Source organism: Daktulosphaira vitifoliae, unplaced genomic scaffold, assembly GCF_025091365.1.
Source record: "Daktulosphaira vitifoliae isolate Bord-2020 unplaced genomic scaffold, ASM2509136v1 Scaffold_1, whole genome shotgun sequence".
NCBI classification, from domain to species: Eukaryota; Metazoa; Arthropoda; class Insecta; order Hemiptera; family Phylloxeridae; genus Daktulosphaira; species Daktulosphaira vitifoliae.
The window spans coordinates 13,830,334-13,902,422 of record NW_026099572.1 but is presented as its reverse complement, the minus strand read 5'-3'; the positions used below and the strand labels follow the sequence as shown (position 1 = coordinate 13,902,422).

General features: G+C 25.0%; 4 protein-coding genes across 8 annotated transcripts in view; 3 read left to right on the top strand and 1 right to left on the bottom strand.

The window, feature by feature from the left end:
- LOC126907194 (uncharacterized) overlaps nt 1-5,275 on the top strand; it is an 18,923-nt gene extending 13,648 nt beyond the window's left edge. The window contains exons 2-11 of the mRNA XM_050688310.1: nt 1-1,277; nt 1,354-1,527; nt 1,591-1,774; nt 1,927-2,186; nt 2,250-2,377; nt 2,481-2,748; nt 2,813-3,029; nt 3,219-3,519; nt 3,839-4,048; nt 4,370-5,275. The exon at nt 1-1,277 is cut by the window's left edge and continues 121 nt beyond it. Of these exons, the coding sequence (XP_050544267.1) occupies nt 1-1,277; nt 1,354-1,527; nt 1,591-1,774; nt 1,927-2,186; nt 2,250-2,377; nt 2,481-2,748; nt 2,813-3,029; nt 3,219-3,519; nt 3,839-4,048; nt 4,370-4,501 (3,151 nt within the window). The 3' untranslated portion in view covers nt 4,502-5,275. The remainder of the gene's footprint in view (nt 1,278-1,353; nt 1,528-1,590; nt 1,775-1,926; nt 2,187-2,249; nt 2,378-2,480; nt 2,749-2,812; nt 3,030-3,218; nt 3,520-3,838; nt 4,049-4,369) is intronic.
- A 1,289-nt stretch (nt 5,276-6,564) lies between these two features.
- LOC126907376 (probable E3 ubiquitin-protein ligase bre1) lies at nt 6,565-23,192 on the bottom strand. Its single transcript, XM_050688607.1, has 11 exons — nt 23,058-23,192; nt 20,093-20,147; nt 19,987-20,029; nt 19,800-19,835; nt 12,840-12,875; nt 12,433-12,591; nt 11,164-11,187; nt 10,547-10,573; nt 9,935-9,961; nt 7,042-7,065; nt 6,565-6,661 (listed from the first exon to the last, which is right to left on the bottom strand). The coding sequence occupies exons 2-11, from the start codon at nt 20,093-20,095 to the stop codon at nt 6,651-6,653; spliced, it is 390 nt and encodes a 129-aa protein (XP_050544564.1). The 5' UTR covers nt 20,096-20,147; nt 23,058-23,192; the 3' UTR covers nt 6,565-6,650.
- Nucleotides 15,695-27,459, top strand: LOC126907355 (uncharacterized). 4 transcript variants are annotated; one of them, XM_050688582.1, is made up of 4 exons: nt 15,695-15,968; nt 16,147-16,498; nt 24,367-24,487; nt 26,693-27,459. In XM_050688582.1, the coding sequence occupies exons 2-4, from the start codon at nt 16,172-16,174 to the stop codon at nt 27,019-27,021; spliced, it is 777 nt and encodes a 258-aa protein (XP_050544539.1). In that variant the 5' UTR covers nt 15,695-15,968; nt 16,147-16,171; the 3' UTR covers nt 27,022-27,459. The 4 variants fall into 4 exon arrangements, 3 of the variants coding, with proteins under 3 accessions (XP_050544539.1, XP_050544535.1, XP_050544547.1); XR_007704496.1 differs by lacking the exon at nt 16,147-16,498 and having other exon boundaries at nt 15,728-15,968; nt 26,693-27,448; XM_050688578.1 differs by lacking the exon at nt 15,695-15,968 and having other exon boundaries at nt 16,078-16,498.
- A 5,476-nt stretch (nt 27,460-32,935) lies between these two features.
- On the top strand, nt 32,936-67,598 carry LOC126907305 (uncharacterized). 2 transcript variants are annotated; one of them, XM_050688486.1, is made up of 24 exons: nt 32,936-33,052; nt 33,130-33,184; nt 33,521-33,550; nt 34,130-34,144; nt 39,112-39,171; nt 41,282-41,434; nt 41,493-41,513; nt 41,927-41,947; nt 44,990-45,007; nt 45,495-45,524; nt 50,619-50,642; nt 51,661-51,681; nt 51,839-51,859; nt 52,053-52,067; nt 53,725-53,745; nt 54,735-54,755; nt 58,019-58,081; nt 58,148-58,273; nt 59,090-59,116; nt 62,155-62,184; nt 62,611-62,637; nt 63,229-63,255; nt 65,713-65,730; nt 65,844-67,598. In XM_050688486.1, the coding sequence occupies exons 1-24, from the start codon at nt 33,050-33,052 to the stop codon at nt 66,059-66,061; spliced, it is 1,065 nt and encodes a 354-aa protein (XP_050544443.1). In that variant the 5' UTR covers nt 32,936-33,049; the 3' UTR covers nt 66,062-67,598. The 2 variants fall into 2 exon arrangements, with proteins under 2 accessions (XP_050544443.1, XP_050544449.1); XM_050688492.1 differs by lacking the exon at nt 34,130-34,144.
- The last annotated feature ends 4,491 nt before the right edge of the window (nt 67,599-72,089 follow it).

Sequence of the window (72,089 nt, the reverse complement as noted above, 5' to 3'; positions counted from 1 at the left end):
AATGTCACTGACCAATACAGAACGGTTGAAATATACGGCATCATCTTGTATTGGAAACTGTGCAACAGCTATTGATAATGATGTATTACAAAATGTCAATGATGACTCTATGGACAGGACTATTGTTTTAGGACCATCACTTGATGAACACACATCTCAGTCACAATACTTTTATGAATACGTTGGCCCTACTCGGAGTTCGGGGGAAGCAAAGAGGGCTTCGTCGCGTGGCAGATCACTCGTACCAACGACGGAGCCCACCAATACTGCACAGCACCCACAGCAGATGGGTGTAGTGGGTACAGAGAAGTCCCGTAAAGCCGAAAGCAGTGAAATGGAGGATACTTTGGACGAATTTGTTAAACACTGGACTGGGCAAAATGAACCTATGCGGAAACCACTCAAATCTAGGATCAATAACCGCGGGCCACCTCGCATATCTGACGCGCCTATTGTTATGGATTTACCAGCTTTCTTACCAATGCCACAGCAAAGTATAAGCAATAACTTTAACAATAAACAAAAAGACCCACCACCATATCCATTTGATATACCTCAGCAACAACAGCAGCCATCCAGACCGTTGCCACCTCAGCCACCTAGTTTAGTGAAACCATTTTTAACTGGTGTGCCTCTTCCAAATCAACTTGTGCCAACTGAAAATATTTCTTTGTTAGATAATCAGATGGGATTACAGCCTCCACCACCACCTCTTCCATCAAGACGACCACAAACACCATCTTCATTCCAGACGCCACCTAAACCTCAACAGGATTATAATTTAGTCACACAGCAAAATATCCAAATGACAACTTCTTCATCAGAACCAGAAAAGATAACTATATTTGATAAAGTTACATTACCTACTGTTGATAAGGATAAACCCAAACCAACTACAACAGACAATCCACAATTAGACATTAACGCTACCAAAGTGATAGGTCTTCAAGTATCGAAGATTGTCAATCACTTACAAAATCAACAACCATCGTCTATCGGAATTTCTGATTCTGTAGAAAAATTTACTACAGCTATTATTCCGATTACTGAGACAACTTCCACAAAACCCTTAGTATCTTCTACTAATCCAACGATTTCATCAACCGAACCTGTTAATGGATTAGATTCTATTACTGGCGTGGGCTCAGCTGTAGTTGTATTAGAACCTTCGACTTCAGAAGTGCCTCATCGAGAAGATTTACATAAGCCTACAGATAATAAACTGCCTGCTAAGCCCACAGCACCTGTCAAAAAGACTTCACAGTCTCAGCAATCTGGTAAGTATTTTTCTTGCAATTTTTTTTCACTATGTATTCACACAGGAATATTGTTATAATATTAATTCTTTTATAGAAGGATTCCCATACTATTCACGTCCTGGTATCGTGTTGGATGATCCTGAGTTCAAACCTCATCTTGGAGGTCAACGCCGACCTATTCAAGTACAAGTGCCTACCAAAGGAGATGTATTTGATATTATGGTATCAGCTATCCAAGGACCTGGTGACAAGACTGGACCTATTTTAAGTAAGAATACTTTTATTTAAACAATTTTTAAAACTTTATTTACTTATTTATATTTGTAAACAGCTGATGAAATATCTCCGTCGGGAGTGGGCAAAGGAGAAGTATCTGTAATTACTTCAGCTGAACCAAATCAACAGTTTGTTTCTATCGATGGTAAACGGACGTACATAAACTTGTTTGGACAACCGGAACCCACTGCTGCTGTTGGCATTCCACCACCAATAAAACCAACTAGTACTGCCGCCGGGTAAAACAAAATATAAATAATAATAATAATAATAAACTATAAAATAATTTAATAAGTATAGGATAAAATATAAAATAGGATAAGTTAAACAGTAAAATTATATTATTTACATCGTATAAAATATAAATTAATTGTGCAATAAAATTTTTCAGATCATTTTCGGTCAGTCAAGTGTTACAACAACCTAATAGCCAGGTAGGGAATTCTGCACCATCATCTGGTAATGCTAAGACTCCAGTGCCTGCTTGGAAACGACCTACTCATCCACCAGTCAGGATCGATACATGTATTGTTGGCGATGACTCTACATGTGACGCCGCTCAACATGAACGATGTCGTACCGAATTTGGTGTATCTTCTTGCCTCTGTAGGCCTGGCTATAGTAGACGTAAACACCGTGACCCATGTCACCGTAAGTGAATTGATTTTATTGAAATTATTTAAAATCATATGATATATTAATTTTTAATTTTAGGTATCGTATCGATAGTGTTTTCGTTGCGCGTCGACCGAATGTACGATACAAGAATTTCGTGGATAGATAAGTACAAGGATCAAGAAAGTCAAGAGTATCAACAATTAGAACACGAAGCAGCTAGAGCGGTAAGTATTGCCCATGGCATTAATATATTTTTAAATGATACTCTTTACAGTTATCAGTGAACAAAATTATATCTACGGTTTATAATGAAAAATTATTTTTTAGATCGATTCAGCATTTTCGATGACTCCTTTTTCGGACACGTTTGTAGGCGTTAAAATTAACAATATCTATATGTCAAAAACTACACCAGGTACGCCAGTGATGGTTAACGCTACAGTGCAGCTAACTGAAAACGCGGAACATTTGCGATCATCTGTTAAACAAGATGTACAAAAACAGCTTACCGGCGCTTTACAAAGACGCAACAACAATGTGGGTACTAGTGGTCTCTGGGTGGACTCGCCGGCTGGCGCAATAGCTCAATTACATGGTAGGAACTTAAAAAATTTTTAGTTATAGTGTAAGTTAGAATTTTATAATCAATTTGTTTATAGATCTCGACGAGTGCACTAGCACAGAATTAAATGACTGTCATCCCCTCGGAAAGTGTACAAATGTGTTTGGCACATTTCAGTGCACATGTCCTGAAGGTTATAGGGATCCATGGGTCGGAAATGCTCAGCGTAGTGGACGAACGTGTGAGACTTGTGACCCAGCTCAATGTAATTTACGTGGTGAATGTTTCTTCCAAGCCGGACAACCTGTTTGCAAGTGAGTACATTATATATGGTTTGACAAAAATAATTTAAATACGAATTATATGTACGCTATACTTAAAATACATAAATTGTTGTACGTTTTAAAATGTTTAGAAATCTATAAAACATTTTTAACAAACTTAATTATTATTTTATTAAATTTGAAGCATAAAAAAACATTATGGTCAATTTTTGTGAACAGGTGTTCCGGTTCTTTTTACGGTGCTCAATGTGAAATTGACGGTGAAGTTTTGAGCGTGGCCGTCGGTTCTTCGGTGGCTGCTATATCCATAATTGTACTTACTTTAGTGTGTTTGTGCGCATGGAGTCGGCGATGGAACAAAGAGCAAAAAGTTGGTTCACCCGTTTTCGGTTATATGCCTACTGGAGGAAGTACAGTAAAAACACCAGTTATTGGTGGTCCTCCGTATCAAGTATCCATTGAAGATCGCATGAGGTGGGCTCAGATTGCAGATGCAATGGCACACGCTAACCATTATGCTGTGAGTATAAATTATGATAGTAGTTAAAAAATATTAAATAACGTAATTTTTTGACAATATTTCTAAAAAATATGTATTTAAATTTTTTTTTGAAAAATATATTATCATTTCACAATGGTAGTCGAAACCTTAAAAATGTTAGTTTTAATATAAATACAAAAAATATATTCATAACACAATTATTGTATTATTTCGTTGTGAAAACTTAATTTTATAGAAATTGGCTGATTATTTTAGACTGATATAGCAATTTTGATTTTTAATCTATTTATTTATGTAACTTAATTTTAAATGGAAAACTTATTTTTGAATTTTTCAGCCCGAACCTGGTAATGGCACAATGCGATCGAACATGTTTGGATATGCTGGTGCTCCAATGCCCCTTCCTAGGCTCCGTCCACCAGGAAATAGTACCTTATCTCATCCATTCCGTACGCCAGAATCGAGCACCAGTGAAGAAGAAGATCGTACCGACCTCTTAGGTCGCAACTACCAGACATCTAGACCCAAAAGCCGATCGTCATTGGCTGTAAGTTTACTTGAATGAGTTGTATTTATATAATACAACCTATATCAAAATTCAAATAATGTGTTCAAAAACTAATAGATATTAACTAAAATTCTTGTGTAGTCCCTACAATTCCTACCATTATTGGTACTTATATATATCATTGAGTATAAAGTATTTAATAAATACTATTTATCAACTCTTAATTGTTATTTGTGAAAAATGTGAGTCCTGTTGAACAATATAGATTAATAATTTGTTTCATAAATACTAGTTTCATTCGATTAATTTTTTTATCTTAGAGATGTATAATTCAATTAAAAATTGTATATCATTTTTTAGAACCAGAGCGGTATTTATTATGACGTGGATTATGAACAACAACAACAACAGCAAACGGATTTGTTCTCTGGAGGTTGCATACCACTAAATACATACACAATTGGCAGTAGGTCCAACTATTATAGGGCGTGATGAAACTATAGCAGACTGATCAAGGGGAAGATTAATTCACTTTACTAACGTTATGCGTATATTAATATTGTTATTCAAATAAGAGGTGTACTCACCAGACACCTTCAATAATGTGATTTTTACAAATACCATTAAAAGGTGCTCCTAGTATGGTGTACGAGATAAATCGTTTGCCTATAGAAGTATAAAATTTTAGTTGTAATTATGTACATAGAAAAAATACTATGTAGTTCATATATTCTTGTGGAATATAACGAGTTTTTAAGCGTGACTTTACCGACTGATAAAAAAACTTGGTGTCGTTACGCTACTAAGAAGACTTAAATATGACTAGAGCCCATTGTTTATTATTTTTGTTATATAATATAAACAATTTTTAGTAATATTATATCCAATAAATGTTTATATCATTTTATACATATAAATAAATTTAATGTGCGCCAGAGAGATTAACAAAATGTGTTTTTACAATATTAGAGAATGTTGTTATAATTGGTTTTTTAACAGTTTAAACATGCGTATACCCAGACCTTGATTGCGTTTTAAGGTGCCATATATCAAATAAAAAATACTTTTATATCATAATCACTAAATATTTAATTTTTTGGAAACGTTAAATAAGCCAAAGATTATATTTTTGGATTTCTCTGGCTTCATTTTATTATATTTTATTAATCAGCATATTCTGTTTAAGATCTAAGTTTAATGTTAAGTTTATAGGTATTGTACATTGTGTTATTTAAACTATATGAAATAAATTTATTATTTATAAGACGACTAAATTGTTACATTTGTATTTAAGTTACTTACCACAATGGGTCAATTGACGTGAAGCGAAGAAGTGATATCTTCTAAAACCAAGATATATATCTATAATAATGATAGTACTAAATATCTATGTTTTTTCAGAATTTCAGTAAAGCGAAAAAACTGAATACACCCTCTATCCATTGACTTATAGTTATTTACAAATTTCGCTTTTGACAATAGTAAAATAAAATATTATACATTTTAATTTATATAAATGGAATGGAATTAATAATTAATTATAAAAAATTAAGCATTGCTATATGTTTCTCTTTGTTTGATGTTAAATCAATATTAAATCAATATGTTAGTAAGACTAATATCAAAAGAGCAGAAATAGAAATGAATACTCAGTAAAAATAGTCAGAAACAATAGAACGGCAATTAAACTAAGTAACGAACAAAAAATAGTTATGGGCAAATACTTTATTAAATTAAAAAGAATAGTTAACAGAAAATATAATTCTAACGCACCTTGGTATAGTAAATATAATATTAATACAGAATTAGATAGACTAACTAAAAAATCTTGAAGTTCATAAGATGCAGTACTTAATGGGAGGAAAAAAGGTTCCAATATGTGAATCATGTGGAACTACAATCACAGTAAAACATTTTTATTGAATGAATTAATTATAAAAACCATCGCCTCAAATATAAGATTTTTGACAATCTTCACATATTAAAGGCATTCATAATACTACTACAATTCAGCAAAGAGACCAAGCTGGATGAAGAAGTATAATGTATAATTTAAAATTTTGGTACTATAAAATTTAAAATGTAGATAGTAATACTAACTATAAAATGTAACTAATGGTCGAAGATGCCTAAGTTATAAATAGATGATCAAACCGGGTTATTCAGCTAGTAAATGTATAAAATAAAATATTTATCAAAATAATTTAATAATGTTTATTGATGATTATACATAATTTTACAATTATTATATCTTAAGTCTTTTAAATGTAATATTTTAATAAAATTCCTGTTTAAAATTTTCTTGACGTTATTATAGAATTATTTATATATAATTATTGAATTAATAATTATGCATTATTACTTGACATGCACTTGAAATGAAGTGGGTGATCGTATCAATTAGATGTTAAGGATAACCTTTATCCTAAACATCCATTGAGCCGAACCCAAATAGTTGAGATAAAGGAGAGGAAAAAAAGAAGATAAATTAGTAATTATTTATAATTTTTTAAAAATATTTCAATGGAAATATTAAAAAGTGGTTGAAAATAATCTTATTTCACAAATGTTTATTTACAAAACCAGGATAGAATACATATAAAATGATATAATTTCGACATTGCTATATGGACTGTGTTTCTTATTCTGCACCTAATCAGACAACAGAAAATATTTTTATACTAGTTTTTTAATTCAAAACGTCAAGGTAGCTAATTAAAATTATAGTAGACAATAACAATTAAAATTAATATTCAAAAACAAAAGTTTTTATATAAAATATACAATTATTGAATTATATATAACAGAATTTTTCCATGTATATATTTAATTATGTTGCTGGATGTTTTGGATTTATAATATGGTTATTAAATTTAATTTTATGTATGTCTATATTGTTGCTTAGTAGATGAGATATGTAACTTACAAAATCCAAAAAAATGTTTTTCAAAAAACTTTATATTTTAAGAAAAATTGAGTGTCTAGCGTTAAAAGTATCATTCTATATGTACATATATAATACTAAAACTTACGGTTTGAAGGACTTTCATTTGTTGCTGAAATAATAATAATCTTATTATAAATAATATAAATTAGCATAAAATATAATTAATTAATTATTGTAATAATGTTAACAGAATGTTTGAATAATAAAATTAAGAATATAATATTTTAACAATAATAGGATAATATGAGATATAAAATATTAACATTTTATATAAAAATAATTTTNATATTTTAACAATAATAGGATAATATGAGATATAAAATATTAACATTTTATATAAAAATAATTTTTGACAATTGTATGTATAAAGAAAAGAAAAAGAAAAAGAAGAAGAATAAATAGTTCTACATTATTTTTTTTAAATATTACTTAAGAATATTAAAAAGTGGTTGAAAATAATCTTGTCACAAAATGTCTTTTACAAAATCAATTACAATACATATAAAATAATATAATTTTGACTTTACTATCTGGATTGAGTTTCCTATTCTTCAACTATCAGACAACTCAAATTATTTTTATGCTGATTTTTTAATATAAAACGAAACGGTAGCTAATTAAAATTATAGTAAACAACAATAATTTAAATTAATATACAAAAACAAAATTTTTTATGTAAAATATATAATTTGTTAGATACACATAATATGTTATCGCAAAATTGTGTTGTGATTATTTATACTATTGTTGTGCTACATAGAGTTGTTGTCGGTCTTCTCTTTATGTCTGCATTGTCGTCGCCATCTTAGTTTTAGGCTCTATGGCGATTGCGACCAGTAGTTTTGTATTCGTTTTGTTGTAAAAGTAAAATATCACCTTTGCGATTGTCGCACTCTTGTGTGCTCAGTAAGTCGCCATTGTGTATGATACTTGTCTATGATTATGTCTATATATTTTCTAAGATACATCACAGTACCGTTCACAGCATATTGTACACGTTGGTCAGCTACTTGCATTCGACTTTAATTGATCCTTTCAGTATTCAACATAATCATCAGCCGTTTCAATTAGCCGATATGACATATTTTATACATTGTTTATTGCTTGTTCATCTTCTTTCTAAAACTTACTCTTATAATTATAATCTTACTTTATAATTTATTGTTTGTTTATATCAATACCTATTATAACTAGTGATGGAAAATATCGAATAGTNATCTTCTTTCTAAAACTTACTCTTATAATTATAATCTTACTTTATAATTTATTGTTTGTTTATATCAATACCTATTATAACTATTATAACTAGTGATGGAAAATATTCGAATAGTAAAAATATTCGATAGTTACACAATATATTCGAATAGTTTTAAAAACTATTCGGTTGTATAAAAACAATTCGAATAGTTATTCGATAGTTTTGAAAATCTATCGAATACTATTCGATAGTTTAAAATATTCGAAAATGCCCATCACAAATTATAACCCAAATAACTCTCAAACTTTAAACAGTCAAATTGTGTATAACTTATACTAAACATCATGAAATCATTTTATGAAAATTAAAAAAAAATACATTTTTTTTTTATGATAACTTTATTGTTTAATTATCACTTAACTACTAATTAGTAATTATCTCAAATACTAGATGAGATATAAAAATTATGAAGCCAGATTAGGAATTAGCGACTAACTTCCATTTAGAATTAATTTAAAATTTGTGAACAATCAAATTTTTTTGTTATTTGTTGTTCTGTATAATTTAACAAGCATCTAATATCTCAGTGAAATTTAAAAAAATAATTTGTAAGATGTACAAATAATCATGAAACTTAAATTTATTATTTTCATTTAATTTAATATTTGATGTTATAAAAAGAAGCCTCTAGTGCATTCTTTAAAGTTTTCATGAGTTATGATAATAAATGTAAAAAATTTAAATATATTACAATTTTAATGAAAAACTTGTATAGCGTGTGAACGTTGAATAAAATTTTACTTAATTTTAAAATCACAGTTAATTCACAGTTTGTGAATTTACAATTTTTAAATCTATAATTAAGTAATATTATTAATACATGACAATTAGATACATCACAGTACCGCACAGCATATTGTACTCGTTGGTCAGCTACTTGCATCTACTTCAATTGATCCTTTCAATATTCAACATTATTATCCGCCGTTTCTACTTGCCGATAAGTATAATGCTTGTTCATCTATCTTTCTAAGGTTTATTCACTTTTATAATTAACTATTTGTTTATATCAGGGCCTTTGTGGCATTAGTACTAAGGGTCCCCCCTATCTACATTGGTGTATGGATTTTATGATTCATGTATAATACATTTAATTGTTATATGTTTTGAACATTCTTTCTACATTCATTCATACAGTCTACTCACCTTATTTTTTTTCCTCGACTAAGCCTGACTTAAGACAAAAAAAAAGAACATTAACGAACCCGCGTGAGTACCACCGTACGCTGCGTTCATTCGTAATTATTGAATTATATATTACAAAACTTTGCCATATTTATCTTTAACTATGTTGCTGGATATCTTGAGCTTATATTGTAGACAACACAAAATACTTTTATACTGGTTTTTTAATACAAAACGTAAAGGTAGCTAATTAAAATTATATTTGACAACAACACATGAAATATTTGAAATGGGCATAATTAGATGAAAGGCATTTATGCATATCTAATAGTCCTTAATAATATCTGGATATAGTAATACTAATAAGACAGCTTTGAGATAAATGTGCTCAGCTTCCATGATGATATTTATCATGAAGATATTTTATCCTTTCTATTGCATAATAATTCGATTGCATCTAGATTATCTCAATATTTGTGTACAAATTTCAGAGTAATCTATTATACGACTGCAGTTATATTTTATGAATAAATAAGTTAAAATAAAACATTTTTAGTAATATTAAGCCAATATAAATTACTAAAATTATTTTTACTTGTTCCATAAAATGCTTCGATGAGTACTAAAATAAATAAAATTTACATTACACGTAAATACGTAATTTTTTAAAAAATCCCATGTCCAAACAATGGTCAATATTGGATATTTATGACAATATATAAATGTTATGACCTTTACAAGTCTAAACTAGAATTTTGTATGGTAATTTGTGCATATTAATTTTTTTGATTTTGAAAATGTTATGGAAATTGTGTCATCTTTAATCATAGCTTAAATAAAATTTAATTAATATACTTCATGTTGAAAAAAAAATGTGCTCTCAGGACTTATTTTCTATATTTAAGTGGTAGTAAACTTTAAAGAAAAAATATGACTTTTGTGTAATAATTTCAAAATTAATATAAGTTATTTAAAAAGTATTTTAAATGAAAAATAAATATTTTCAAAACGTATATTTTTTACAAAATATTCTCTATTCTATAGACAATTGAGGGGGGCCTCTATCTATTAAATATCGTTATTTGGGGTATTCTATACCAAATTTTCATATTTTTTTCATTTTAGTGGTCTATTTTGTACCTTTGATAAAATATTTATCTATTATACATACGCTTTATAGAACATAAAGATGTATTATTTTACTCACTTTGATTATCAGTGATATTGATTGTACCTAAAAAATACAATATTTTTTCATTAACGCAAGACAATACATATTAAAATATAAATATGTTATTTTTTAATATTTTATGTACAGAATAGTAGCCTTTGATGTTTTCTTTGGACTTTTTATGATAATGAGTAAAACGTACAAGAGTAATAAATTAGTACATTTTAATTCTATTATAAATATAGAACATATGACCGAATTTAAAACAAGTACCAAGTTAAATATTGGATGCAATTTTTAAGGTAAAACTAAAAAAATATTAGTAAAAATTGCCATAACTTCAACCAGTCATTTTCTCAGAGGACCTTCGTTTATGATTTAAGCTAGATCAATTTCAAGTAATAAGACTTTAAATTACTAATATTAGTATTATATTCATTATATGATTCACTTTCCTGTTTTAACTATTTAGCAGGAAAGTGTGACATCAAAAATTCAATTATATATATTCAAGTAAAATATATTGCTTTGTTTAATTTTAACGAAAATATTTTGATTAGGTACTAAAGTTTGGGAATACCATTTTTTGAATTTAAAACATAAGTAAACATTTCGTGACAATTATATATACAGTGTATAATACTGATACTTACGGATTGGAGGAATTTCATCTGGAACTGAATTATTAATATTCTTATAATATAAAAATATAATTTATCTTGAAATATAATTAATTAATTATTGTTATATCGTAAAATTAGCCGACCCTATTTAGTTGGAATTAAGGCGAGGAAAAAGAAGATTGTTATAGCGTTAAATGAAAAACAAAATCATACAATGAATTTTTAATAGTTTTTTAATTTTATTAGTTTTGATTAGCTTAGATAACAAAATCATGCCGCATGTAAGTAAATTTAATGATATAAACTTCAACATTGAACATTGAACAATCTCTTTAAATTAAATCGATCTACAATATACATTAAATACTAATCCGTATCACTTATTATCATTAAAAATTGTAGTTATTTAGTACAATATTCTTTTGTGTATTATGAATGCATGTATACAAATTTTTGACATTTTATATTTTAGCAATATAAAAATCAAAAAAAAAATTATTGCGTTTAATTTTTGAATAATTTAAATCAAATTTAAATTTATATTATTATTATTTTCTTTAACACTTTATAAGCCCATTAAGGGCCATAGCGGCCTCCCCCAAAAGAGGAAGTTTCTAAACCATTGATACTCCGGGACGGGTGGTTAGTTCGAAGTCGGATAGAGAGATGGCGACTCCAATTCTGCCGTGCTAAGCAAAAACAGGATTACTCCAAAATTAAAAAAAATTTATTTTTTGTTTCTATAGGTAAATTTAGTGGTTTTACGCCAATTTTTTATGTAAAAATAGCATAATTCCTATTAAAACCCATCTAAAATTGAAATATAAAATAAGAAAATATACGGTAAGTTCAATATATTTGATGTTTTGTAAGCGAAAACACGGTAAATCCAAATACTAAACAAAAACTTGGTATATCACATAAAAAATAATGGAGTTACCGTCTTTTGACTTATGTTCATACATTGGGGAAAAAGGGTATCTTGATTTACTGTTAAAAATGTTTTTTTGCGTTCCTGAAAAATCATGTTGACTGGAGTTATCCTTTTTTCACTTAGCACGGCAGAATTACCGAACTGATCTCTCGTTCGGCAAACAAAGCCGCCCGTGACCGAGTTTCGAACCCGAGACAGTGCGCGTCAAGCACTGTCGCGTTACCGACTAGGCTACATTGTCCCAAAGTTACATTATAATCTATTTAAATGTTTTACGAAAAAAATTAACCGTAAATAACATTAATTTGAGGGTCTTATGTTGAAAAGAAATTAAAATTTTATCTTTCCAAAAATTATTAATTTACCTTTTTCTACTTCTAAGTTAGTGTACTCTTGGTTGCAAAAAGGACAATTGTAAAATTTCTTATTTTTTTTTATTTTGCTTATACAATCTTTGCAAAATATACGTTCACATAATCCTATAGATTCATTTGGTTCTTTTGTTGTACAGACAACGCATTTACCTGAAAAAATATTGTAATTTATTATTTGATCAAAAATTATATTTTATAAAAACATTTTTTTATTCCAACATGTGGAATAGAAAAAATCGTTTTTTCATTTTAATTTTCAGATAATTTAGCAACATAATTTGCCTCATTTAGCCAAAAATATCACTTGGATGCTATATAATAAATTTCATTAAACTCCAAATTAATTTTTATTCAAACAAAAAGATCATTAAATGAACTAAATTTTAGTTTTTACTTACCTTCATCATTTGCGCAATCATATAAAACACTTTTTCCTTGTAATATACAAAAGTAAAAAAATATGTTTATAATATGTTTATATAAGTCACCTTATTAGTAACCTATTGTCTTCTCAATCATTGCACCTTATCAATAATAGATAAGGAGATTTATAGGCATACAATGTTTATTAAGGAATCTTCTCATTTTATAAATAAAATGTCATTTAATAGTAAGAATTCTTAATCGTAATCTCCTTTTAGATAACACCTCCACACTCTATGCTACTTATAAGATATATGTATACTATTGATTGTGTATAAAAAATAATATTATCTATTAATCTCATCATATTTATTTTACCAGTTTACTGTACGTTGAAAGTTTATCGTTAATGAAGTTTTATTATTTTAATTGAATAGTGTAGGAATTATATAAAATTATTATCGATTATATTTGAAAGACAATCGTCAATTGAAAAGGAATTTTTTAATACATTATACATCACTAGGCTCCGCCCCAGACCCGGATCCCTTCGGCGCGTAAGCCTCTTCGGGCCGTCATAATAAGTAGGCCACTTATTCCGGTAGGAGTACCCGGCTACGCCGGGCACGATAAGTGTTTTTCAGAAAAAATATTACATCAGAATCAGTGCAATAAAGTATATATAAAAATGTTATTATTAAAATCAGGAAAATTCAAAAAGAGAATATAGTAAAATGTATTGGGTATAAGGTTGATGTTTCTTAATGAGGTATTCCCTTTAGGCTTATTCAAAAATTATTTTAGGAGAGTATTTAATATTTTTTACTTTGCTAAACATGTTATAGAAATTTTTTTGCTAAAATTAAAGTAATGATGAAAAAAAAGGACATTAGATCCTTATATATTAGAAGTTGCCTAAAAATATTGATAGCACTGGTTCAAGGGGGGCCCATATATCTCTTAAATACATCCCTACATACATAAATACACAAAAATTATTAATAATCTAATTATAATAATTGTGTTTATATTATAGAATAATTAAAAAAAAATTTAGTAGGTTATTATATATGGCACATTGTAAAAAATTTAATTTTGATAAAAATATTGGTAATTGCGATTTAACGTTGAACAGTATAGTTGATGATAAATAAATCATATATGAGAAAAAAAAGATTATTAATAATGTGCTGTTCTGATAATGAAAGTAAAAACTTATATAATTATAACGTCTTGAAATTTATATATAACATATAATATTCCTTGATAAAATATAGTGCAAATGCAAAATAGTGTCCTAATAATAATACATATTACACCATATAATTAAGGTTCATAATAAACGTATGAGCAGAAATGAATCAATGCGCACATTAAAACAGTGCGCGTGGACTTAAAAAAAAAAAAAATTCCGTTAAAATTTGATGAATTTCAAACGCTCGTAGCGGCCAGAGTTTTTGTCGGATCTCGGATTTTCCGATTTTTGGCGCGAGCGAGCGGCAAAAATTTTTCGACCTTCGCCAATAATTTTCCCCGATTTTGGTGACCGAGTACTTTCGTTGAAAAAAAAAATTTTGAAAATCCGAGCACGCTAAGTAATTTTCCCAAAAAGCGTTTTTTTCCTTGTTCTATTGTATAATAAGATTAAAAACATAATTTATGTTTTTACAAAAATTATGTAAGCTTCGATGCGAAGCTAAGAAAGTATTAATTTTACTATGATGTGTTTTTTTTTTATTTTTGTGTCCGTTACCACTTTTTTTCAGCACTCATCGAATCGATTTCTTTCAACGTAACATCAAAAGATCACAAATCGTATCTAAACGAAGACATTACCCTCAATAATTGAAAAAATTTCTCTCTTTCCCCGTAAATACTTTTTTTTTATATCGGATTATTTTCTTTTATACTGGGGGTGTTCAATATTTAAAATTCATATTGAAAAAAGAACTCTTTTAACTTGTATGTATTTATTTAATGTATTTATTGATTATTCATACGTAACCTAATAATCAAACACAAATATTTGTTATATTAATTAGAAAGATTTGTTATTATTTGTTATTATATAAGTCATATGCGAAACTCAAATTGTATATTTGAATTCGGCACAAAAATGGGTTTAGAAAACTATATTTTGGTCTCGCATGAAAATTCCTTCTAGACCAGTAAATTTATTTATAAATAACAAACAACTTTTTTTTTTAAGTATTGCATCAAGACCTCTAACTATTAAATACATTTACCATAACAGTAATAACTGCTTTATAATTTTTTATAAATTCTTCGTAAAAATTACAATACTAAATTATAAAATATCCATTTTATACTATATTTAATCGTTAAATAAATATTTATTCATATATTACATTTATAAATCATAAAACTTATAATCAGGATATAAATAAGGAAATAAGAGATCATATTGCTTTTAGAATAATCCACCAATTTTTTAAAATTCTATAATATCTACTGATTTGTTCTTTATGATAGTGATTTTAATCACTGTCAGATTAAATCTATACTGGTCTTAACTATGCCACGTCCTCACTGTGCTGTTTTTATTTTTTTAGATGAATATGATAACTAAAGAATGGTTAAACCATTAAACGTAAACAAAAAAGATGTGTATGTAATATTAAAGTAAAAATATCTTTTAAAGTTTTGAGAATAGAAATATTCTAATGAAACACCAGTAGCTGAAGTATAACTTGATAATGAAGTATCACTTCAAGTTTACCCGAGAAGGTCTATTGAAAAATATTATATTGTATATCCTAAGAAAATTTATATTCATAGTTGCATTATGAATATATGATGGGGAAAACTAATGAGATATTTATTGTCTCTATCATTTTAATATACATATTCTAAGCAAGGTGTGGTAGAATAATTTTCGTGTAAAAAATATTGATAACTTCAGTTGAGTTGTAGCTTTTGTATAGTGTGGTTGTGTGCTATAATTTTATCTTTTCATTCTAGCCTAACTTAATTTTCTAATCGGAAGTTAATAGTGATATTTGTTTTAAATGTAATATTGGTTTCGACGAATTCAATTTTTTCATTAAATGCGATATTTGTTTTTATTTATTTATTTATTTGGTGTAAACGCCTAGGTGGACTCAAGTACAGTGACAATAAAACATTGTTGAAATAAGATACAAGTATGTTACAATAATAGTATTAATTGAGTACATAATATTAAAATAAATTTACAAAAAAAAAAGGTGATTTAATGATATGCATCAGGCTACTAAAATCAGTGTTTTAAGGAATACAAATCATTCATAATAAACAAATCAAATTTTAATTTATTGCATTCTCTGGTTATTCGATCAACAGGGTTATTGAAACCGTAAGGTGTTCGATGAAAAGGAATTCAAATGTGGGACAAGAACGTGAATTAAATTTAGGAACATGGAAGTTTATGGATTGTAATAGTTCTGGACAGAATATAACACCATTTACTAATTTAGAAAGAAAGCAGACGTCTGTATATTTTTGCCTATTAAAAAGGGAATCTAAGTTAAGGGAAGCCTGTACAGAATTAAGTGATATTGACTCGGAAGGGTTATTAATAGAAATCATACGTCTCTTATATGCGATTAAACGTAAAAATCTTCTTTGTACATGCTCAAGCGATTCTATCAATCCGACTTGTGAAGGATTTCAAATAATTGAGCAATATTCCAACGTAGGTCTAACTAAAGAAGTATACAACATTTTTAGACATTGTTTGTTCTTGAATTCTTTGGTATTCCTAATTAAGAACCCTAGAGTTCTTTTTAAATATGTTTTTTAAATATGTCACGTCACCACTGTGCTGGGTTTTTTTTTTACTCTATTTGTGTGTGCTACTACTAGACTATAACATTCCAAATTTGTTGGTAACAAGTTGTATATAAATTATTTTCAAAAAAAATGATTGTTAGTTTCTCCTGAATTAACAATGGATTTTTACAATTATAATAAAATTTTATAATACGCTCAATTGAGTGAATCTTTTTAACAACTTTGTTTTGATTGGTTCATTTAGTTAAAGTATATCATTAAAATTAATTAAGTTCTGAATATTTCAATCGGAGAATCTTTTTAAACACCAAATGTTATTAGGAAATGATTACTATTACTTCTATTTAAGTTATCTATTACGATAAAAATGCAAAAAAATATTGAGCTTTTCTGATAAATTTACTATAAATAGTTATTACAAAACTTCCTGACTGCATATTAATCTTAACGATACAATTTTTTTAATTCGCATAAAATTTTATATTTAATGATGTCAATATCAAACTTGCAAATTGAGCTAAAAGTTATAAATAAATTTTTTTTTTCTATTAACTTTCACAAAAATTAACTTTAAAGACTTAAAAAAATAGGTTAAATATGTCATTATCCTTATTTTTAACATATGAATAATCAAAATCAGTATTAATTTAAACCAATTTTTAGCTTCAATGCGAAGTTGAGAAGGTATTAATTTTACCATGATGTGTTTTTTTTTTTTATGTCTGTTGCCACTTTTCTCAGCTCTCACTGGACCGATTTCTTTCAACAATACGCCAAAAGATCACAAATTGTATCTAGTTGAAGACATTGAAAATTGAAAATTTTTAATTAATTTCCCGCAAATGGGGGAAATCTCCAAAAAAATTACAAATTTAAAAATCGGTAAATTTTGTCATTTTTTTCACTTTTTTTTTTTTAAAACTTCCATAACTTTATCAAAAATCAACAAATCACCATATTTTTTTTTTATACTAAAACCTTAGATATTTTCCTTTTATTTGATATCATTTTTTTTTGAAAATCTAACACTTATTCTACTAACAGGGAGGATTTAAAATAGCAACTTTTTTACAAAAACTAACTTTTTCAACTTAACTTTTGAAAATGTTCCGGAAATACTGCGTTCTTTAAACATATGTCAAATTAAAGCTTATTTTATGTACTATAAAATGAAAAAAAAAATTTGTCCCGACGACCTATCTTCTATGCGCAAATGGCTACCGTATTCAAAAATATGCTATTTTTGTATTAAAATTCTGGGTTTTGTATTTTATTTTATTTTAAAATATCTTATTAGTGGAATACACTGACATTTATGAATATTATATAATTTAATTGACATAGAACAAAGTTCATAAGACATAAAAAATTAAACTTATTTAAATTTTTTTGCTTTTTCTAAAAAGTAACTTTTAAATTTGACTTAGATTAAATTGCTAATTTTATCGTGCGACGAACAGTTACCGAATCGGTAACACTTGTGTCTATTTCGCATAAGTTCCGCCAAACTAATCTTCTACCTGTCTATCTACTAAAAAATTTGAGAACCATTTAGTTTTATCTATGGTTCACCATGACGATCCAGTATCGGTTTTAACATACGGCCAGGTTAGGTAGCTGACAGTACCAAATTGTTTGGCTCTAATTGAATGTTACGTTCAGAACTGTATTTAAGATTTTTGCGTTGGGTATTAATATTATTGAGAAAAGTAATTTTTGTCCCATCACTATTAATTGACATTCGCCCCCAAGAATATTTACCCCCCTTTAACCACCCCTAAATATGGTCACGTTTTGAATAATTACTTATTTTATTACATAGGCATAACTATATAATGAAAATATGACGTTTTATCTAAGGTAAATAAATTATAATAGATATATAAGATATGATATATCTTAAGTATGTATATATTTATTTGTAATAAAAACGGTAGCACAGTGGGGTCGCGGCATAGTGGAGACATTGCATGATTAACTACTCGAATAGTGTTTATACCACCGAATATTTTATTTTTAGCATAAACTATTAAATATTTTAAAAACTATTTGAATAAACTATTGAATAGTTTAAAAACTATTCGAATATATTGTGTAACTATTAAATATTTTCACTATTACAATAATTTTTGAATGACTATCGAATAGTTCGATAGTTACTATTCGATACTTCCCATCACTAGTTATTTTGGCAAATATTTTAACCAGTGGTTCTCAAGCTTCTATTTATAGACAGGTATAAGCTATCGGTTTGGCAGAAACGATGTGCGCCCAAAATACGTGGCGGCTTTACAGAGATGGCTAACTAACGCGTTATGACGGCAGGTATTCGAAGCTAGGCATTTGTTGGACTTTTACCCCACGACGATAACGCGTGTGTGTAACGGTTCGCTTTACTGAATAGCGGTAGCTGAGAAGGAGCTGGCACGATCGCGGGGTGTCTTCGGGTGACAGTGCCACTACTGTGTCATGTTCTAGTGTTATAGCTGCACTGTGAAATGTATTTTCCTAAAGGGTTCTTTGACCCGTTAAAACTTTAAATAAATAACTTTTGTATATCTTCCTACGTGTGTTTAAATAAATTAATTTGGCATCTAACTTAATTTTTCCCTTCCATAAAAATATTTCTACATAAATCAACATGTAATTTTCATAATTAAGCAAACTGATATATTAGTACAATTGATAAATAAACATTTATCTAATGTAGAAACTTAGAAAGATAAAAATTATAAATGACCATCGTAATAACGTCAATATACAATCATACATCACAACAGTAGTTCGAAAAATTATTTGTAAATTTTGGGACAATAATAGCTTATTGAAATTTATGTTAAAAATAGATAATATTTTCTTCTTTAAAAGCTTCTTAGGTAAAATAAAATATGTTTTGTTAAAAAAGTGTCCCATAAGAAATGTAAGGCCGTCACATCGAAAATAGAATTCGTAACACGACTATTTAATATTGTCCGTAAATAAACAAGTAAAAATATGTAAAATGTCACATGTAAAAATAAATTGTAAAGTAAAAATTTTAATTTTTTTTTTTATAAAAGAAAAATTCAACAATTCATTAGTATTCATAAATTACAAATTATACAAATGTAATTTAATGATGATATATTTTATAAAAATGATAAATTTTCCATAAATTCCAAATTAATTTCTATTAAAATAAAAAGTTAATAGTTTTAACTTACCTTTATTATTTTTGCTATTGCTTGGGATACCATATACTTGAAAAACGCATACATAAAAAAACGTATATATATATATATATATTCATAAGCATAAATGTATATATAAGTATACAAATATACAAATATTACAATAATATTTAATAGTTTATTTTTTAATTTAAAAAATATAATTAAAAATGATTATTACCAGCGAAAAAATACAAACAGAAATCTAACAAGACAGGATACTTCTGTAAAATAACAATAGTATTATTTCAACATAAATGACTTATTATAACATAATAATATACGACCATTTTTCTATTTTTGTCCACTTTTTTCTTTTTAATTTTATACTCTTACAATTATCTATGAACAAATTTTATATCAAAAAAAGAAAATTCCATTATATAAGCTTTTAAATAACAAATTCGATTACTATAAAAAAAAAAAAATAATAAAAATTGAATTATTTATGCTCTGCAATACAAAAAATATACAGAGTGATTGCTTAACTATGATTAACAAAATATCTTTTGAGATATTATAAAGAATAAAATGTAAAATCAATTTTTCTTCAACAACTGCAAAGCAATGGTTATGTTAAAGAGAACGGGGAAAACTACATAGTCCAGCGCAATAGATCAGAATCCCAGTTACCTATGGACTGATGCATGGCGTGTTACCGACTTGTCTAGCTCTATTAATAAGATAGTATTATAGCTATGTTTATTAATCTGGCTTAATAAATAATATAATTTTAATAGTGTGTATTATTTGCTAATTTTGTTTATAACTTTTGTAGAACAGTTAAGATTACAAAGTGTTTTAGTAAAGTAAATTGAGAGTGAAATATTTTTCTATATTGCCGATAGCAAAATAGAGACTTATTTAGCATGATAGAGAGAAGAAAAAAATTTAAAAAATCATTAATGAAGGAAAAACAGAAATTTATCTCGTCATAACTAAAGAAAAGATAACAACCAAATATCTTTATTTTTAAATGACTTTATCTTCGAATATCTATATCTAATATAGATAACTTTTTGGTTATTATCATTAAAGGAAAATTGTGCAAATTGGATTATGTCAAGTAATTTTCCAAGTAAAGCGTTATTCTTTCATTTTATATTATAAAATAAAATTTTCAGATGTAATTAAACTTATAAAGGTTAAATATTAAAAACCATTTTAAATTATTAAAAATGGTATTATTTCCACCTTAATATAAAACTCAAGTAATTACAAAAAAAAATTTAAGCCTGAAAACCTTATTTTAGATATACATTCTATTATACATGTACATACTATATTTAATTAAACAATAATCCTAACTAATTATTCATTTTTAGTTATTTATTAAAACTTCTTGTTTATTAAAATATATTTTTTTGTTAATAACAAAAATATTTTTTTTATACGTACACCAATCAAATAAATAATATTCTAGGTTATACAAATATATTAACATTTAAGTAAATTACACAATTAAATTAATAGTCTTAAGAATTATTCTGTAAACAAATAACACTTAGCCCATTATTAATAATATACATATTTATAGGATCTACAGTAGTTAAACAATGAGATGATTATATTTTATACAAATATATTATTGAAAACAGTGATGTCAATAATAAAATAAATTTTGTTTTTACACCCTCGTAATTATATTGCGTAATACTAGTTGTGTATACAACTGAAAAAAATATTTTAATTACTTTTATCATTTAATTTTTATTAATTTAATTATTCCTCTTTTAAGAACATATATAAAGCGTAGTATATTTTTGAACATATTATAATGATTTTATAGATCTTTAAAATCATAATTTTTGAAAATTAATAATCTCAGTAAAGATGATAATAGTAGTATTTTTAGTGATACTTGTAAGTATAATTTTTTATCAATTGTATAATTAATTGTATTTATACATCAAAATCTTATACATTTTTCTATTTTGTTTCTATAATTTTAAAGAAAATAATTAAAAAATTTAAATAATTATTTTTGGTATTTTAAAATTTGAAGGTAGATATATTTAAGTTTCTCTAAACATATATTAGTTAAATATAAATTAAAAGCATGTAAATGAGTTAGTTTTCTAATTATGAGAATTTAATTTGTAAAATCAAATTTTATTACTTATTCATATGCGCCTTTTTGTTGATTAATTGTTATAACTATATTAACGCATGTTAGATTAATAATTTTTTTATAATTCATGTTCTTTTTATTATTAAATTGATTTCAAATAGATACCATGAAAATATACATTAAAACAAATAGGTTGCTGTAATTGTTATATTATAGTAAGATTTTTTTTATGGTTAACATTTTTTTTATTTATTACACTAGTAGTGCAAATTTTAAATATTTTGCTAATGCCAATATATGGTTACTGATATAGAATTTTTATTGGCAAGTGTCAAGTCATAGCGAGGCCAAGTTTTGTTGTTGTAGGTTTTTATCGGATTAACTTCAGATTTTAGCCTATTTATTGTTTTCACATGACCCTTGGTTTTCGGTCGATTGGTAGGTATTCATTAAGTGAGACAGGCTTTTAAGTTTATTTTCTCCATTTTCGTAGCCGGAGCTGATCTAGGGAATCCTGGGTCACATTTGTATCAGCAATAAAACATCTCCTCGATTTAAATAATTTTAGGGCCTATTCGTACCAAACGCGAATTCAAATGTTACTTATTTGGCGGCAAAGATAAAGTGGGTTAGCAGCACTTAGGCCCTATTCGCCAGATAGTCTACTATAAAACTTGTATGTGTGATTCTGCGTGTTACTCGAAATTTTGATTGGTTGATAACAATATTTTAAAAAGTATTTTACAGTCTGTAGATATTTAATAAAAATGTGACGCCAGTATTTGTTAGCAATGAAGTATCTAGCAACTCATCCATATTATTTATACAACTATGATCATTTATATAGTGTTCAGTAAGTAAGGAAATATGTCAATTGTTATAAACAATGAGAACAATATACACTAATTTCCTTACTTACTGAAAACTCTATATGTACATTTAATATAGTTATTAATTTTTGTCGATTACCAACTTTAACAAATCTTTATTATTAATTTAAATTGACGTCAAACCTTCCCATTTTTATTGTAAAAATTAAAACACTATAAATACTTTTAGAATTATCCTGTAAAATTAAATAACCTATTTTAAAATTACTTGACTCTTGTCAATAATTTTTGAACTATTATAGAAATATTTAAAAGTTATTAAAGCTAAAAGTTCACAAATTTTTATAGTACCTTTTCAGCTACTTGAAATTAAGCTTGTAATGCTTACAGAAAGTAAATTTAAACACCATATTTGCTTTTACACTGACAAAAATGAACCACGAATTGATATATACCAGTATGATAATTTTAAAATACACAAAGTACATATTATTACTAGATTACTTTTTTTTCATAGGCATTTACGAACCGCATTATTTTTCTCTTCCAAGTATAAACATGCTAATTTATTGTAATATAATAGTCAAAAGAAATAAAAAAAAATAATTTTGCGCTTCACATTTAGTCATTGTAGTAAAGTGTTAATAACTTTCAAATAAATCACAGTTCAAAAATTGTTATGAGCCACTTATTTAAATAGATAGATCATTTCATATTTTTAAAGTTGGTTGAACATAGATGTTTTCATTTAAAAAAGTATAGCTGATAAAATTTTTAAAAAAAAAGAGAGAGGATATGACCAATTTGTTTTTATGAAAATTATAGATAGTATTATTTATGAAAAGAAAAAAATATGTTATGTTTTATATTTTTAATGATATTGCATAAGTTATAATTAAGAAATTATTTTGTATTTATTGATCCAATAAAATATCGAAAATTAAAAAAACCAAACAATTTTATCAATTATTTTTTAAAAGTATTGGCATTGTGTTTTAGAGTAGTTTAGTACATTATTTACTAAATTTGTGCAAATGTAGGTAAAAATGATATAAAAAAGTGATTTAGTTTTTAATACTTATCAATAATTGATTAACATTAATACATATTTATATTTATATATAAATTGTATTATCTAGTGACTAAATTATGGCAAATATATGATTAAAATCATCTAAATTTAACTGATAACTATAGAAAATAATGTTTAATTAGAAGTTTTATATAACATGTAATTTTTGAGCTAATCACCAATTAGTAAAACCAAATTCCTATATTTTTTTATAATTATCGATTTTTGCCAGTTTAAATTTGTAGGCATTATTTAAAAACATATCTGTTTTTATATAGTTATTATTTGTAATATGCAGTATTGTAAATAATATAGTAACATGTATTGAATTAAGGAACAACTAAATTGACTTGACAATTATTAAAAATTTAATCTATGTTATTTTATTATAATTGTAATTATATTAACTGTGATGACCATAATTTGACTTTAAAATGTTGAAAATTTTTATGATGTGATGACAAGTCATTGAATTATAACATTTAACCACTTCCTTACCGTAAAAGTATTTTAACTGAATGTCTTATTATTATTAATATGAAAACATACTAGATAAAATTGTTTATTGATTTTTAACTTACATTTCAGGTATCAAAAATTATCGCTTGTGTAGATGAAAATAATGAATTTGTTACGGCTATTCAATCAGGTACCATAGAGTACGTGGAATGTCTTCGTAGAATAGCAGCCGATCATAAAATAAATATGGGTAGCGTAAATAAATTAAAAATATTTCATTGACCATGTCAAGAAACTAATTAATAATATTCTTTATAATCTAACAATTACGAAAGATTTAGAGGAAGTTAAAGATTTTATGCTTGTGAAATCTCTTAAAATTTATATTTCGTTATGGTATTGTAATATTAAACTTTGATTCTATTTATTCGATTAATTTTTTCATTTCATTCTAACAATATTTAGGAAAATGTTCGAAAAAATATAAATAATTTTTTCCACAATAACGCTTATTATACGAGCATCCAGCCAAAAAAGTATTTAATACTTTTTAGCTTCGATACGAAGCTGAGAAGGTATTGGTTTTACTAAGATGTGTTTATTTTTTTTTTTTTTTTTTTTTTGTGTCTGTTACCACTTTTTCTCAGCTCTCACCGAACCGATTTCTTTCAATGATACGTCAAAAGATCACAAATCGTATCTAGTCGAAGACATTACCCTTAAAAATTGAAAAAAATTCCCTCGTTCCCCGTAAATGGGGGAAACCTCCAAAAAAATTACAAATTTAAAAATCGCTAATTTTCGAAATTTTTTCAATTTTTTTTACTTAAAAGTGCCATAACTTTTTCATTTTTTTTTATATAGATGCATAATATTATTACCTTTCATTTGGTATATTTTTTTCATAAATTTAACCCATAACCTGCCCACAATGGGGGATTTAAAATGACAACTTTANTTGGTATATTTTTTTCATAAATTTAACCCTTAACCTGCCCACAAGGGGGGATTTAAAATGACAACTTTTTCACAAAAAATTAATTTTTTTAACTTAAATTTTGAAAATGTTCCGGAAGGTCTGACACTTTTATATATATCTTAAATTAAAGCTAATGTAATATGCTTTATTATGAAAAAAAAAAATTTCGGACTTTATCTTATCTTCATGGTGAAAATGACTACCAAATGCTATTTTTGTGTGAAAATTTTCGATTTTGTATTTTCCATTTTTAACTTTATTATGCTATAACTTTTTGAAAAATGTATGAATCATTACAATTTTTTTATGAGAAGTAGTATTTATATAGATCTTTCATTCGACATACTGTTTTTTTAAATCGGACCATTTCCCTAAATACAGGGGGGATTCAAAACATAAAAATGCATATAGAAAGTAGAACTTTTTCAACGTAACTTTTGAAAGTGTTCCGGAAGGTCTGACACTTTTATATATATCTTAAATTAAAGCTAATGTAATATACTTTATAATGGTAAAAAAAAATTTCGGACTTTATTTTATCTTCATGGTGAAAACAGACATTAAACTTAATAAAAAAAATACGATTTTTGTAAAAAAATTCTTTTTTATATTTTTAACTTTATAATGCTATAACTTCTCGAAAGATGTATGGATCAATATAATTCTTTTTTTTGTAGATGCATGATGTCTTTACCTATCATTTGGTATATTTTTTTTATAAATCTGACTTTTTACCTGCCTACAGGGGGGGATTCAAAATGACAACTTTTTCACAAAAAATTGACTTTTTCAACTTAAATTTTGAAAGTGTTCCGGAAAGTCTGACACTTTTATATATATCTTAAATTAAAGCTAATGTAATATACTTTATCATGGAAAAAAAAAATTTCGGACTTTATTTTATCTTCAAGGTGAAAATGGCTACCAAATGCTATTATTGTGTGAAAATTCTCAATTTTTTTTTTTACATTTTTAACATTATAATGCTATAACTTATTGAAAAGTGTATTGATCAATATAATTTTTTTATGGGAAATACTATTTTCTAATAATCTCTTTTTTATTCTACATACTTTGTCTTAATCAGGATATTAATAAGGAACTAGCAGTTTATGAAGCTTTTGGAATAATCCACCAATTTTTTAAAATTAAACACTATCTAAAGATTTGCATCGAAGCTTTTTTTTTTGATAGTGATTTTAATCACTGTCAGATATCATTATACTTGATCCAACTATGCCACGTCACCACTGTGCCGCGACCCCCCTGTGCTGGGTTTTTTTATTTGAAGGGGTAAAAACATTTTTGTAAATCTTTTAACAAGTCAAAATATTAATAACCCTTTCATTATTTATAACGATTTCAACTTAACTTTTTCTAAGTCTATAAAAACTAGCTGAATTACTAACAAAAAATATTCAACTTAAGAATTTTTGTTGATTTGTTACTTAATAATAAGATAAAATTGTTTTTCAGAAGCTGTAATTAAAACACTTACGTGGAACTACTTTTTTAATTCAGTAGAGATATTTTTGCAATATGAAGATATTGAATTCAATACAATATTTAAAATGGAAGGACCATTATGGGATTATTTAAAAGATAGTCATACATTTTTATGTGTTTTCGATGAAGTTCGATTTAGGTCAGCCATAACTCCGTGTATTAATGGTTTTTTAAACAATTTTATAAGACTTTTATCAAAAAAAGGTGATTTTTATAATGACTATATTATGGTAAAAAATGAAAATTTTGAAGGAAAATTGAAGAAAAAGAAAAATAGTAGATGGTCAATATGGCGATAATTATTATAAATCTCAATAATTTAAAGGAACAGAAAAACAAATAAAAATATTATTAATTATTTAAACAGAATCGAATGGCGTAAAATATCATAAGAAAAATCCATATAACAGCAAAAAGAAAATTGGGTACATATTGCACAATAATAATAAAATTTAATAGAAAATTTATTCAAAGACTTATGGAAAAATCAATAATATTATTCTTATCATCTATAAACAGCAAAACATATTTTTCAATTCAATAAAATAATAATAAGACAAATCACTTCATGTTAATTTTTTCTTGAAACATGTTTAAAATCAATAACTATAATATATGTGAAAATGAATTAAATCAAATGTATCCAATTTAAAAGTTTACAAACATCAATTGTAAATATTTTAAATACTTCAGTGAATTTATTGACCAAAAATCATTTAAAAATTTAAATAATATAATGCTTTTTATTCATCGTTGTTTAAATAGAATATACAAATTTAACTTGACTTTAGTGATGGATAACAATATAATTTAACTTATCGACACTTTTTGGATTTTGTCGATGTTATTATTTTTTTTATAATTATATTATAATCTAAAAATACAAATTATTAATATTTAAATTAGAAAATAAAGCTGGAATCTTTATTTAAAATTCAAAACTATCTAATAATAGCTTTCAATTTTAACATTTAAACAATGTACTAACAAATCTGTTCACTAGAGTTTATCTATTTTAAGTCATATCTTTTTTGAAAATGAGTAGACTTTTTTGCAATACTCGTTCATTAAGCGTACTTCATAAGTACGCTCACCTCATTTTCAAAAAAAAAAAACCAGGGATAGTTTATCTCTAATGTACACATATTAAAAAATTCTTATAAAATTTTTTTTATTAATTTTAAGCTACTAGTTTCATATAGATAGTTAAAATTGTTTACAAGAGAATAGTATATCATTTCGCCATAGTAATATAAAATTTGAAAATTCACAAAATATTTGTAATTAAGAGCTAAATGATAAATAATTGATATATGAGAATATTATTAATTTATTAATTACAATTAAATTTCTTATGTTTCATTTTTATAGTAAAGATTACAATAAAAATAACTCAAAATGTATACAAAATTAAGAAGCTGATAAGTTTGGTTCATTGTCAAGTTGCTAGGCTATAGTTATACATATGATCTTTTATATTTTGTAAGGGTATCGTTATACACGATGCCCCGCAACTCGTGCCATCTTTATCAGCCGTCGCCCTACAACGAGTATTCGACTGGCCAATACCTCGCGCCATACGCCACGATGCAAAGTCCAGCAAATGCCGCACGGCCGACGACGACCCGCCGCAAATGATACGGCAGTCTTTTTCCCGTTGTCAACGTCGACCAACCGATCCGCACCCGCACACCGTCGCCATCAACGCTGCAAACCTTTTGACACCCGAGGAGCACACCGATATCGCGTCGTCGACGTCAACGAAAGTGCCGCGATATTATGCGAAGATTATTATTATCGTGTTCATCATTTAGGTTTGTTTTACTTTTTTTTGTTAAAATAACCTGTTGTTGCTCATTAGTAAACGGCCCACGGGTCTCTACTCTCAAAACCAGTGTCGACCACATTTTTGCGACGTAAGTCGCGTCGGTTTTATTGTCATTATTATTATTATTATTGCAGTACTGTTTTATTGTCATCAGTATTAATAATTTTGTGTTGTATAAACGGCCAACACCTTTACGGTGAACTTAAAACTGTCTATTCTTATTTATTGTACTCGACACGTGAGTGTTACACTGTGTCAACTTGAGTGTACCATTACAAACAGAAAAAAATATGTATGGCGAATAATAATAAATAACAATAAATAGTTTAAATAAATGGTAACAGTAATAAAATTATAATATATCGTTAAAAATGTAAATCAAATGAATAATTGACGAAGAGCTATGTATAAATGTTGCTTAAAAGAATCACGTGACAAAAAGAAGAAATATAATTTCTCGGTAATAAGATTAGATATAATTAGATTCATTGGAAAAAAATAAGTGGAGCTATAGTTGTTTTTATATAATAGAACACGAAACAAAGTAGATTTTAGCTTCACATCAAAGATGAGAAGGTATTAATATTACCATGATGTGTTTTTTTTTTTATGTGTTTGTCAATACTTTTTCTCAGTTCTTATTGGACCAATTTTTCTCTAGCATTATTTCACTAAAAATCGTTGCTCGTTATCTTAAAAATAGAGATGATTTTTGAAGGAGAATACAGGAAATAAGACGAAACAAAAAATAAAAAAATAGATATCATTTTAGTAAATTAAAGAACACTTAATATAAAAAATTAATGATATATGAAGCATAAAACATCGTCTGTAATTAAAGGAGGAAACCAAGAAAAAAAAACATTTAAAAAATATTACACCAACAATTTTAATTAAAAAAAAACAGTATTACAGTGGGGTTGCGACACACTGTGGACATGGCATAGCTGGTACAAGTATAAATGATATCTGACAGTGGTTAAAATCACTATCATAAAAAACGCTTCGATGCAAATCAGTATATAGTGTTCAATTTTAAGAAATTTGTAGATTATTTTAAAAGCCACAATAACTCTTATTCCCTTAATTTAACCCCAATTAGTTATTTGGTTTATAATTATAATCTATGAATAAATAATAATTATAATAAATAAATTTAGTATGAAATTGATATTCAATAATTTAATATTGTACTTTTTATGAAGATATTATAAAAATAATATAGTAGTTGTATATTTCTTCACTTTTAACGCATATAGAAATTTAAAGGGCTTGATGCAATACTTTTCAATAAAAAATATTTGTTACTTATAACAAACTTATAAGTTTTATACACTGAACTACAAGGAACGTTCATCAGAAACAAAAATATACTTTTCTAAATAAACTTTTCGCCATGTTTTCAAATGTGCAATTAGACGTTTTTTATCACTTCTAAGTTTTAATATTATTACTTATTATTAAAAAATAAGTATTATATGTAAAAAAAAAATATTTTATAAGAATGTATCTTTAGATAGTATTTAATTTAAAAAAATTCGTGGATTATTTCAAAAGCTACATGATGTGCTTTTTCCTTATTAATATCCTGATTAAGATAAAGTATGTCGAATAAAAAAGGGATATAAATATTATTTCTTATAAAAAAATTGTGTTAATCCATACACTTTTCAATAAGTTATAGCATTTTAAAGTAAAAAATGTAAAATATAAAATCGAGAATTTTCACACAAAATAGCATTTTACCGAATGCTATTTTAGCCATTTTCACCAAGAAAACAAAATAAAGTCCGACATTTTTTTTTTTATGATAAAGTATATTACATTAGCTTTAATTCAAGATATATATAAAAGAGTCAGACCTTCTGGAAAACTTTCAAAAGTTAATTTTTTGTGAAAAAGATGTCATTTTAAATCCCACCTTGTGGGCAAGTAAAAGGTCAGATTTATAAAAAAAATATACCAAATGATATGTAAAGACATCAAGCATCAATAAAAAAAAATTATATTGATTTGTTCATTTTTGAAAAAGTAATAACAGTTTTAAGAAAAAAATTTCGAAAATTAGCGATTTTTAAATTTGTAATTTTTTTGGATGTCTCCCCCATTTACGAGGAACGAGGGAAATTTTTTAATTTTTGAGGGTAATGTCTTTGATTAGATACGATTTGTGATCTTTTGACGTATCGTTGAAAGAAATCGGTTCGGTGAGAGCTGAGAAAAAATGGTAACAAAAAAAAATACACATTATAGTAAAAATTTTAGCTTCGCATCACAGCTAAAATCCCGACATAAGTGAATCTATTATAAAAGATTTTTCAGCATAGAAATTTATAAATCATTACTAACCAAAAATAAATATTTTTTTGTAAGATTTTTAAATTTTAATAATATATTTTAATGCACTTTTTAAAGTTTTTTGTATATAATCTTGAACTTTTATAATGCATAAAAATCCGGACAAATATTATAATGAGTAAACTATTTTCAAATTATAATACAATTTTATAAAATAATTTTATTAAATTTCCGTTTTGACACATATTTTGGTGGTCGATTAATTTGTACAAAAATAAGGTACTCCATTTTTCACGAAGCTGAAAAACTAGGCATTTTTAGACATATATCTATAAACATTTTATTTTTCACATTAATTTCAGTTTTTTGTCTAGTATATATTTATTCATAATTTTAATTTAGAACCATCAAAATATAATTAAAAATGGATAAAAATAATAAAGTAATTTTGTTTTTACACAAAGCTCTTTATTTCCATATAGAAATTTGTAATTTATTACGAATCTTTAAACGTATATTGTTAATTAAATAAAATATTCGCATATGAATATAAAAAAAAAACTTTTAATGACATTCAATAGGTAATATTTTAGTTATTTTATATTTACATAGTGAGTTACAGTTGTTATTGATGAGTCTTGAACAACGTTCACGTCATAAATTTTACATGTATTTTTACTTAAGATAAACAATTAGTTTAAAAACAGTTTAAATGTATAAGGTGGTTTAATATTAAGATACCGCTATTTTTTGTTATAATATGATATTTTTGTAAAATTTAATCGATTGAATTATTATTTAGTTTAAAGAATCAACATAACGGTTTCACTATTAAAATAAAAATTAATATGACAGCCTTGCATGTTTTATTAAAATAAATGTAGTTTAAATGGTACTTTTTGAAATTAAATAAGTACTTATTATTTTTTACATTTGAGGAAAGAATATTATAATGATTGATATAAAAGTACAGTACTTAATTTACAGGTTTTTGTTATTTAAAATTTTTCAAATATAAAGACACTTTAAAAAATGTCAACATGATTAACAAAATTCCATATCTTTAAAATAATTATATGAAAAAAAAACCTTCATATTCTGAACATTCAATTTCAATTTTATTACAAAAGCATAAGATTTTTTAATTGATTTTTGATTTAAAAAAAATTAATTTTCATGTAAATAAACAATAAAATACATCCCTGATAACAATTTAACATTTTAAAAATTTTATAATATTGTTACCATAGTATTTTAGGAACATCAAAAAATATTAATGTAACGTATTATAGTGACGACAAATCAGGTTTTTATGAATAGTAATTTTTAAAAAAATTCTAAGAATCCAGCGAATTCATTAAAGGAACATTCACCTTATAACTGATAATGAAAAAAGTTTAATGGTGTATTTTGGAATTTGTTATAGAATTCCAGATAATTTTCAGCAAGTATAATAGAGGGGAGCATCAACCCAACCGTTAACATTTTTCTATATCAATGGATTGTCCAATTGGTCTACATATTAGCAAAGACCCCAATAAATATTACACTGTATTAACATATTAATCTTAATTATATTACTATTATTGTCAATATTATAGTAATATAAATAAGAAATATGTATAAATAAAATAATACATCTTATCATTATAATTATTAGTGATAAGATGTACTGAAATTATCATGAAAAAGTACCCTAAAATTTTAATATTCAATATTTTTAGTTAAACATTGTTAAAATTATATATACAATATATTACTAGCTTTTTGCAAACAGTTTTCTGGAAATATTTTGTAATTATTAATCTTAAAATATATCATATACTTTATTTTCCTATTATTGTTAAAACTTAGTAATTTGAATATTCGACCATTCTGCTAACTTTATAACAATATTAAATCTGTAATATTTCAATAAAATAATATTTTAATATTATAAGACAATCAATATGTTAGAGTTTATATCTGATTATGGTCATAATAATAAACAAATTTTAAATTTAAATTATATTAGTTTATCACCCTGTATAAGTTTTATTAGAACAGCAGTATTACTAGGAATCTGTTTCAATAATCTAAATTTTGCTAAATTTTTTTTTTAAATATGACATCTTTCATTTTTTAAATTCATTTTAGATTTGGAAAGAAGTAGTTTGTCGTGACATAAAATAATTGATGCTGTAAAAAATAAATCATTAAATATGGTATGTAATATACAAACATATTTCAGAAAACTTTCGTTTTTTATATCTAAAAAATTCTTATAACTAAATAATTTTAGAACTCATTAAACACATTAGTTACTTTGTTGCTATTAATTGCGCTAATAAACCATGGTAATAAATTATTTATATTATTAATAAATAAATTGTATTTATAAAATAAAAGGTACAGAAGATAAATGGTAATTGTCCATCTTTGTACATTTTTTCGGGAAAGCAAGGACAAAGTTATAATTCCTATCCCCTTTAAGAATAAAAAAAAATAGACGTTTTAGTATTAGGTTGATGAAAACATTTTTTATTAAATGGATTCTATTGTTTGATACTATTGCTAAAAGTTATCAATTCAAATTATAAAATCCAAAGACAAAAAAAAATGGACAATTAACGTTTTTCTTGTATATCCTTACATATATATTAGTTATTGACTAATAAGTAATTTAATTACAGTAACACCAGGAAAATTAAAGGGTTTAACCAGTAAGTAAAAAATTATTCTTGTTATAAAATTAAAATAAATGCGAATAACTATGGGAATTAGAAAATATTTGATTAATATTAAATTTCTAGATTAGACTAAACTAGACTATTCAAATTTTATTTCGTTGTAAGGGTAAAAATTTTCTTATGTATTTCTTCTTCAAGACGAAATATTTTTTACGCTACTAGACGATCTTATATGGTACAGGAGATTAATATAAAATTTTCTTCATTTACCATAAATTAAAAATTAATAGTTAAAAGTATGTAACTAAAAAATGAAAAATAAAAATATTATTATTAGATAAGTATGTCGGTCTTTTAAAACGTACGCAAAAATATTTGTATTAATACGAGTAATATCATCCATTTTTACATTAATATTATGAATATATTTTTATTTTATATAATATTAGCATCAAGTGATTAAAACTTATTATATTGATATATTATGTTTTGACTAAACTTCTTAAACCTAGTAAAAAATATTTACATACTTCTTTCACGAAGAACGAAAATAAGTGTTATATTAAAACTAATGAGTGTATAATAATTATATTGTTGATATTTTTCTTATAGAAAAACTTTCTTCGTGTAAGTATCATCACTTTATTGGTAGTTTAAATAAATAAATTATATTATTTATGAATAATTTTTTTAACGCTTTATAAGCTCATTAAGAGCCATAGCGGTCTCCTTCAAAGGAGAAGTTTCTAAGACATTGATACTTCGAGACGGTTGGATAGTCCGTCGTCGGAGAGAGGGAGGGCAACTCCAATTACCAAACTGATATCTCGTTCGGCAAATGAAGCCGCCAGTGACCGAGTTTCGAACCCGAGACAGTGCGCGTTAAGCACTGCCGCGTTACCGACTCGGCAACACTATTCTTTTATTTATGGATCATATAAAACATATATTTCGTTATTGTAAATTTGAATTATTTACTAATGATTTCAAACTTTATATGCCATTTCAACAATTGATTGCAATAAATTATAATTTGATATTAATCAATGTACTATATATTGTTATTATATTAATACAATATATTTAATTTAAATATAGAAAAGTTCTTACAAATTACATTCTCATGGAATAAGCAGAATTTAAATTTTAAACATTAAATAGATAACAATAATTCTCATGATCTTTCATTTATTGAACATATTTATGTTATTTCTAATAATTACATACGATCCTAATTGCTTAAAAGTGTTATACTTTTTACTTGTCCGTTAAATTTTAGATTGTGGCTCTATAATCTGGGTCCGTATCAAAATTATCTTATATAAAGATCGGAACAATATAAAATAAATTTTTACAAATAATACAAAGTTGACCTAAGATTAAAATTTTTAGAGGTTGAATTTAATATACTCACTAGAATTTAGAAGACTATTTTATGATTTATGCTGACTATATAATTTACTAAATTCTAAAATTAATTGTCTTGAAGTGCTGTTCTTTATACATTTTAATGTTCATAAATTCATGTTGAGCTCTAATGATACCTTTCATGTTCCCCACTCATAAATGAAATCATTACAATATAATAACGCAATACACTAGAACATATTGTGATAGAGAATAGTCTGAGACGATAACGTGAGAAATAAAGATAAGTGAGAGGAAAAGCCCTTATACAGATGATTTTTTTTTTCATAACTCACTCAATTACTTATAAAATAAATATAATTTAAATATTTTTTTGGTTATCTTTAGTTACATATTATTCTAGACTGACAATACAGAAAGTATATCTATTGATATACATAATTGATAATTAACAATCGTGACTCTGACAAGACTTCATTAAAAAACAAAAACAAATAAAGTTATACTAAAAATTTAAATGCCATTTACTATTAAATTAAAAAAATATTACCATTTAAAAATTAAAGTTAACAAGACATTAGGGCTGAACTTTAAAAGTATTAAAAAGTTAATAATTCAAGATTAATGCGTAACTAAAGATAAACAAAAAAAAAATGTTTAAATTATTTTTATTTTGTAAGTAATTGAGAGGATTATAATAAAAAACTAACTCTGTATATAGTGCCACGAACAGCGCAAAAGGGGATAGGAGTCTTTCCATGTAATTTCATCTAATGTGTGTGCTGTCACAGTTCAAAAATTTTGGAAATTTTTTTAATAGACTTCTTAGACTTCTTAATAGATATTGTTGATTCTTCGACTACGCTTAGGCAAATTAAGAATTTTTCAAATAAATCATACGCTCAAATAACTTTTTCAATTTCAGATTGTAGATGTAATACAAAGTTTATAAATTTAGATCTAATAATGTTTTTTTTTTAAAAACTAACCTGAGGACGTGGGAGATCGTGTCAAATGGAAGTTTAGGATAAGGATAGCCGACCCAAGTAACTGGGATTAAGGTGCGGAAAAAAAAGAAGAACAACCTATTAATGTATAACTTTGTATTTTATTGTATTTGATTATAATCAGTTTAATTATAATTAGGTATGATGTAAACAGAAATATTACTTATATTTATATATAATATATAAATAGAATAAAATTATAATGTAGAATGATTTTTAAGGAAATTTATAGTAAAAATTATTCTACATTACACACAAAAATATAACACATTTTATTATATTTTTAGAATAAAAAAATGATTTAAAGTACATAATATTTGAAAAAATTATTACTTAAAAATTAGTTGCTTACAATGGTATGTAGTATTTTATTTTCGTGTAGAATAAATGCAAAAAATTAAATGTTGAAAATGACGTAGATTATGACTTTTCCATAATACGTAAATTATAAATTTTGAAACTCTATAAGTGATGTTAAAATTATATTTTCTTAAAATTGCCAAAAGTGCACAGTAAAAAAATTGTCAGAAATAAGATAACTAAGGAGGTGTGGTGGTATTAAAGTAATAAAGTTTCATGTCACATTCAAGAAATATTAGATACATTACATGATCCGCTAATTAAATACCAAACTAATTCATTAATTTTGGCAATTAGCACAATAGAAATCCTCATGAGTTTATATATTTCGATAACAGTATTGAGTAAAGTGAACATTGTTAGCAAAAGTTTACAAAGTTCAAATGTGGAATTCAATATTTCTTCTGAATTATTTAAGGACTCGTCAAGTTTTTTAAAATTTTATAGAAACTGGATTTAATACAACTAATTTGAAAGCTTAAATACTCACTATTAAATAAAAATAAAGAACAACTTAGATCTAATTCTATGAATAGGTATTACATCTACAATCTGAAGACGAAAAAGATATTTGTGTGTATGATTTATCTGAAAAATTCTTAATTTACCAAAGCGTAGTCGAAGAATCAACAATATATATTGATGTAATTAACTTTATAAAGAAAAATAATAGAGTTTTTCCGAAATTAGCCATTGCACCTAGGATTTTGTTATGAGTTCCAATAACTTAATCTAGTACAGAACGCAGAATAAATACAAAAAATAAAAATAAAATGTTGAGAATTATGTAGTTTGTGGATTTTCAATATGCACATTTAAAATTTTGTAAATTCTATAAGTAGCGTTAAAATTATTTCTCCATCATCAAATTTTCACCAGATGTTTTATAATTGCCTAAAGGTAAATACAATGTAAATTAAAAAAAATTCATTCAGTTACTTTTGTGTAATGAGATGATAAAGTTGGCTATTTTTAGCAAACCATGCGTGTTCAGGACCGTAAAACGATACATAAAAAAATTATAAATCGATTCAAATATAATATGGGCTGAAAGAACATAACTAAAAGTTCTGAATAGAAAAAAAAATTTTTTTGACCATCAAAATTTTGCTATTAAAATACTGCAAAATTTAAATCAATATTTCGATGTTAAAAAAAATTCAAAATTCATAAACTTAAAATTGAAATTAAAGTACTATTTAATATGAATAAAACAGTGCTAGTCCACAGTGATTGCTTATTTGAATGTGAAGTTATAGGCTCTAGAACATAAGGTGTTTTTTATGTTTTTAATTATAAAAAATGCGTTATCTTTATTATGTGGTCTGAGAAATAGAGGAGCTATTGATTATATTATAAATATTCTAAAGGAGAATATTACATCACAATAAGTTGGTACCTCATGACTAGTATCCTTGTCAAGTTGTCCAACTATTAATAAATAGTTCATTTATAATAAACAAAAAAATTTACATATAGAAAGTTGGGATATTTGTTTTTATATAAGGGAACTCGGGGTTGATGTGTATAGTAAAGTTGATACGGGTATTGTGGTTATTTTTCACACAAAACAAACATAACCGATACAATTTGGAAATTGGTGTAGTGTCGTTTATTCGCACAAAAAACTAGACAAGCTAGAAATTGAAATAATATTACACAAAATTTAAGATTAAGAATAATAACACAGTACAAATAATCAAAATAAAAGATGCGTTGACATAAAACCGGTGTGGGTAATACAGTGTTTTATCACAATTGGCATAAGGCGGTGTCCCGAAGATGACTTCAACGTACACTTGCGGCAGGCCGTCGTCAGATGTGCCACACTTGCTGAACTTTGATTGTGGTATATGGCACGCCGTGTTAATCAGTCCAAGTACCATAAATACATTGTATGGAGAAAGAGCAATGGAGCGGGTCGCGGGTTTCATGTAAAAGGAAGTGGCTTAGAACCGTGACAAAGTCTAACCTTAATAATTTAGCAATTCAACAAAATTGTCCCGATCTTACCTCTCTCTACTCTTATTTATTACTTGAAGTTGTGAAAAGTAAATCATGCAAAGAAATATTTGCACTTACCTTTGTTTCCTTTTACGGTTGTTTGAATTGATCTTGTATTAAATTCTCAGTTCAGTGATAACAATCGTTTGGCGTTTATTTCGATTAATTAAATTTATGTGTATATTATACTTTAATTATCAATACGAGCTTTTGTAGATTCTATTTAATGGGACATATGTCTATAATGATTTATGATCTCTTTTAAATGTTTTTCAAACTCTTTTTATACTATATTAAACTTTTACTAATAATATTTTTAATATATTCCCCTACAGTCCAATCGGTATTTTTAAAACTCAATATGAATCTGTGATGATAAAATTATAAGAACATGCCTATCTATATTCAAAATGTAACGAACAAGACTATGGTAGCCCAGCTATTCTCAGTGTAAAGTCACAGGACACAATTATCTTCGTTGATAATTGTTAAATATTATTAAAAATTACCTCTTGATATCCTTAACGTCAACTATTTATACGATTCCTTTTTTATATCGATCCCAAGTAGTGCTTCGACGGCTTGGAAAGTTTACACCACTGACGAATATTTGACAAGTACACTAGTCGTGAGCAAGTGTACAATTTTTCATAATGATACAATAGAATTTCAGTAATGATAAGAATAACATTTCATAAATACATTTTATATAAATCAAACCTCAACAGTATTTGCTATTTCCACTCTCGTGTATTTGTCACTATATTCTATGCTAATATAATTTTTTAGATTTTTAATTATTATATATGTTTAAGATATATCTGATTACTCATAATTAAGTTGAACTATTTATAGTTAAACTAAAGGGTTCAGTTGTACCAAATGAGAATGATGAAGATTTGGATGGTGAAACAAGTGAGTTATAATTAAATGTCAAATAGCATTAAAAAAATTCAATAGTAAATAATTTAGCTAGTACCAAGTTGTAAAAGTATATTTTGAAGTATTTTTTTTTACTAATAGTTAGGACTTCATTAATAGAAATTGAAAATTTCTAATTATAATCAGAAATTCGTTCAAGAGTCATCTCTAAATATAAGTGACTATCTCTGGGTACAATTTAGGGTAGAATTTTAAGATATTTATTCTAAAAATAAAAAAGGTCAGCAACAGATTTATGCTATTTATGACTTCATTCAGGATAAAAAAAAAACTTTGACCTTGGCCACAGGCTATAGATACTTAAACAATAAGTTTAGTCACAAATTCTATATTTAACAATAATAATTTATAATTTAAACAATTAGAAGTAAAATCCAATAATCTTTAAAAATGTCTAAAATTAATTTAGACGAGTATCTCTAGAAACTGGTTCAAAAAACTATGTCTAAAATTCTTAGCCAAAAGGTGTTAAGGTCAGGGTTTCTTTTAATATATTCATACGCAGTAATAAAGGAATGATCATTTTTAGCCAAATGTAATGTGTATTAACTGTTGATAACCACTTAAAATTATAAAATTCTTTATGCATAATTATACATTACAACAGTAAAAATAAAATACAAAGTGAATCACAAAAATATGATAATTCCAATAATTTTTGTTCCAATTGTCATTTTAGTGAATTTTTTTTAATAACTATTGCCTTCTTAGACTACGTTTAAAGTATAATTTTTATTATTTACTAATAATAAGATAAAGTAAAGATAATTTTTTCTTTTTTATATTGAAATAACCAATTTTTAGCACTTTTTTTAGAAAATATTTTGATGAGTCAATAAAAAATTTAGGAAAATTGAGTTATAAGTTTTTAAATACACTGCGTTGGTATGCAGTACGGGTAGATACAAGTCGTACTGGAGATGTATAACCTGGTCGCTTTACATATCCACTCTATGTGTTAAGATGATTGTGACTTTATAAATACTTGTGCTAAAATTATTATAGACCCATTAAAATTATTTGTAAGTAATGCTGAAAAATTCAAAACTTTAAAAATAACAATTTTTTTTATAAATGTTTAAGAAAAAAAATATATGTTTAGAATGTAATCTAAGAAAACAAAACTATTAAAAAAAATTTTAATATACAGGGTGGCCCACCACTCACTGACAACTTAAATAACTTTTGATCCAGTTAATATTTTTAGTTGATTTTTTTTTTAAATAATAGTTATACGTTAGGTCTATAGCTATATCTCAATAATTAATTTTTTTACATTTTATTAAAAATATTAATTATTTTTAAATTTTAAATAAAATGTAAAAAAAAAATCCAAGATAGCTATTTTGTAGAGTAGGATTTAAGAAAAATTTTAGTAAAAAAATATCTTATTAATATTCAGAAGTAAATATTCTGTAGCAATTTAAAGTTTGTGAAAATTTGAATTTTCATGTATTATTTTACGGTATTAAACATTGATATACGTATTCAGAAAAGGACAGAAGAAAACGCTATCTTTTTGTGATTACTATAATTTACAACCTTGGCATTAATACCATGATAAGAAATTTGATAAGGTAAATACTGCTTATCACTCTCATTCAAAGTATTTCATATTCTTGGAAAAAGTTACACACCTACAAATTTTAGTAATCACGAAAAGATAGTGTTTTCTTCTGTCCTTTCCTCAATACGTATTTCAATGTTTAATACCGTAAAATAATACAAAAAAATTCAAATTTTCACAAACTTTAAAATGCTACAGAATATTTACTACTGAATATTAATAAAATATTTTTTTATGAAAATTTTTCTTAAATTCTACTCTACAAAATGGCTATCTTAGATTTTTTTTTTACATTTTATTTAAAATTTAAAAATTAATATTTTTAATAAAATGTAAAAAAAATAATTATTGAGATATAGCTATAGACCTAACATATAACTATTATTTAAAAAAAAAATCAGCTAAAAATATTAACTGGATCAAAAGTTATTTAAGTTGTCAGTGAGTGGTGGGCCATCCTGTATAATATTCGATTTCGTTATGTTAAAATAAACTGTGGCTTATAATCTTCTTTAGCGAAGTGTATTATCTGTGCCGATAGAAAGCCAAACAAAAAAATCGGCCCTTGTGAACATAAATTTTGCAAAGAATGTATCTATAAATTGAAGGAAACTGTGAATTATAAATGTCCTTGTTGCAGAGAAACTTACACAAGTGATAGACGGGATGGTATTTTACACATAAGTATTAAGGTTAAAGCAGTTCGATAATTTTTTTTTTTTTTTAGCGAGATTTGAGGCAGAAGATTGTGAGTATATTTTTATATGTAGTTAAAATGAACAATAAGATTATTAATTTTATAATTGAATAAAAGTCATTGTTTTAAAATTAATTATTATTCTGTGAAATCAATTTTGGCTTCCAAGGCTTTTGGTAACTTTGCCTATCAACACTCTTTACCCCACTTACTCACTTCTTATTATTCTTTGTGATAACTTTATGTGCAAAGAATAATTTTTAAATGACGCCTCTGTTCTAAGCATCTCATGATAAAAAACTACTAAATTTAGTCCCAAAGGTTAAACTTCTTGAACTTTAAATGAAGGTTGGTAGCCAAATCGGTGTGAATAGTAGAAACTTTCGATTAATAAAAATAAATTAAATCAATTATAGTTTAATAAAAAGAAAATATCAAATATATATATGTATATATTATTTTAGCGCAAACCACTAATTCTACTAGTGAGTATGAATTATTTTAAATATACAAAATATATAAATTAATACTACCAATTAATTATTTCAGCTGAGGTTTTTATATTTTATATATTCAATTAAACTTTTTAGTTTGTACAAAATATTCTTTTAATAGAATAAATTGACATCAATGTATTTAGCATGCTAAGTACACAAAAAACAATTAAATATATAATAATAAATTTAATAATAGATTAGATTTTTATAATTTAAAAAAAAAATTTTAAATACAATTAAATCATAAATTGTTAAGTAATAAACAGTAAGTATTATACTCGATTATCTTCGTATTAAAAATTATTCATAGACAAAATTTTAATTATGGTCTGGCGTGATGGATACACTAGATGTTGATCAAAGTCTAATGTTAAGTCACGCCCGTTACCTTAGTGTACGGATGGGTGTCATGTGCGTATTACGATAGTAAAAAACCCAGTGCAGAAAGGCAACGGAAAACCATTGCACTTATCACTTCTTAATAATTCCAGTTCACCTTAAGGTATCTGTTATCCAATACCCGAAAATGCGTAGTTATTGAAAATAGAATAACTTTATTTACTGTAAATACATTTTAGTAATAAAAAAAAAAGTAGCGCAGTGGTGACAAGTATAGATGGTATTTGACGGTAATTAAAATCGCTATGATGAAAACAACGCTTCGATGTAGATTTATGTAAATCTGTAGATAATGTTTAATTTTTAGAAAGAATTATTCAATTATTCTAAAAACAATATGTACTTCTATTTCCTTATTTATATCTGGATTACAAGTTTTATAATTTATAAATTTATAATAAGTTAATGAATACTTATTATATTAATTAAATTTAGTATGAAATTGATTTTGAATAATTTAGTATGGTAATTTGAACGGAGAAATTATAAAGAGTTATTGTATACAGAGTGATTCTTTTAATAATAGTTACTTCATTGCTCTTAAAATGATAATTATATTGAGAAAATTCCTATTATTAAACTAAAATAATACAATGACTTCCTCTCGAAATTTTTTCCGAATTCTCGCTTAGAACCAATATAATGTGTGGGTTGATTAATAATCAAAAAATAAATTGGAGATTGATGTTAAAAATCGAATTATACTTTTAATTATAATATTCTTTTATATAATAATTTATTATCCATGATAAACAATTACTAGTCGACATTGTTGTAATGTAGACGTTTTGTAGTTGATTATAAGACTTTTAATTATTTTCTAAAAATAATGTTATCATTATATCAGTTACATAATATACAATATTAATAATTAACACTATTGTTTTTGTAATATATTAATTTAATACTGCATTATAAATTAATATATTATTATTTCTACTTAATTTATAGTTAAATTGAATTTTGAGCAAAAATGAGCAAAAAGATATTTTAGATTTTGATAAATTTTTCTAATAAACGATTTCACATGAGATAAAGCTATGTATTAATTGTACCTAAATATGACTTTTTTTTTACTTTCATAAAGGTATTTAAAACAAGCTGTTTGATCTAATATTACTTACAATGAAAAAAAGAGCAATGAAAAACATGTCTATTTATTGTTATTTTCTATATCAGTTTTTGGGTAGTACTTTGAAATATTGTTCCATGAGTTCTATCACTAGTTCTAGTACAACCTAAGTATTTTCTACATTTTTTATATTAGAAAATTTGTTTCTTCATTACCAATCACATCGCTACTACACTTACCCATGTTAGTGTAACTTTATTGAACCTTGCTAGTTATTTTAAAATTACACTGCATTTAAGGACTAGACTTGAAGTCACGTGATTAATAAGTGCCTCCAAAACTTCAAGACTATCACTTAGGATAGTTCTGTTCATTTTCTTGAATACTATTAGATTCTGGGTTCCCTACTAGTATTGCTATTACATCTTTGTACATAGAGGATATTGTGTTAAATGACATGCTGTCATTTATGGGAGTTTTTAGTCCGCAAATGCCATCACCTATCTTTTATGATTTCTTGAAACCATTTATATAGATTAAAAACCCACTTTTCCTATTCCTTTGGTTTATATTCCATTCCCTGTATGTTAAGATCTCAACTTTGTAGAGTATGTTATTTTGGAAAACATGTTTGATACAGTCCGGTGGATATCCGAGTACACGCTGGTCTATCTCTTTTAGAATTTTAATATGTTCTACAGCGTCAATACCCAAAATTTGTGGTATCTTAGTACTGTAGAATATGTATGAACTTTAACCTCAAGCTATAAAGGAGGTAGTCCAATTAGTGCCTCCAATGCCCATTCAAACATTCAAAGACTGGCGGCTATAGCCAGTCTTTGATTGCGTTTAATTTCTCGCCTGGTTGTATTGATCCACCAGACCAAGGCACTAAAAACAGGTTTAATCACTGAATGTATAGCCAATATAGAATTACAATTCTTAGTTTAGACTTTAAGCTAAATTTACTTCCATTCAGGGTAAGTGTGCCAAGTCTATAATAGTATTTGGGAATTAATCCACTACTTCTATAGATAAGTCATCCATATAGGTTTGTATATAACAATATTGATTTAACTCTTTAATAAGTGAGTCTAAAACTAGACACCATAGCAAAAGAAATTGAATTCCACTTTCTAGACATCCTTTTTTATTACTCTTAGTTACTTTGATTTTAAAACGTTTGTAAAGCATGATTTCTATCCACTTAATAATAAATGGTTCTATTTCATACTGTTGTTTAGATTCACACATAGCATTAAAGGGCGTATTATCAAAAGTCCCTTCAATATACAGGAATATGTCCACTGCGTAGATTTTACCCTTTATAGCTTTCCTCACTTTAGTAGTTCAATTATGAAGAGCTGAGACAGTAAATTTCTCTGTTTGACACGCATGTTGGTCCTTATGAATAGGGTTTTTATGTAGTATCATGTTATATGTACCTATCGATATGTTTCGCCATAATTTTAAGAAGAAATATTTAGAACTTAATGAATATATATATATATATAATACTTTTAATCAATTTTATTAAAATTATTAATTTGTACTTATAGATTATGATGATTCAACAAGTATGCAACTAGTTTATTATATTAAAATAAAAATATTTTTGTTCATAATAAATTAACATATAAATGTTTAAACTCGTGAGATATCTATTTTATCAATATAAAATAGCTCTTATGTGTTATGAATCTATCGAACTAACTAGCCCTTTTGTGATTTCGTAACATTTCGTGATTTTTTATGATATCCTATCTATTTATTTGTATTGTTTAATTATGAAATAGATAAAATTAGCGGAACATTGAATTTATATTCAAGATTCGTGTTTTGGGATATCCAATTATATTTTATATACTTTTTCTGTGATAATATTTAAAAAATGTTTATAATAATTAAAATAAATACTCACTTTAAAAATATTATAATATAAATATTTTAAAAGAAAAATACTTAAATCTCCGTTTTTTATTGTGCTATAAAGAAAAAATTAAAATTCATTAATCTATTATAATTGATAAGAATATGATGAATAATATAATTTTTGTTTTATAGATCTAGGACCTAATGATAATATTCATGAAGGTATGAATAAAAATATATTATTACTGAATTGATAGATTATTAAAGTTTATTTAAGGAAATTTGGGCATTACTAATAAAATTAAAATGTTTAACAATATAAGGTTTTTTAAATTTACTTATATAAATGTTTTAATACATATATGTTTTTATATTAGAATAACAATTCGTATAGAATTAATTAATACAAATTTTTTTTTGGCATGTTTTACATATCGTAGTATCGTTAAAGAAAGTTGATAACACTTCAATTACCCTAGTTAGGGTTATGTTTTAGTTGTACTTTATTTTTGATGTTATATTGAAAAAAGGTCTCGGTTTCAGATGCGTTTAAGTTTACGTTGTGGGTTTTGCGTACATTTTTTTTCATAAAAAGATTTGTTTTTATGTCGTATATTAAGTGAAATATTGTATAGTGTCAAGATGTAAGTTTTTTAACAGTTTTGATGCCTAAATCTTTCCGTATATAATAATTTTTTAAATACATTTGTCAACTACTGTAATCTTTGAAACCGATCGGTCGTGATTATGAGTTTCTTTTTTATAGTGTGTTGTTTAAAACTTAAGTTATTTTTACTGCATATAAAAATAAATAAATAATGTCTAAAAAATTACCACCGTCATTGATTAAATACTAATAAATAGTCCACGCAATAAAAAATTTCAGCAATGCTCTTTTTGTACTTCAGCCATAAGTATTTAATAGTTAGCCTTAGTATCACGATCATCTATTGGTTGAAAAAATTATGAGCCAATCAATATTGATGACACAAACACTATTTACCAGTTAGTCTTATTTTAGGTCCAAAAACCGTTGCCGAAATATCCTATTTGTATTTTATCAATGACTTCGTCGTAAAGGGATCGTTTTATCTTCATCTATTGTGTTTATTAAATTTGGAGAGTTAAATGACATCCGATATTATGAATAAAATAAAAATGTTTCGATTTCGCTAGATCAAATTCTATAACAGTATAACCAGATGCTAAAGATGCTGGTGAAACTGATTTATTCATTTAATTTATTACTAATTATCCGATTATTACAAAAACGATGAAGTAATTCGATAATTTTAATGGAATCGTCTATTAAGTAGACAATTCTGTCAAAAACTGTTTTTGTGGTATTAATACTAGATGTGATGTATTTATCTGCAATGTTGCCTTTTGCGATTTCTATTATATCATACTAACTGAAATTTGGCTTTCCAGTAATGTAATTTAATTAAATTTAGTCTAATTCAATATAATTTATATCTGTTATGGATCATTACTTAATATTGTTTTTCTAATATTTTTAAAGTGCAGTAAAATATAACATGTGTTCACTCTTACTATAGAATTCTATGTAACACCTTGTGCTAAAAATTGGTTTTTCCATTTCTTCGCTTTAATTTTTAGATTGCTCAGAACTATTTTATGACTTTGCTAATTGTAATTATGATATGGATATGGATAAATATCGGAGTGTTGATTTTTTTTGAATAACGGTGTGACCGGCGGATTACGATTATTTTTCATATTGGGCAATAAGAAAATTATTCATTTTTTACAAATGATCACTATGATATTAATATTTTTGTTATCTCTCAAGTTTGTGCTTCGATTATTTTAAACAAGACTAATTAAAAATAAAATATTTTATTATAAAAATAATAAATTCAACGTACAGTTATAGTAAAAAAATAACAAGAGTATAACATGAAACATGTGAAGTCCATGGAAGCTAAAGTAGGGAGACCATATGTGCTGTTTAAAACGGGATTGTCGTTTTTTTGATAACCAATGTTTAGTTGTTCCGACAAAATACAAACGGGACGCTTTTTATACGGTTTTTAGAAAATAGTTCCGTTTTTTCCATATTATTACATTATAATTATAAAAAAGAAAAAATTAAATTTTTAAAAAATACATAAAATACTTTTATACTTAATATTTGAAAACAACGTTATTAATAACAGTAAATAGTTTTGGAATGAGGAAGAATGATGGAAGACGACGAATAATGAAATTAGCAATAAACATGAGACAAAATCATATACGAAGTTCGCGTGCACTACGAACTAACAATTAAGAAAACATTTATTGACCGTGTCAAATAGTTCGAAATCCGATAAATTAACTTCATTTATTATCAAGAAATGACATTCTAGGTTATTAGATGAAAACAAAGGTATCGCGACAGAAGAATGTATGTTTGCATTTAATATTAGTGTGCACAACCATTCTTTCAATCTATGGATTGTAAGTCCTCACTAATAAAGAAAATTCATAATAAAAAATTGTCTTGCAATCGAATAAATGTGAAACGATTGTGTCAAAAATAATCGCTCCTTTTGCAATAGAATAAGTATTATATGAGTTAAAAAAAACAAATATGAAACATTTATAGTAGATATATCAAATCATTAAAATTTAAAACTTTTACCAATAATTATTCGATATTTTAATCCACAAAAGGGAGTAAAAATCAAAGTATTTAGAATTGAAAAACTTACAAGGTGAAACCGTAGATATTTTGTCTAGTTACATAATGGATGTTTTAGAGGAGTAGTACAGTTCTTCCAATAAAATTAAGTTAATAAAATTACAAAATTAAGTTATTTTTTGAGAAATAACAGCCAATTTCGGCTGTGTACAAAAATATTTTAGGTACTGTTAAAACACGGTGCCTATTTTTGCAACCATCTGTTACTAGAATTATAGATTTATTCAAAATATTAAGTATTTAAAACTTATTTTTTAACTCAAGCTCAATATCCTACAATTTTGAAACAGTTTTCCGATAATCCTGTCTCTATGTATGGTTTTTTTTAATTAAAAGTCAATTGAAAGTAGTTTACGATACAATAATGAGAATTGACGATATATCAGCGAGTGAAGTGTATAAAAAAATGGAAGTGGTAAGTGAAAAATAAGAAACAGGCAAGATCAAACATTTTTTTACAACAAAATTCGTTTTACTTATTGAAGAACATGATAAAAAAAAGATATACAGTAAAAATAATTTATAGAAGAAGTTGATGATTTTTGTAGTGTTCTCTTATCATCTTATGTGGAAAAATGAAGTTGTCATTTTGATGAACCGTTCAAAATTTTTCGTTGGACTCAGATATCAGATATTCCTGCTTGGGTAGATATTCAAGAAAAAACATTAAATATTTATTTAAAAATAAAAAAACAATTTGGATTGGAATTTGAATGAGGATAAGCTATTTGATGAATATAATCATGTAGTTCATGTCATACAAGTTAAAATTGTAAACTGTAAAAATTGATAAATAAAAGTCATAGAAAAGCGGTTTGATGTATTTCAAACTCTAGAAATATATAATACTTCGTCAATAATTATTAAATACTTATTGGCTTTACCTGGAACAAATGAATATATAGAAACAGTATTTTTAGTAACAAATTTATTCTGGGCAGATGAAAAAAACCGTTTTAATATCGAAATCATAAGATCAATAATTATTGCGAAACAACACTTAAAAAATTTAACTAGTTCAAAATTTTATAAATTTATTTTGAAGTAACCAAAATTGTTAAATTCAACAAGTTTTTCAGAAAAGTATGAAAAAGAGTGAAAAGTGTAAAAAATGGTTATCAAATTCTGGAATAATAAAGATAACTGGATATTTTGCTTATATGTAGTTAAAAAAAAAACCCAGCACAGGGAGGTCGCGGCACAGTGGTGACGTGGCATAGTTGGATCAAGTATAATGATATCTGACAGTGATTAAAATCACTATCATAAAAAACGGTTCGATGCAAATCAGTATATAGTGTTCAATTTTAAGAAATTTGTAGATTATTTTAAAAGCAACAATAACTCTTATTCCTTTAATTTTACCCCAATTAGTTATTTGGTTACTAATTATAATATATGAATAAATAATAATTATAATAAATAAATTTAGTATGAAATTGATATTCAATAATTTAATATTGTACTTTTTATGAAGATATTATAAAAATAATATAATAGTTGCTAGTTCCTTATTAATATCCTGATTAAGATAAAGTATGTCGAATGAAAAAAGGAATATTAAAAATAGTATTTCCCATAAAAAAATTATATTGATCAATACACTTTACAATAAGTTATAGCATTATAAAGTTAAAAATGTAAAAAATAAAATTGAGAATTTTCACACAATAATAGCATTTGGTAGCCATTTTCATCGTGAAGACAAAATAAAGTCCGAAATTTTTTTTTTACATAATAAAGTAGATTACATTAGCTTTAATTTAAGATATATATAAAAGTGTCAGACTTTCCGAAACACTTTCAAAATTTAAGTTGAAAAAGTCAATTTTTTGTGAAAAAGTTGTCATTTTAAATCACCCCCTATGGGCAGGTAAAAAGTCAGATTTATAAAAAAAATATACTAAATGATAGGTAATGACATCATGCATCTATAAAAAAAAGAATTATATTGATATGTTCATTTTTAAAAAAGTTACGGCAGTTTTTAGTAAAAAAAATTGAAAAAATTTCGAAAATTAGCGATTTTTAAATTTGTAATTTTTTTGGAGGTTTCCCCCATTTACGGGGAACGAGGGAAATTTTTTCAATTTTGAAGGGTAATGTCTTCGACTAGATACGATTTGTGATCTTTTGACGTATCGTTGAAAGAAATCGGTTCGGTGAGAGCTGAGAAAAAGTGGTAACAGAAAAAAAAAAAAAAAAAAAACACATCTTAGTAAAACCAATACCTTCTCAGCTTCGAATCGAAGCTAAAAAATGGATGTGTAACAATAAAGCCTATTATTAAATTTTTTAATAAAAAGCAAATTTTGTTAATGTTATTAAAAAGCAATCCTCTAATTTTAAAAAATAAATGTATTATATTTACAATTATTATAATTATATTTAAAAATGCAATTTTTTGGGGGAGAGTAAAAATGTCTTGTTTTTTTTCTAAATATGGTCACCCTAAGCTTAAGGTTTTATGATAAATATATTTTCATTATTAAATCTCTGTATAAAAAAAATTGTCACATTTAATATAATAAATTTACTGACCTATTAGATTTATATTTTTATTTATCACCAAAACATATGTTAAACATATTAATCATTCATAATTTTAGAGCCTCCGTCGCCTGATTATCATCGTGAGTATAAAAAATTTGTTATTCAATTTACTTATTAAAGAGATTAAATTTAACTTTTTAACAAATCATTTAAAAGAAATATTTTTTACAAACATCATTTCTTAAAAAACGATTTATGTTTGAAATTAAATTAAATTTTATGTAATAGTAATAAGTAATTTAAATTAGTTAAATTTACCTTCGATAATAACAGCTATTAATTAATTAATAATGTTATTTATAATCATTGTCTTAAATATTCACATTTGTTACGGCTAAACGTCAGGGTTCTTAGACAAAGTGATGTTAAGCCGAATATTAATTTTCTTCAGCAAAAATCGTCACAAAACCAAAAAAACAAAGATACGATAAACAATATACTTAAAATGTATTTAGAAATCGGACACGGTGTCGAATAATACAGTGAGCCCGTAAGGCGAAATACGTCGATGACCTTAACCTTTTGAGGTCACGAAGGTGACTTAGTCAACGTATATTTGTGGCGGCCGTAGACGGACGTGCGGTACTTGCTGGACTTTGTACGGTGGCGTATCGCACGCGGTGTTAGTCAGGCAAACTACCGTATACACCTAGTGGGGCGACGGATGATAAATGTGGCACGGGTCACGGGGCTCCGTGCCACTTTCCAAATTGTTAATTACATAGGATTTTATCTGGGAAAAGGGTCTTTAAGAAAATTTCTTCTTCTACAAGAACAATTCGATCCATATATTCCCCCAAAATACTTTGTTCAATGGTATTATAAAAAATATTCTATTTAATATTTTTTTAGGACTTTACAACCATATTATATTTGTATAAAATAAACATTTAAAATTATTATACAGATTTGTACTTGCAGTTTGTATAAAAATGTGTTATCATTTTAATATTTAACCATTGCAAACCAATTAATTAGAATATTCTTGAAATGAAAAAATAATTGGTATAAAGTATTAATTCAAGTACAGTTGTACAAGAAAAAAAAAACTGAGAATAAAAAGTTTTTACAAAATATGTTAAATTTATTTAATTTTAGCACAAATTCCATATAGTTATCGTGAGTATAGTCTATATTAAATTTTTATTAAGAAGCAAAATAATAAATGTTAAAAATGTTAAAAATGATAAAACTGATTAGTTAAATATAATGATAATTTTAACATAATAATTAAATTATTTGTAAAATATTTATTTAATAATTAATAATATTGCAGCCAGTGATGGTCAAATTGGAAGTAAGCAAGTTAATTATTTTTTACGATGTTATAAAAAATGTACATTTGCACGTGCCCCTTTGTTTTCCTTTTTTTTCTGGAAGTTTCTTATCAGAGAAAAAAGGAAAGAAAAAAAAATCTGGATCAATTGTTGACTGTAAATTGAATACATTTTTTTTTAATTAATAATATTATAAGACTAATTTTTTTTCAGCTTCGTACAATATTCGTGAGTAGTTATTACTAAATATATTTTAATATTGAAAATTTGTTTATTTTAAAATATCAACTATTAAAAATAAAACATAATCATTTTAATATGAGCTCTAATTATCCTAAATCTTAGGTAATTACTAGATCCATCACATGAAAACATGTTGTTTTCAAAATTTTTTTATGTCTAAATATTAAAGATATGGTTTTTTTGATAATAAAATTTTTTAAGGCAAACATTTATTTCTATAACTTAAATTCTATAATTTTTTGTAAATAGTTTAGTTTGTAAGATAAGTGACAAATATCGTAAAACCAACATTAAAGTCTAATTTTCAATCCAGTTGCGGATCCTGTTAACGTCACTTAATTTCAACCAAATGTACAAAAAAAATTTCCATTTAATAGAAAAATTCTAAGGGGTGTATTGAATAATTTTTTTTTAGAAAAAAATTAACCTTTACAACTGCGATTTGCTCTCGTACCTATATCTTCTAAACAAATACTAAAATTTATTGCTGACTCAAATACTATTCAAAATAGTACTTTGGCTTAATACATTGTCGGATTCAGTTTTACTTCTAATCTTTGTCCTAGATTTCATGTTGACATTATTTACTGTAAAACGTTAAAGTTTCTAGATATTTTTACTAGAATATCTTTTAAGTTCAAATTAGACGGCTCACTAAAAACCTCTATTGTGCTTTTGTGAGACCTAATTTAGAATACGGTTCTATATTATGGAATTTCCTCAACTAAAATCTAAGTTCAAAACTTGAAAATGTTCAAAGAAAGTTTTTGTTTTGCAGTATTCATGTTAAATATTTATTGTCCTCTTCATGATTATTCTCTCATCCGACAGCATCTTAAACTAAAATACATATCTAATTATCGCCATAGCATAATCATGTTTATATAAACTCTTTTCTAACAATATTGATCCTCCAACTTTATTAAATATGCTTATTCATATTCGAAATACCAGATCCGTAGTCTCATTTAATATATCTTTTTTTTCTACAAATTTCCTTTGTATATCGCCTAATAGAAAGATTATGCACTTTGGTAATGAGAATATTTTTTTCTTTCGATCTTGATTCTGTTCTGTAATATCTCTTAATTTTTTTATAAAATTAAAACACTGTAATTTTTTTGATACTATTATAGTTATATAATATACAGAGTGTCCTACTGTGATTTACTAATTATAATATTAGTTTGAACAGTTAAATAATAAATCACGATAGGATACCTTATATAACTTTTATTTTTTATTTCTCAAATGTTATAATAATAAATACTAATATATACATTTTGGCTATTTGGATTTCCACGCGTAATATATTGAAATTATATTTATTAAAAAAAAAAATACAAAATGATATTTATGTAAAAATTTATTAACATTGTCAGTTAGGTCTGAGACACTCAGTATTTACTATAATGATACATTTGTATAATATAAGTGTGGCAGTTAACTCTGAGGCACCTTAATAAATAAATAAATACAAAAGTTTTTTTAACTGATTTTTTCTTTGCTATAATTAAAAAAATTGCATTAAGTAAAAAACTTTAAAATTTATTTAAAAAATGAAAACTTATCAATTCCTTTACGACAAATAAGTTAATAATCTAAAATAATATTTTTTAAAACCATTGTTTTGTCATTTTAGCATTTAACCCTCATATGCCAAGTAAGAACAAATTGATTTTTGATTCATACGAATCATATTTTATAGTTTAAATTGGTTATTATTACGAATTTTTACTATTATTTGAGACACGTCTTATTTATAGTACATAAATCACAGACGAAATTGCTAATTATATGATAGCGCATTCCAAAATTTAATAATAATTGAAAAATTAGTTAACGGGGATAAATATTAGTTTTAAACGTATAAACTATTAAATTTTTCTTAAATCATAAAGGTTATAGATTAAAATTTATAAAAATGAATTTTCTGTAGACAATGTTGTATGGTTTTACTCTTAAATGTATATTTGTTAAAAGAATCGACAAAACATATGTATACACACATAAAAACTTTAAATATATATCCTAATTCTCATTTATTTTATAATTTAATCTTTATTATTGTATCCAATTTAACAATATTGCTTATTAAAAAGAATATGACCTTATTTAGGAAGTTAGGTAAAGAAATAGCTAAAAATGTTAGTTCGACTTTTGGTGAAGAGGCAATTTGATTATCTCGCTTATTGTTTATTCTTCTAAAATATATAACTTCGGCTAGAAACTCAAGACGTCCCAAAATTCGTTTTCTAAAACGTTAGTCTCTATGTGTATAATACTTAAACTAAATAAAAGTGTAATCGAATGTTGAGTTCAATTCATTTTTTGAGTATAAAGGCGAATTTAAAGAAATATTTGCATTACAAACAATTTTTAATTTCTGTGGTATTTTTATAGAAAAAATAAAATTTTTTGAGTTTTTATTCAAAAAAACTTGAATTATAAAAACTTTAAAAAATGTTGAATTTTCCCCATCACAAATAAATACTAAATAATTATTTGCAATAAAGTTTGTTATGCCAAATAAAATGTATATTGAAATTTTAACTTCAACACATCTAGCTTGACCTTTAACCTACTTTATAAAAATATAGTACTTTTATTTAAATGATTGTAATAAATAAATTAATACACTATTTTTTTTAGTGCCAATCCCAATTCCTTTAGGTAAGTATTAGTGAATTTCTAAACTATACTCGATTGTGCGTTTTATCAGGTAGAAAAATTTACATCAAAGTCGCTTTGATTATATAATTATATTATATAATACGTCAAATTATTATGCGTGACTTTAATATTTACATTAATAACTCTTAATTTATTAATAATAATTGTTGATATCAGACTCAAAAAATCAAAATTTAACTTTAAAATCTACTTTTTGATGGTATTCTTTTTATTTTAACCATGAATTCGTACTTGTAGCAATTCATTTACAAATGCCATGTTAGCACAATAGAACGTCGTATTAACAAAAATGTTTAATTTTTCAATGAATCATTCTAATTATTTTATCGAGATAATTTTTTTTTGTTGTTTTTTAAGTGCCATATTGATAAATACGAATTTTAAAATTTGGAAAATTATTTTTAAATATCAAATTTTATATTTACATAAATATAAAATTTACGATTATTAAGTTTAGAGAATGTATAAATTTATCAAAAATATAGGGCGATCGGTATATCATAAATCTTATATCTTAAGATTTTTTTATTTCTTTTAGTTGCATGTATTTCTTGAATTATCAACTAATAATTACTTTTTAGAATCATCCTTTATATTTAAAGTAGTGTCAACTTTATATTTTTAAATGGCGACTTACATAATTTACTAACTTATAAAATAGAAAATAATCCAATTAAGAAAATGACTGATTGATAATAACTTTTGACCAGTATTTCAGGAGTTATAAAAATTTTAGTTAGGATAGGAGGTGAGGAATGGGTGCTGCTATTTTTATTTATCGGCAGTACTCTTAGTCTCATTTAAGAATAAAAATGAGAATTATAGCCCTATACATATTAGGAATGATTCTAAAAAGTAATTTTTAATTGATAGTTTAAGAATAAATGCAACTTAAAAAACCATCACATTGGGGTCACGGCACAGTGTCGACGTTGCATAGTTGGATCCAGTTGAGATGATATCTGACAGTGATTAAAATCACTGTCATAAAAAATGCCTCGATGCAAATCTGCAGATCTTCTTCTTCTTCCTCGCCTTAATTCCAACTACTTAGGGTCGGTCAATTTGTAGATGCAAATCTGTAGATAATATTTAATTTTAAAAAATTAATGAATTATTCGAAAAGCTCCTATTTCCTCATTTATATTCTTATTACAAGTTTTATGATTTATGAGTGTAATATATGAATAAATAAATATTTATATGTATATATAATATACATATATTAATAATATATAAATATAAATAGTACTTATCTTAAAAAAGATATAATAATCCATACATTTTTCAAAAAGTTAAAATAAAAAATACCTAGCACAGGAGGGTCGCGGCACAGTGGTGAAGTGGCATAGTTGGGTCAAGTATTATGATATCTAACAGTGATTAAAATCACTATCATAAAAAACGCTTCAATGTAAAACTTTAGATAGTGTTTAATTTTAAAAATTGGTGGATTATTCCAAAAGCAATATGATCTTCAATTTCCTTATTTATATCCTGATTACATGTTTTATGATTTATAAGTGTAATATATGAATAAATATATAAAGGCAGATGGTAGTATTATAAAAAAAAGTACGTTGAATGAAAGAGGGATATAAATATAATTTCTTATAAAAATATTGTATTGATCCATACATTTTTCACTAATTTGTAACATTTCAAGTTAAAAATGTAAAATATAAAATCGAGATTTTAAAAACACGATAGCATTCGGTAATTATTTTCACGGTAAAAGCAAAATAAAGACCAAATTTCTTTTTTTTATATAATAAAGTATTTTACATTTTTTTTCAAATATTTTTTTAGGATAGAAAATTAAAATTGATTTAAAATTTTGCCTAATGACTTGAAATACAAATACAAAGTGATCAGTTTATCATAAAACATTTAAATATTTGCAATATAAATACAATATTGGAAAATAATTAATGATTTTAGCTTGATGCAAAGCTATTCATTTTACTATGATCACCGAACCGATGTCATTCAACAGTACGCCAAAATATCAAAAATCGTATCTAGTCGAAGACATTACACTTAAAAATTGAAAAAATTTCCCTCGTCCCCCGTAAATGGGAGAAACCTCCAAAAAAATTACAAATTTAAAAATCCCTAATTTTCGAAATTTTTTTAATTTTTTATACTTAAAATTGCTATAACTTTTTTAAAAATAACCAAATCAATATAATTTTTTTTTTTATATAGATGCATGATGTATTTATCTATCATTTGGTATATTATTTTTATAAATCTCACTTTTTACCTGACTACAGGGGGGGGATTGAAAATGACAACTTTTTCACAAAAAGTTAATTTTATTCAACTTGACTTTTGAAAGTGTTCCGGAAAGTGTGACACATTTATATCTATCTTAAATTAAAGCTAATGTAATGTTCTTTATTATGCAAAAAAAATTTTGGACTTTATTTTGTCTTCACGGTGAAAATGGCTACCAAATGCTATTATTGTGTGAAAATTCTCGATTTTACTTTTAACATTTTTAACTATATAATGATATAACTTATTTAAAAGTGTATGGAACAACATAATTTTTTTGGGAAATAATATTTTTTAATAATCCCTTTTTCATACGACATACTTTATTTTAATTAGGATATTAATAAGGAACTAGCAGATCATATAGCTTTTGGAATAATCCACCAATTTTTTAAAATTAAAAACTATCTAAAGATTTGCATCGAAGCGTTTTTTTTTGATAGTGATTTTAATCACTGTCATATATTATTAAACTTGATCCAATTATGTCACGTCACCACTGTGCCGCGATCCCCCTGTGCTCGGTTTTTTTTTAAATAAATTTTTACAATATAGAACTGTATTTAATATATGTTTTATGTTATTATTCACAATTACAGAAAATATTTTTTAAATTAATTTTTTTACTAAAATTTTTTTTAAGATTTGAGCAAAACCATTTTATAGATAAGTTTTAAAGAAAAATGTTGATTCCAAAAACTCTTAATTCAGGAGTTACGTTTATACAAGTTCATTTAAATTTGGTTAATCTTATTTTTAAATATACAAATTATAATTTAGTTGTTATAATATTGTACACAAAACTAAATTTGAGACAAAACTGTCTTGGTTTTGTGGTAAATAAAAATTCTATAATTAAGACGAGTGAAAAGATTACATTTTCAAGTTGGTCCATGGTTTTAAGATATGTTGTATACGCATATAAATATAAGAATCAATTATTATTTTTTTTATAATTATAGGTCCTAACGGTCAATATCCTATGATTGGTCCAGTCTTTCCCTTCCATCCAAATGGTTTACATCGTAAGTTATCTATTTTTTAGTAACTTAAAAAAAAAAATTATTGTTATATATATTTCTTTTTTTAAGCTGATGATCTAAACGGATCTCCACAAGATTATCGTATAATATATTTAGATAATCGACGGCCACAAAATCCAATTTTAAATAATTTAGCTAATATGGGAAACGATGTACTAAATTACATTGGCTCATGTAAGTAAGATACATAGGAACTTTATTTATAAATTATCAAAATGTTACAATAGATTTTATTTATAAAATACATTTGAACAATATTAAAAAGGGCAATATTTCTTCTATGTACAAATTTTAAATTGAAAATGTTAAATATATTTTTCAATAAATATTATTGACTTTATAGTTATAATGCTTTGTTTATCCCTCAGCGATTCCTTAGGGATACAAAAACTTGGTCTGTCTTACTTGTGGTTGGGTTAATTTAAGAAGGATAGTATATGGTTTGCTTTACCAAATATCGACACTTGTGTAATAGTAATAATTGAAAAAATCCAGCACAGCGGGTCGCGGTACATTGGTGACATAGGGAGATTTAGAGGGATATAAATATTATTTCTCATAAAAAAATTGTATTGACCCATACAATTTTCAATAAGCTATAGCATTATAAAGTTAAAAATGTAAAATATAAATAAATCAAGAATATTCACACAAAAATATCATTCGGTAGCCATTTTCTCAGACAAAAAAAACTAAAAACACATCATAGTAAAACCATTATCTTCTCAGCTTCGCGTCGAAGCTAAATACTATATTTATACGTATAAATTAACAACGTAGAGCTTCAAATATGTTGAAACTTAAATAATTATTTAAAAAGTAAATAGTTATTATATAAATAGTAAGTATTTATGTATATAATAATATTGATAACACTTATTAATATTATATTTAAAGATATAATTTTGTAAAAAATGATTAATGAACAAAATGAATACATATGATTTCTATTGTTATTTAAATAATATAGGAAAATATTTTATGTTTCAGACTTTAACCCGACTGAAGAAATGTTAAGTAAGCAAGAATTTAAATATTGAACTAAAAATGAGTTATTTTACTTAAGGAATTTTACAAATTACAATATTGTTTGGTATTTTTCATAATAAATATCAAATTATTTAGTAATTCAAAATATTACAATAAGAAAAAAAGGATTAAGGATGTAAAAATAATGTTCTTATGTAAAAGGGTTAGATGCGGTAGAGCACGAGTGAATTACTACATATAATTAATTATAATATTTCATCGGGGGTTCAAAAATAATAAGGTTATTAATATAAATAATGTATAAAATTATTCTATTGATGTGTTAGTATACGTTATTATAAGTATACGGTTTTATGTATGTTAAAAAACCCCGAGTGGCATGTGCGTTTACACAAGTCCCAGTTTCAGGGGCTTGTTCCTCTAATGGAGTCAGCACGGTCATCTCGCTCCAAGAATTTCTTTTGCTTATAGTGGCGCCTGTAGCAGTACGAACGCCTCGCTCCCAAGACTTTTAAAATGTGTGTATACCGCATATTCTTACAATATTGTTGGGTTAATCACTGTTATATTAATGATTTTTGAATACTCATAAAACCTTATTATTTAAAAAAGGATCAGTATTCTTCTAGCCACTAAAATGTGTTAATAAGGGTTAATAAAATCGACTTACTTTTCGTTGTCCTTATTTAGACTCATAAAATAATTTTTAGTCGGGTAGAAATAATTTGAACGTCGAAATGAGATTTGTAAGTGTCAGGAAGCGTACAGCAGTCGAGATTGTTCCTTACTCATTTTTCACTGTGTTGATTAAATAGCTAAGTGACTAGCTAACTACACTGCTATGTTCCATACTGTGCTACGTTATTCTGCTTTACTCAATAATTAAAAGGCGAGAATAGAAGAGAAAGGGTGATCGTGTGCTACCTTAGCCTTTTTACTTTATATAGTTGATAGTCCCCATCTCTTATTTTTTTGGTAATCTCGAATGTCGTACTGCCTCTTTAGATTGTTTTATTACTATTATTTTATTACACGGTAATCATGACTTAGATAACTATTACATTAAAATTTATATATTTAAATTACAAAGCATTTTTATGATTTTTGGTACATAATACAATTTTGTGACACTGTACATTTCTTATAATTTATATTTTAACATTTTAAGAATTATTTAAAAGTAATATGAGTGAATATTACGATCAACATAGGCGTGCTCAGAATTTTAGTTTGGGTTGTAATACTGTCGTATTCTCAATTTAATAGTTTTTTGACTAAAATTGATAGAGCTCTAAATGTTTTTTTATAAAAACACTTCTAAACGTTTTTGGCTTAAAATGGGCTGCCCAGGTTCAAATTAGGGGAGAATTCCTTGTTTTACTAAAAGGTTGTAACTAGGGCTGTGCAAGAAATTCCAATCGATTTGTATCCATGTTGATATAAATTGAATAAATGCCGTCAATCGAAATAATATGGTTTACAAATTGAACTCGGATCATGAATTTAATACAGATTATGGAATAAATCTAGATCACTAATTTAATACGGATTATGTTAATTAAGATCATTTATTGAATTTGTTAGTTCGTAAAATTTTGTAATACAACATGAACATCAACTACCTAATATCTTTAGTTAATTTATTAATACTAAATTTATGTCATATTGCATATTTTATATAATGTCAATAGTTTTGACAAATTTAATCACAAATCCATAACCCGATTCAATCCATTGTTCAGATTGATGGATTCAATACATATTTTTTATTTAATTCATGTGAATTGAATAAATTTAATTAGGATTACAGATTGGAAAAAATGTGTTCAGTTCTAGTTGTTAATTGATTTATACCAGAAAATACAAAGTAATCAAATTCACCTAACTAACAGAATCTATGCCTTATCAAAATGTTTCCTATACATTTTCAGTATAAGATATAATATGGTTAAATAATCCTAGAAAATTTATCCATTTAAATTTATCAAAAATAAATAATAAAATAGAACAGTAATTATTTAATATATTTAAAATTATATTAAATGAAGCATTTAAGTAGATATTTANTATATTTAATATTGCACTTTATAAATCATTCAGCTATTTTTCTAATATCTGTGGGTATAATAGCATGGATCTCTATGATACTATCATAATAATGATAAATTTACAAAAACTAGTTACTAAAATTTTTTTTGGAAAAGTATCATAACTTGTTACTAAATAAATAAAATAAAAACTTTTATTTTATTAACTATTAAATTTCATGAAAAGTTTTACTTGACATTTGTAGACATTCTTCAACCTTACATTGCTGATCCCTCTCCGACATTCATTTTTTTCGTTGTTATATTCTATTATATATAATTTATTTAATATGTTATATTAATATCATTACCAAATATTCAATTAAAAATTTAATATTTTGGAAATATTTATAAATCAACAATGCAAATTCAGAAAAATCATATTCTATATTTTTCCTGAATACATCTAAAGCATAACTTACGCCTAAAATGTATTTAACATTTCATTTGTACCCGCACCACAATATTTCTCTAACAATATTAAAAACTATATATTAATAAAATATGATTTTAAATTTCAACATATTAGATATCATAACTATTTGAAATAAATTGTGAATCATTCAATATATATCAATTAACAAAACTGCTGTATAATCCTTAAAATCCCATTATCATGTATTATAAAATTAATAAAACTATTGATAATTTTTCATGCTAATAAATATTAATTAATATATATATATATATATATATATTATAGGTTGTTTAGTCTACAATAAAGAAAAATAACTGTTATATTATAATATTTTGAAAATTCATGTGGGATACCTTAAAAATATCCATTTTTCAACTAAGAAGTGGAAAACATGACAAATTTTTAACATGTTTAAAGTGTATTATTATTTAGTCATAGTTTTAATAATTAAAAAATACAAATGTTTATTTTGCTAATAAAATATACCCTTTAAATAATATGAAACAACTGTTTTATAACTTTTAGTATAATTGTTTATTAATAATTATATTTTTATGTAGATTTCCACAATACTACTTCAGAAGAGAGAAGTGAGTATTTAAAAAGCAATGTAAAAATTATACATGTATAATGAACACATAAATTTGAATTTAAAAGTCAAGTTAAAATCTTTAAAGAAACCTTATACATGAAATGTATACTTTTATTAGATAGTAATGAAAAAACATAACAAATATCTTGGATCAAAGAATAATCGTTTTTAGCTTGTTACCGATCCACTATTTTTTTTTATAAAATTTAATTGAATGTTAGCCAGTGTTGAAAAATAAATAAACTTTGATGTCAACAAAATTGATATCGAAGTCACATCATTGAAATTCGTTTTTTAACAATAAAACAATTATGAATTGAAAATGTCACTGGTTTTATAAAATAATATTAAGTATACAAAAATATTTTATGGAATGTATTATAATGCGTACATTATATTATATTGAATGTTTTTTTATGACTAGAGGAAAAATTAATAAGTGATCTAACGGGTGAGCATTCATATAAATTACCAATCACAATATTACAAATAAAACTCTACATTAATTGAATCATTGATTATTAACCCAATTATTTAAAATGATTAAGATTTTTTTTGTAAAGTTCAATAAGCTCGTTAATATATTAGTAAGTTTTGCTTTAAAATAAAACTTATCAGTTTTGAATTCAAATTAAATGCACGTTTGCTACCTCAAATCATTATGTTTTTTTTTTTAATTTAAAAATTATATCTTAATGATGCTTTAATATTTTTTCAAAAAAATAATATTTTTTATACTTTTTTTTAATCAAATATAATTTTTAAAGTGCTGACAAAAAAAAAATTAATTCGTCTTTAGTTCTTATATTAATTATTTTAAATGAGTAAAAATCTCCATCTTTGCTAGGATTACTTATATATTACTAAACTTTTTTTATTATTTTAAAAATAATATTTAACTTTTTTAATTATTTGTTTTATATTATTAAAAAATATTTAGGCACTGAATAATAATTAAATTATTATGAATTTATTAAATTATATCAGCAAAAATACATTATACATTCTAAAATTATTATATTTATTACTATTTTCATATTAGGAATGGGCTTGAGTCAAGATGAAATAAGTAAGTATTAATTTGTAGTTAAAAGATGATCTTCTCTAAATCAGCGTTATAGTAATATCAAACAAAAACTTTTTGTAGTTACGAGTAAAAAAACGGCATAGTAAAAAAAACCATCACCAATGATTAGGCATCTTAAAGCGATCAGGATCATAAAGTTATGATATAATTTGTGACGCTAAGTAAAATGTTCAATTTACTTGGTAAGAGCAAATACAATTTTCTAACAATTGCTATAACCGTATCTAAAAAAAATGTGAGGTATTTTCAGTATTTACAAATTTATTGATACATAATTATGCATCATTATAATAATACAATATTTTTTGTATTATATACTAATTTAGTAAACTGTGTAATTTTGCACTCTATTCGCTATTTTAAAAAGTATTAATACTATAACAACCGTTTATAAAATATTCTTTGCTCTAGCCAAGTAAATCAAAAATTTTATCTAGCAAAACAAAAGATATCACAACTTATGATGCTGAACACTAACTACATACGTTATATCTGATGACTATTTTTTTATTTTTATTTAGCCGTTTTTTAAATGTAACTGCAGGCAAAGTGTTTTATTGTGATATCACTTTTTTTTACGAGTTCAATATCCGTTTCTGAGAAGATATTGTTTTTTCAATAACTATTTTTTAAATTGTTAATAAAACGTGTTTTATTAGCAATAGCATAGAACATAATTATAGTAATAATATGGGTTTGTATTAAATGGTGTATATTCCTCTCTAGAAATCTATATATATGTTTTATCTTTTAACAATTTAATGACATTAGAAATAAAGCGGGTTTACAAGTGGTTCTAAAATTCTCTGAAATAATAAATACTACAGTCACTTATCGAGAAATTAATTAGTTATGATAACAATTTGCAATACTAAAACTATAAATTCTTTATAAGAGTGGCTATAATAAATAACTTTACAAAATAAGGGTACTTTTAATTTGGCACAATTGAAACTAAATAAATTTATTAGTAAAAACAATAATAGATATAAATCAATATAAATTATCTAAATCGAAAACATAAAAATATTATATTTACATAATATATCGATATAGAAATCAAAACAATTTTTTTTTTAACAATATCAGAATCATAATATTATATATCTATATATATATGATAAGTTAAATAATTATAAGTCAAATAAAAATAAAAATCTGAAAAAATTATTTTGATTAAAAGGCTAGCAACACAGTGTAATTAAACGATCTTTATTATGTCGTCAAAAATCAAAAAAAGTTAAGAGATATAATTTGAATTATTTTTTTCGTAAAAATATTTTATATGACAAATTATTATAATTTTATATTTAGGGTGATCAAGACAGAAAACTTTTACAAATTACGACTATGTTAATTATTTGTCATTTGTAACTACCAGGGAGGACAAACCCTTTTTTTTTTAGTTATTAAACATTTTTTTAAAAATACACTGTAGAAAAAAAATTTTTTGAGATACAAAGCTAATGTAATATAATCATTAACATATACTTTAAAATTAAAACACAACGGATAGTAATATTAGTTTTATTTTAAATAATAATGATATATTATATATTATATACAGAGTGATTATTTTATCATAAACTACTGAATTATTTACAGAATAAATATAATTAAAACATTTTTTTAAAATTATCTTTAGTTACACATTATTTTTGAGCTATTAACTGTGTAATACTTTTTAAGTTCATCTTCTATGCCTTGTAAGGGTATCAAAATTGTCTTTTTTTAATGGGAACACATATTTTAGACTTAATAAAATTTTTGAATTTTTAATTTAATAGTAAATGGCATTTGAATTTTTAATATAACTTTACTAGATATAAACATAAAACGTTTCAAATTTTTGAGTAAATATACATATATAATACACAAGGGATTACAAATACAGGTAGCTAAATGGTTATTTATTACATCAATATTCGCAGGTACACAGCATTGTTATCAATGGTAGTAAGGTGCATTGTTGAGAGATCATAAATACACTAACTTAAAATATAATAAGTATATCTATTGATAGTAATAATTGATAATAAACAATCCGTGATTGTGACAGAAATGTCATAAAAAACCAATTAGCTATCTATATTTGTAAGCCCTTGTGTATTATACGTGACATTAACTAAAAAAATTAAAACTTTTTATGTTTATATCTAATAAACGAATAAAGTTATATTAAAAATTCAAATGCCATTTACTATTAAATTAAAAATTCAAAAATTTTATTAAATTTAAAATATGTGTTCCCATTTAAAAAAACAATGTTGACACCCTTACAAGGTATAAGGGATGAACTTAAAAAGTATTACACAGTTAATAGCTCAAGAATAATACTTTATTTTCTAGGAGAAATATGTCCTTTAAATATTTCCCATAATGCTAATTTTTACCCTTAACAATTTGTTGATAACTGAAACATTTGTTTTTTTTTTATAGATATGATAGTAGCTGATAGTAAGCATTTAATATTTATGATAACTTAAAAACATAATTGTTTATTGGTTATATCTTAATTATTATTAAATAATTTTTTTTTATTTTAATAAACTTTCTATGTTTTAATGTAGCAGACAACTGTATATCAGACAACATCCGCAATAATTCAAGTTATGAAGTTTGTCCTAGCGATTGTGGTGGTAATCTAGCAACTTGTAGGATATCACTAAACTGCAAACACAAGTATTGTGAATTATGTGCAGACCTAATCAGAAAAAACATTTCCGTTTGTCCTGAATGTGGTGCTGCAGTAATGGATTTTGATTACGATGAACATGCTTTTAATTAATACAATATCAAAAATATTTTTTTACAAAAATAATTAATTTCACGCGTGTTGTTTTACCTATTATAAAATATTATTAAAATGCATTAAAGTATAATTATTCTTCTGAAAATAGTGATAAAAGCTCGGAACTACGATAGATTCTTTGTAATATCTTAACTATAATTTTTTAGATTCTATGCAAAGCTGAGAAGGTATTAATTTTACTAGGTTTTTTGTTATTTTGTGTCTGTTGCCACTTTTCTCAGCTTTCACCGGACCGATTTCTTTCAATGATACGTCAAATAAAGAATTAAAATGGAAAAAATTTCACTCATTCCCTGTAAATGGGAGAAATATCGAAAAAAATGTAAATTTTGAGATTTTTTTCTGAAAACTGCCATAACATTATCAAAATTAACGAAAAAAAATAATTTCTTTTTACATTAAAATCTTAAATATTTCCATTTTATTTTATATAAATATATATTTAATGTGACTTTTTACATGCCCATTGGAGGGGATTGAAAATAGAAATTTTTGCACAATAATTTAACTTTTTCAAAATTTGAACATTTTCCGGAAATATTGCGTTGTTTAAACTATGTCAAATAAAAGCTTATATTATGTACTATAAATAAAAAAAAAATTATTCTGACGATTTGTCTTCGATATGCAAATGAATGTCATAGTTAAAAAACATGCTAAAACATGTTCAATTTTTAAAATATATACACAAGGGTTTGATGCGTCGAGTATACTCGTGCATACTTGAGGTACAATGTTCTAACCCCGCAAATCAAATTAACCTTTGTCGCAATTATTTCTTAATTCTTTTCTAAAAAAATTAAATTTTTTTTGATTTTTATCTCATTTAGATTAAATAACATCAATGAATTTCAATGACCACATCACTATAATCTCTCCTTGTGAGAAGAAATTTGATATTTATATTAAAATTATTTTAATACTGGTTTTTTTTTTGTGTTTGTTATTAATTTTCTCAGTTTTCAAAAGACCAATTATAATTCAAAAGAGCAAGATTTTAATATAAATAAACTTATAGTCACCAAAAATTGGCAAAATCTCCTGAATTTACAAATTTAGACAAATAACTCAAAATTACACTACTGTAAAAATTGGCAACTTCAAAATAACTTTTAAATATCTCCATAAATAATAGAATTATAAATATCGTTTTTATATTGGATTACATAGTAATATCATATTACTATAATGAAACATTTTTTTAATCATAATTTTAAATATATTCCACAATTAAAATATTCAAAAGTTAATGATTTTTTAAATATTTAATAATTATTTATATTGATACACTGCACATAATACATTGTGATTGTTATATATATATTTTTTAATTAAAATATATTTATTGTTTATTCATACGTAACCTAATAATCAATCATAAATATTTGTTATATAAATTATTTAGTCCATATGCAAAACTCTAATTGCAGACTTGATATTGGTATAAAATGGGTTTAGAAAAGTATATTTTAGCCTCATATGAGAATCTTTGTTAACCAATAATTTTATTTATAAGTAATAATAATAAAATATTTGTTTTGAAAAAATAGCCTTCAATTTTTATACGTATTGTATATAAAAATAATAACTACTTTATAATTTCTCCGTAAAAATTACAATACTAAATTATTAAAAATCAATTTCATACTATATTTAATTGCTATAAAAGATATTTATATCTATCAGTAATCAGGATATAAATAATGAAACAGAATGCTTTTGGAATTATCTATAAATTTCTTAAAATTAAACAATCGAAATATTTGAACTGAAGCGTTTCTTATGATAGTGAATTTAATAACTGTCAGATATCTTAAAATAAAATCTAAAACATTTTATTATATTCAATATATGTAATCTTATTAAAAAATTAAGGTTGACGCTTTTCAAGGCCTAAAGGATGAACTTAAAAAGTATTACATAGCTAATAATTTAAGAATAATATGTAACTAAAAGTGTTAAAAAAAAAAAAAATAAATAAAGAAACGATAGCACAGTGGTGTCACAGCACAGAATGAACGTGGGATAGTTGAAATAATTATAAATAATATCTGACATTGATTAAAATAAATATCATAAGAAACACTTCGATGTAAATCTGTAGATAGTGTTTAATTCTAAGAAATTTCCTTAACTATATGCTCATTAGTAGTTTTTAGATTTAAAAGTACAATTCATGAATAATATTTTTTGTAGAAATTAAATATAGTATAAAAATTATATTTAATAATTTAATATTGTTATTTTACGTGGAAATAATAAAAAATGATAAAGTAATATTTTGTATTAGAATATATTATTTATAATATATAAATATATACCAGATAATGGTTTCATTTAAAAAAAAAAACCAGCACATGGGGGCGTGACACAGTGGTGAGGTGGCATAGTTAGATCAAGTATTATGATATCTGACAGTGATTAAAATGACTATAAAAAAAAAAACGCTTCGAAGCAAATCTTTAGATAGTGTTTAATTTTAAAAAATTGGTGGATTATTCCAAAAGCTACATGATCTCCTATTTCCTTATTTATATTTTAATTACAAGTTTTATGATTTATAAGTGTAATATATGAATAAATATATAAAGGGAAATGATGTTATTATAAAAAAAAGTATGTTGAATGAAAAAGGGGTATAAATATAGTTTCTCATAAAAATATTGTATTGTACCATACACTTTTCATTAATTTATAACATTTAAAGTTAAAAATGTTAAATATAAAATCGAGAATTTGCACAGAATAGCATTCGGTAATTATTTTCACCTTGAAGACAAAATGAAGACCAAATTTTTTTTTTTATATAAAAAAGTATTTTACATTTTTTTTAATATAAGATATATACATAAAAGTGTCAGACTTTCCGGAACACTTTCAAAAGTTAAGTTAAAAATATTATAATAATATTATAATAAAACTATTATGTACGAAAAAGGCCTCATGGAACACTTTGACAAGGGCCAAAATAGTAACAGCATCATATACACTACGACTCAAAAGATTTTCACATCGATATCATATATCGATCGCGTACGTAATCATCTGACATAATGAATTTCTCACACAACCGGTGGTGGTAGTGCGAGTGGCGTTATCAGTCATAATAAAAAAATTAAGAAAATGCCCTCTCGTGATGCGTATCCAACAGACATCAAGCATCTATAAAAAAAAAAATTTATTGATCCATATATTTTCTAAAAATTTATAACATTATTAAGTTAAAAATATAAAAAAGAATTATTTTACTAAAATCGTATTTTTTTATTAACTTTGATTTCTATTTTCTCTGTGAAGACAAAATAAAGTCCGAAAATTTTTTTTTCATAATAAAGTATATTACATTACCTATAATTTAAGATATACAGGGTGATTCATTAAGGATAAGACACTCATTTTCTCGGTAACTATTGAACATTTTTAATTTTTGGTAAGGAAAATATTTTTTGATTCAAAAAACTCTATAATAATATGTAGTAAAAACATCATTTTTTTGATCCCTTCAAGGTTAAAAAACATAAATTTGCATTTTCTTAAATGGGAACCCCTATTTTGAATTTGTTATTATGATTGAACATTAAAATACAAACAACTTTGCACTTACAATTTTTTTTTCCGATCAACCGTTCGTCTGTTACAGCTTGTTAAAGTTAAATAATTTTGGACTAAATTTCTATTGTTGTTTTAATGTTTTCAATACAGAAGTCACTATTTTTCTATAGTGTAATATACACTAATTGTTATCGACCAAGATATGACAAGTAAGATAGCAATAATAATTTACGACACACTAATTTAATCATAATTATCTATTATTATTATAATAATAATAGATTCAAAACGGGCTTTACTATATTATTAATAGCACAGTCTATCAGTTTGTAAGACTAACTGTAATACTGAAGAACGAATTTCTTTAAAAAACCCAACCCTTCGCCTAGTATTGTGACTCTTAAAATAATCGAGTACTACGATAATGTTATCATAATCATTGCTTACACAAAGTAATCTTTTTGTTGATAGATACGAATTAAAAGTTGTAGCATAACCTCATAAACTATATTGAATTAAATACTAATTCGCCGCTGTATTACAATCTCGCGTGATTAAAAATTCTTGTTCATTATTCAATAAGATTTAACATATCCTTAGAAAACTGAATTGAGTATTAAATTAACTCGACATTTGTATACAAACTTGCGTTGTTTAACGTTTTTGTATATTAAATGTTTAATAATGTTATAAATATAGTGATTTAATGTAACATATTAATTATTAATTATTTTATTTTCATATCGTTACAATTAATATCTTCATTAATAATTAATTAATATCTTCTACAATTAATTTCATAAAATTAATATCTTAATTATATTAAGAAACAAAAATGATTTAATCATGATTTTGCTATTGCCATGACTATATCATGAAAAATAGTCACATATCAAATAAATGCACAGTTCTCAAAAAAACTTGAGTAAGTTTAATAAAATAAATTTTGCTTTTTAGCATTACCATTTTTATCCCATGTAAGTAAATTTAATTTGTTTTAAATTTAATTTTAGTTACAAATATTATGTCTATTGATTTGTATACATGATTCTAAGCATATAATATTAGTAAGCTTTAATTTCTTCTATCAAGTATAAGAATATTGTGAGATCAATATCAGAATGAATTGTTATATTGAAAGGACAGTATTGTAGTTAAATCTCTTGTATGTTAATTATTCATATAGTAATACTTTTACTTTAAAAAATTAAATCTATTGATAATTGTTAAATTTTGAACTTAAAGTAAGGTAATGTATTAGAGTAATACATGTAGTTATTAAATTAATTATCCGATTAAATTCAATTAGAAGGAGTAGTAAGAAAAAAATTTGCTTAAAATTTTTAGGTAGGAGTAATTGTTGTTTTAAAAACAATGTGCAAGTACTTAAAACAACTATAGTAAAATTATTATATTTATACATATTATTTCTACACAGTTACATCAATGGCATGTTTAAAGATTTGAGCTATTTGTCAACAAATATTTTCAATATTTTTTGCTTACAACTGAGAATTGTTTATTTATTACTACAGTAGAACCTTAATGAGGCATAATACTTTCTGTTCCCTCGAATCTTATTTACTCTAAAAAAAAAAAAAAAAAGTATAGATAATAAAAAGAAATTATTTGAAGTTTTATAATAAACTATTATTATAGTTATAAACTATCAATAAACAAATTGTTTTATATTATGTAATTTCATAAAATTTAAAAAAAAAATGATTGTGAGATAGGCAAGATGCTATAAACTTTCAAGAATAGTCAATACAAATTCTATCTCGTTTGTATTAACTTCAATTTCATTAAATTTCTTCATATATTTTTCTATAATAGAATACATAGTCAATTTTATAGAGACATATCATTATTTTTGTTAGAAATGGAATCTATTTTGTTTCCGTCAACCTCAATTAGGCTCATAGGGTCATAGAGACTAATTTTACCACTAGACCTATTGTGATAATGTTAATATGTATGTATATATATATATATATATTACATTATTAAGATACAATTTTTATTTTTTTATTGGGGGGTATTNTACAATTTTTTATTTTTTATTGGGGGGTATTATAAAAGTTTTTCTAAACAAACACTGTTATTTGCAAGGCTAGGAGCATGTATCCTACTTGACCCACCCTTGTGTCGGTGCGGCATTGATTGTAATGTATTTTATTTTATGAGAAAATAAGTAATATTTTTTGCTCCGCATGATTTTTTTTCATTGGAGATTGATGAAATGTCTGTAGGAGAATTATCTTATATACTTGAATTTCTATGGCATTACGCATATTCTGTCATGAAATAAAGTATAAAGTATAATTCTCATACTGGTGTTTTAAGTTGAGCACACGAAAAAAAGGGTTTTACAAAATAATAGTAAAAAATAATTGAAGTACTGGTTGTAACAAATAAGTTCAATTTTAATAATTTAATACAGGGGAGTCTA

Coding starts and splice junctions, on each gene's coding strand:
- LOC126907355 (XM_050688582.1), top strand. CDS start 16,172: ATGAAAAGGAATTCAAATGTGGGACAAGAACGTGAATTAAATTTAGGA. Junction 16,499..24,366: donor TAATTGAGCAATATTCCAAC/GTAGGTCTAACT, acceptor CTTACATTTCAG/GTATCAAAAATTATCGCTTG. Junction 24,488..26,692: donor CGATCATAAAATAAATATGG/GTAGCGTAAATA, acceptor ATTGTTTTTCAG/AAGCTGTAATTAAAACACTT.
- LOC126907376 (XM_050688607.1), bottom strand. Junction 11,188..12,432: donor TAACTTAGAAGTAGAAAAAG/GTAAATTAATAA, acceptor TTAATAATTCAG/TTCCAGATGAAATTCCTCCA. Junction 7,066..9,934: donor CGAAGCATTTTATGGAACAA/GTAAAAATAATT, acceptor TTATTATTTCAG/CAACAAATGAAAGTCCTTCA.
- LOC126907305 (XM_050688486.1), top strand. Junction 53,746..54,734: donor ATTTAACCCTCATATGCCAA/GTAAGAACAAAT, acceptor TATTTTTTTTAG/TGCCAATCCCAATTCCTTTA. Junction 62,638..63,228: donor ATTAATAAGTGATCTAACGG/GTGAGCATTCAT, acceptor TTTTCATATTAG/GAATGGGCTTGAGTCAAGAT.